Source organism: Staurois parvus, unplaced genomic scaffold (assembly GCF_062004578.1).
Source record: "Staurois parvus isolate SC_StPar_1 unplaced genomic scaffold, SC_StPar_1.0 ptg000544l, whole genome shotgun sequence".
Taxonomy (NCBI): domain Eukaryota; kingdom Metazoa; phylum Chordata; class Amphibia; order Anura; family Ranidae; genus Staurois; species Staurois parvus.
Window position 1 is genome coordinate 669950 of NW_028318340.1, and position 72089 is coordinate 742038.

Here is a 72089-nt window from a genome sequence, read left to right on the forward strand (position 1 = left end):
GTGCACACTCGGACTAGCTTTCTGTGTCTGTTCTTTTTGGGCGGCTGGGCCCAGGGGCGCACTGACAACTTGTGGGGCCCTTGGGCGCCCACACTCAAGCCATGCCTACACAAAGCCCCACCTATGTATTTCGCTGCCCACATTACATGCATTTGTCACAGAATTTCTCTACACTGTGTTCAAAATAAATGTTTAATAAGTCAGAAAAATGAAAAATAAACTTACATTAAAGTGTTACTAAACCCAGGACCCTGAATTCACTATATCCAGTCTTCCATAGCACACAGAACATGTACATGCAATTATTTCTGTAAATATAAACTACTAAATACCTTTTTTCATCAGCAGTTAGTCTTGTTACTTCTATCAATGTCCAGCTGAGCACTAGTTAATCTTGTAGGAGGAATTTTCATTCTCCTCTGACTGTCCTATGAGGCATGACCCTTGACCTTCTGTTTGGACAGCGCTGATTGGCCCTGTGTCTATCACATGCACCCTCCTCCCCTGCCCCCCCCCCAAAAAAAAACTCTCTAGCAATACACACACAAAAAAAGAGCATGTGCAGACTTGCCACTGCTGCTCTGTACTGTGTCAGATAGATTGGGGACAGTAAAATAAGGGGAGGATTAGAGAAGACCAGATCAAACAGCCTTTTTACACAATGCAGAGGATTAACCCCCTAGGCTGCACAGTGAGTATAGCAAGCATGCTTTACTGTATATACAGAATGATTTTTCTGTTGTGGATTTAGTAACACTTTAGTGTGCAACGATTGTAGGTCCTAATTTGACAGGTGTATGGATGCACATATATGGCCCTAAACACAGACAGTGTGCATTTGGGGTCCCTTGCGCCTTCACACCTGTCAAAATAGGACCTGTGGCTGTGTTCATACATAGAGTAACATGAGTCTCCATCCACACGAACAAACCATTCAGTCACACTGTATGTGCAAGAAAACCTGTGTGATTAATCAATTTAATTATTTTGTACATTTTGTTGCAATTTTTTTATTTTTACATTTTTTTTCACAGTGCTTTTGGTGGGAGGCAGTTGACAATGTCAATAGAGCAGTGGATAGTGTAAGTACTTTTTTTATTTTTAATCGTGTATTTTTTACTGTTTTTTTTTACAATTGTATTATTTTTTTAAATTATTTTTTTTATTATTTTTTCAGAATGCTTTTGGGGCTGAGGGGCAGTGGATGGTGTCAGTAGGGCAGAGGATTGTGTTGGTAGTGTTTTATTATTATTAGTTCTATTTTTTTTTACAATTTTATTATTATTTTTGAGCAAGTAATTGTTTATCATTTGCTTCTTTTCTCTCATAATGCTTTTTTTTTGGGGAGGGGGCAGTAGATTGTGTCATTAGGGCAGTGGGCAGTATCAGCAATTTTTTTGTGTTATTTTCTCCAACTTAATTTTTATTTTTTTTCACAATGCTCTTTTTTTTTTTTTTAAGGGGGGGGGGGGTGTCAGTGGACAGTGTCAGTAGAGCAATGGGCAGTGTCAGTAGTTCTTTTTAATCTTTATTATTTTTTTTTTATTATTATTGTTATTTACAATTGTATTTGAATTTTTAAAAGCTCATTTTAAATAATTATTAAATTTTTTAAAAGCCCTGTTGGGGGGCTTTGGTAAAATATCAGGGGTCAAGGCAAACCCCAAGTATGGGTGGAACATGTAATATGTTTCAAAGGTGAACTTATCCTTTAAGCACTTCCAACAGCAGATTTAATCACTGAGAATGCATCTTCTTTATCTTTTAATCTTTGCCTACATTTCAGTTAAAATTTTATATCCTATCTAAAACACATTGAGCCTGACCTTTGACCTCAACCCTGACCTAGATCTAACCCTGATGTAGCTATTTTATCTTTATTTTATTTACATAAATTTATTTTAATTTTATTTAAATAAATAATGTAGCTTTTTTTCCCCATTTAAGAGGAGAAATAGTACAGGGGCGGGTAGTACAGTATAGTTACTGATCACTTTGATAGCCATTCACAGGCCAGAACAGCAGTTACGTGATCTAGAGCCAGTTCTCCACCATGTATGCCTAAGGTATTACACCACCAGTGGCCACCCAATAGGTGAAGAAAGAAACTGCTGGGCTGGAAGAAGCTGGAGAAGAGAACAGCAGTGGCAGTTGAACAGAGCAGAGTTGTTGGTGTTGGAGAAGAGCCAACCCAGAGGTAAGTCTGCCGTAATGTGCACGTATGCAAGAACTACATCACTACGCCATGCTTCAGTTGTGATTTAAGCCAACTGTCACATTTCCAAACATACTTTGAATTATGAAACATGTATGCCACTTTATCTCTGCTGTAGCATTCCTATGCTACTCTAAGTTTAGGCACCTGTACTGTAAGTGATTGTAAAGGCATCCTTTTTTTTAATAACAAACATGTTATACTTACCTGCTCTATGCAATGGTTTTGCAAAGATGAGCCCTGATCCTCCTCTTCTTGTGTCCCCCCACTGGCGCTTCTGGCTCCTCCCACCGCCCCCAAATTATACCGCCTGCTCTGGGGGCACTTATGTGTGCTCGCTCCTGAACCCTGCTTACAAGACACATTGAGCGGAGCTTGGTCCTGCCCCTGCTCCCTGGCTTTGATTGACAGCAGCAGCAGCCATTGGCTCCATGAAGTTATCATGGAGGAGTGGGCATCACATGATCAAGGCTATTATGTTGCGGGGAATAGCAAAGTATCACCAGAATAGGAATGGATGTAGTTAAAGGATAATCAAGAAAGTAATCTATTTAGTATTAGGGTGGTAGGTGCTATGCCTGGGGTATTAAGCCAGTCAGCTCAGGGATTTTCAAACTTAACCAGACACGCACATTTAATACAGGTCAATTTATCTCTACAGTAGAATTTTGTTCACTGTTTTTAGCCAGGTCTGTACTGTCTGCACAAGTTTGCATGGAATGAAGAGGCAACTGTGTATAGGCACTTGTGATGCGAAATGAATCAAGCCCTGATTCTTATATTTAAATGATCTGGAGTTCAGCTTTAATGAAGCCCAATAATTTAAAATAGGCTGCCAATGGGCGGCAATGGATCAAACACTCCACCTGCACCTTTATTGTGCACACATATTGTGGTGCACTGCAGTGCAAATCCATTGGCATCTACTCTACGGTGTATTTTGGTCGTTTAGACATGGATGCGCCTTTTGCTGCATTAAAACACAGCTGTAAACCTCCCTAAAAAGACAATAAAAATATTTCCCTTTGAATCCTATGGAACTCTTCACATCAGTGTGCTGCAAATGCAGTGTGTTTTGAAAAGTCCTGCATACTGCATCTTTGGTGCTCTGTTTCAAAAACGCACCTCCCACTGATTTCTATAGTAGAGATGTGCACGACAAAAAAATTTGTTTCATTTCAGATTTGATATGTTAAAATGATTTGTTTTCGAAAGTCGTTTAGTATATTTGTTCCAAATTGCTTCTTATTTTCAGAATTTTTTTTCAAAAGATTGGCTATATTTGTTTTAATCTGTTATTTAAGGAGATTATTTATGCACTCTGAGTAATCCCTGCTGATCCAAATTACAAATAGAAATGGAATGAGTTGATTGGACGATATTGACTGGAGTTACGTGCATTAGAAAGTAACAAATGGATGAATTTCAGATTCATTCCTTATGTTCTGATTCGGTGATTGTAATGGATCTACCTCCATCCAACCCAAACACAATAAGTAGGAATCATCATTTTATTTCTCTTTTATACCTTACAGTATTTATTGCAATATGTTTCCATTTCATTTGTAGAGTATCTTTTATAATAATGAAAAATGTAAATGCAAAATACAAACAAAATGGAAATGAATCAATTTGGATCATTTGTTATGCTGTTAGGTTATTTCAGGTGCTTCAAACATCAACAAAAGGACCAAACTATCGCATCATGTCATCCAAATGAAGTGAATAAATACGAATGAATGTCATGCTTTTGTTATAATTTATTTCTGATTTGTTGAAATTCGTCAGTATTGTGATTTAGAGATTCAGATGCATCGAAATCTCCAAATGAAAATTTCGTCCAAATTTTGATTCGTAATGAAACGAATCACACATGTCTATTATATAAGCAACACACTAAAAACATATTGAAACTGCACCCGCGGTGTTAGGGTGTTATCCTAATTTAATGGCACTGCATACAATGCTCTCAGTCAAACTGAGGTACAATTTAGTATACTGATGATTTTCAATCCATTAATCAATTTTGACAGCACCACCAATTTGACCCCCACAGCCCCTGTATTGGTAGAATTTTCATTGTCAGTAAAAATACAGACAAAGGGCAAGAGCTTTCTTCACAACCTATTCATATGCTTTGCTTGTCTTTCCTCTTTAACACCTTAAAAATAGGTCTACTCAATGCTCAATACTGCATAATGGTTAAACACAAAAAGCTTCATGGTGTGCACTAGAAAATGACAGCCATTTCTTTTGTTCACATTTAAGAAATGTCGAAGAACAAGTTATGGGTCACAGCCATCATAATTCCCCATCAGAAGCTTTATATATCAGTTGACTAAACAATGTACCTCAAAGACCTCTCATTTTGGACGACCTTGGTTAAATCGGCTGAGTTGCAGCAAGGAGAAGTCAGACAGCGAGCCTTGCCGATGAACCTCCCTGTCGCAGAGATCATCCTTTTTAATAATGAGCCCTCTGATACTTTTATGAGGCTTCCCTGTGTTCCAGAAACGCTGGCGGGAGATCAAGACAGATTCTTGGATGCCTTTCAGAAGGGAGAAAAGTGCAGCTAATCAGTTCTAAGTCTCTGACCCTAAAAGAATACGTTGCTACAGCAATAAGGAGATACTGAACCTCCTAGTGGTTCTCAAGGACAATCCCCATCAAAAGAATCTGAAGGAATAATGTGAGCAAGAGAAAAAAAAGGAAGGTCACCCTTGTGCAGGGTAGAAGATTGTCACCAAAGTTTTCAGCAAAGTATCAATATGATGTCTGGCCTCCAAGTGGCCACATAATGATGTTTTCAGAGTTTTTATGTAGCAGCGGCTTTCTGATGTATATTGTTGGACCAATTCCATCAAACCTGATAGGCTGTTTATAGCAGTTTTATACTGCTTGTGTTTTGTCACGGTGCTGTTTACAGTTTATTATTTGTCTCTAAAGCCCATTGGAAATATTTTTATACTGTAGATCAAAAGAAGGTCTCAGTCCACTGAACTTTAAAGTTATGACTGTAGTAAGAATGAATAAGTGTAAAGCCTCAAAGCAGTGTCTGAACAAGGGCAGGGGGTTGAATTCAAATTAAATAACATTTATTTTAAAATGTCTTGTGTGTTTGCTATGTTACTTTATTGTTTAGTTTGTCATAGAGTTGGGAAGGATAGATTCTGTGATAGGTTTTCACTTGTCCTGCGTGCCTCGAATGGGAAGATTTCCCCCACTTCCTGCCAAGAAAGAAAGTGATGGAAAATCTCCCCAGTGGAAGAGGACTGAAACACTTTTTTTTACTAAAAATGGGAAGGATCAGCACCTACATCACGTTATTATTATGTCTATGAGTCCCAATGACATCCTTTCCTTTCATTTTTTGTCCTGTTGTCACAGAGACAGAAAGTGAGCTGAAATCTCCCCAGTGGGAGACATGGACAGCAATAAAAACATGGCCAAAGTATTTCATCTTCTCAATTATATCCAAAACACAACATAAAATTAAAGTTTCAGCTGGAGCTGTGCTTTGATTGTGTGCAGGTGATACAGACTGTGACATATCCCACCACTGCCATCAATACGGGGGCAAGTGTCCAATCCCACCGCTGTCACCAGAAGGTGATGATTATGCTCTTAGCTAAATGATTTTAAAATATAATTTTAATTAAAAGACAATAAGAAAGTGTTTTAAAGAAAATATATTACAAAAACAAAGAGCAACAATAAAATAAACAGGTCTAATAGTGCGAAGTACTTAAAGCACAGTAAAACTTACATTTTCTTCAACAGTCCCCATCCCTTGCCGACGCTGTTATCTTCTACTGGGTGCCGGTCTTTGGCCATCTTCATTGACAGGAGTCAGTCATCATGGCACACAGGGACTCACCCATCCATCCAAAAACACTATTTAAATATTTTTTAATATTCAAAGCAAACTCCCCCATCCATCCATGTCTCCATGCTTTATTTTTCTGAGAAACCACTTTGAAAAACACCCCCTAGCATTTTTGGCTGTGACCATCTTGAGCAAGGGTGGATGATTCATGTAGCATTTACATCCTGGAATCCATCTGCCCTTAGCCCAGGCATACAGGCAGAAGGGTGTGCTTAGCTGAAAAAAACCCTCCTCCCCTTCTGAAGACTCCTGGGATGTATGACATCATTTGCCTAGGCTTGGAAACCAGGAAGTAACTGAGAAAATGTCATCTTCTATTGGATGCCGATCTTTGGCCATCTTCATTGACAGGAGTCAGCCATCCTGGCACACAGGGACTCACCCATCCATCCAAAAACACTGTTTAATTATTTTTTTCATATTCAAAGCAAACTCCCACATCCATCCATTCATGTCTCCATGCTTTATTTTGCTGAGAAACAACTTTGAAAAACACCCCCCTAGCATTTCTGGCTGTGGCCATCTTGAGCAAGGGTAGATGATTCATGTAGCATTTACTTCCTGGAATCCATCTGCTCTTAGCTCAGGCATACAGGCAGAAGGGTGTGCTTAGCTGAAAAAAACCCTCCTCCCCTTCTGAAGACTCCTGGGATGTATGACATCATTTGCCTAGGTTTGGAAACCAGGAAGTAACTGAGAAAATGTAAAAAAAAAAAAAAAGTTTATCTACACTAATTTGCCAAACGTATTGGGACACCCCTCCAAATCATTGGATTCAGGTGTTCCAATTACCTTCATGGCCACAGGTGTATAAAATCAAGCACCTAGGAATGCAGACTGCTTCTACAAACATTTGTGAAAGAATGGGTCGCTCTCAGGAGCTCAGTGAATTTAAGCCTGGTACTGTGATAAGTTGCAGCCTGTGCAATAAGTCCATCTGTGATATTTCCTTGCTGATAAATATTCCACGTTCAGCTGTTAGTGGTATTATAACAAAGTGGAAGCAACTGGGAACAACAGCAACTCAGCCATGAAGTGGTAGGCCACGTAAAATGACAGAGCGGGGTCAGCGTATGCTGCAGCACACAGTGCACAGAAGTCGCCAACTGTCTGCAGAGTCAATAGCTAAAGACCTCCAAACTTCCTGTGACCTTCAGATTAGCACAACAACAATGCGTAGAGAGCTTCATGGAATGGGTTTCCATGGCCGAGCAGCTGCATCCAAGCCTTACATGACCAAGTACAATACAAAGCGTCAGATATAGTGGTGTAAAGCATGCAGCCACTGGACTCTAGAGCAGTGGAGACGTGTTCTCTGGAGTGATGAATCACGCTTCTCTCTCTGGCAATTCGATGGATGTGTCTGGGTTTGGCAGTTGCCAGGAAAACGGTACTTGCTCGACTGCCAAGTGTAAAGTTTGGTGGAGGGGGATTATGGTGTGATGTTGTTTTCCAGGGGTTGGGCTTGGACCCTTAGTTCCAGTGAAGGGAACTCTTAAGGCATCAGCATACCAAGACATTTTGGACAATTTCATGCTGCTAACTTTGTGGGAACAGTTTGGGATGGCCCTTCCTGTTCCACAAAACAAGGTCCATAAAGACATGAATTAGTGAGTTCGGGGTGGAGGAACTTGACTGGCCTGAACAGAGTCCTGACCTCAACCTGATAGAACACTTTTGGGATGAATTAGAGCAGAGACTGCGAGCCAGACCTTCTCGTCCAACATCAGTGCCTGACCTCACAAATGCCCTTCTGGAAGAATGGTCAAACATTCCCATAGACACACTCCTAAACCTTGTGGACAGCCTTCCCAGAAGAGTTGAAGCTGTTATAGCTGAAAAGGGTGGGCCAACTCAATATTGAACCCTATGGACTGGGATGCCATTAAGGTTCATGTGTGTGTGAAGGCAGGCGACCAATACTTTTGGCAATATAGTGTATGCACTAATGCTAGCAGCATAAGGAATAAGGATTAAAAATAGTCAACATTGATTGAGAGTGTAAAGTTTGCTTTAAGTACTGTATGCAACAGACAGAGTTTAGGGAAATCCTAGTTAATGTTGTTTAACCTCCCTAACGGTATTCCCGAGTGTAGCTCGGGGTAAAATGTCAGTACCAAAAGCGGTAACCCCAAGCTACACTCGGGCTTACCATGCGGCGTTGGATAGGGAGTCCCTGCAGCACTTACCTTGTCCTTCGCTCCCGCGATGTGTCCCCTGCAGCATCCCCGGCCATCTCCTCCAGCTGATGCTGGCATCCAGCTCCTGTGTTCCGGTCCCTGTGACGTCAGGACGTACGGGCGCCGCCGGCGGCGGGAAAATTGAAAATTTAAAAAAAATTTCATTTTTTTCAAAACGATTTTACATAGTAAAACATTGCTGTTTCAACCCATTTCACATACATATTGTCCCTAGTGCTTTGTCCTGTCCCGTCTGCATTTTGACTGTTCTTTCTGCCTGGAAACTTAGAAAAGTCCATGGCGTCCAAAAAGTGTCCATTTAGGTCAAAAGCGGTTTTAGACCAGCTAGAGAACAGCGATAGTAAATAAGAACCACTTGCAGAATCGAGTGATAATGTTTCGTGGAGAAATTCGTCATCAGACACTGAAAACGATTTTGCGACTTTGCTCAGCGATGTGCGAACTTGGCGCTCTATTTCAAATTTCAGTGTTTTTGGTTTGATTACCTTATTGAATTAAATGTATTATTATTATATTATTATTTTTTATGATTATTTATTAAATTATAATTTATGATTTTGTGTTTCAAATTTTATCATACCCGGGATGTTTAATAGACTCTTGTTCGGACAGATTTCAGTGAGTTATTCCTAAATATTACAGCCTACAATAAAAAAACTACATATTTCCATGCAAAATAATGGTACCGCTTTCAGCACCAAAAATCTGAAATAATCATACCGCTAGGGAGGTTAATGACGCTGGATCTGTGTCTTGTCCTGGAATGTTGTAATGGGATGTATGATGCTCATTTTATGGTAGGTGTGTCTTAAGCTTTGTAATATTCTGGTGGGGGTTATATGAGGTTTATTTCACTGAATTTGTTGTCCACCCCAGAAATCATTTTTAAATCTGGTTGTTTTTATCACCGACTCACTGAAATTTGAAGTTTGGTGGCACTGGGTTTAATACAACTCCCCATTCTTCCCACTCAGTTTTTGGTTCATCAGACATCATTACATTAGTCTCTTTTGAAGCAGAACTATGTTCACGTCTCCTCAAGCGATTTCTGCAAGCTTCCTTACAGTACCAAAATCTTTGATTGGTCTTCTGGGTTCAGCATCTTTGGCTTCTTGATTGGCCATCCTGGGATTAAGAAAGACCCCTTTCACAAGGGGCAGGCTCCAGGAGTAATCCACTTGCTCAGCAGGGGGTCTGTGTCGAGTCCACTTATGCAGATACAGCCCATTCCGCTCTATGGGCAGTCAGATTTAAATGGACCGCCTGTACATTTACACCCGACTACCATCTAATCTGATCTCCGGGCGAAGGGGAACTGATTCCCATCCATCTGTTTTTAGTGGATTGGATGTCGCCACTCCATAAAGGAGAAGGGAGTTTCCTATTTCCAATTGGGCCCGCTTGTCCGTTTTTCTGGAATGTTTGTGTGAAAGTGGCCTAACCCTGTGGAATTAAAATGGAATTAATTCCAGTGCCTGAATTGTACAATAAGCATTTGGGTCCATCCTACAAATGTTTGCAAGGAGGAAGGTAAAAAGCTTTTATTGCAGAAGAGATCCTGAATGTCTCTTCTGCAATAAATATTCCTGCTCACAAATTTCTGTTTTTAAAGGCAATGCTTTAAATATCCTCAGCCAACCATGCTATAGGTACCTGCAGCAATGGGCTACAGCACAAACCAACCCCCTTCCTCCATAAAAACCTACGCAGTTATATTCAAAACTACACTTAACTAGTTATTTGAACAGGAGTTTACCCACAGGTACCAGAGGAATATGCGGTTTTGCACATTTCTGTGGTCCAAGGGCTGACCATACAAGCAGAACCCAATCCCCTGGCAATCGTAATTAGACCTTTGTACAATGTTGTTTACCTGATATGCATATACTTAATTCAATGCATCTCCCAGGACAGCTTATGCAGCAGAATTGTATTAAATAGAAGAGTAACTGGCTTTTTTTCTGTTATATCTGCCAAAATCAAAGCCTTTTAGGCAAATTCTTTGCACCAGTAAGACCCACTGGGGTTTATTTACTAAAGCTGGTTCAATCAGAATCTCGTGCATTTCTGCATAGAAACCAATCAGATTACAGGTTTTATTGCTAAAGCTTAACTGAAAAAGCTGAAGTTAGAAGCTAATTGGCTCCCATGTGCAGCTGCACCAAATTCTGAGTGAACTAGCTTTAGTAAATAAACCCTACTATGTGGATTCAAATCCTCCAGTGTGACTTCTTGTTCCTAGTGTATGCACAGAATGTTGCATGGTAGTGCTAAAATGGCCCATATTGTGAGAAAACAGACATCATATGGTGAACATAGAACCTCAGGCAATGTCTCAGCCTGTAATGTAAAATGTAAATCAGTATTTTCACTAGGCAGGGGTATCTATTGAAGATGTAAACCCTAACTGCATGACATTTGTTAAAACACTTTAACCACTTGCCTACTGGGCACTTATACCCCCTTCCTGCCCAGACCAATTTTCAGCTTTCAGAGCTATCGCACTTTGAATGACAATTGCGTGGTCATGCAACACTGTACACATATGAAATTTTTATAATTTTCTTTGTTTCTACTCTAAAATTTTGCAAAAAGGTAATTTTTCTCCTTCACTGATGTGCGTTGATGAGGCTGCACTGATAAGCAGCACTGATGAGGTGGCACAGATAGGCAGTATTGATGAGCTGGCACTGATGATACTGCACTGATATGCAACAATGATTGGCACCAATGGGTGGCACTGACTAAACAGCGCCGACTGGCAGCACTGATGGGCGGCACTGCTGGGCACTGATGGGTGGCACTACTGGGCACTTGTGGGCAGCACTGGTGGGTGGCACTGATGGGCACTGATAATCAGGTCCCTGATGATCGGTGGCGATCCGTCCTTTGACAATTGCCGGTTATCGGTAGTACTTTCCTCACGCTGTGACAGCGTGAGGGAAGTGCAGCCAATAACCGGCAAATGCATTTATCAGTGATCTGCTGTGTCATTGGACACAGCTGATCACGTGGTAAAAGGCCGCTGTGATTTTACCACATCACGTGATCAAGGAGATCGCCGGGTCCGCGCAGAGCAATACAAAGCAGTATGTCGGTGCTGATAGGGGAGAGATGTATGTTGTTTACACACAGACCTCTCCCCTCTCACTGTTCCTCGGCGATCGCCGGGTACTGGCGGGGAATCTCCAGCCGGGACCTGGTGATCAACATCTGTAGCCGCCAATGGCAGTACGGGTAGGGCTGCGGGCCCCCCCTACCCGGAAGTGCTAAATCACGTATATATACATGATTTTGTGGAGCCCTGTAGCCGTAGTTCTGCTATAGAGCAGCAGGGAACCAGGTAATAAAATGCCTGTTTTCATCACAGTGCTACTGATCCCCTTCAACCTATTTGCATCCATTTCCTGCATGCACTCCAGCAATGTGGGCTTATCATTTCTCAGTGTGGGTCTCCTAAAAATAACAATGGACCATGTAATCTGTGTTACAAACAGCCACTTTCAGGCTCCACTGGAATTCCATGTAACAAGGTGAAAAAGGAGCACAAATGGGAAATGGGCAGAGAGCATTGTCATCCTATAACAGGAAGTGCCAAAACAAAGACCTTCATATTGGGATGACCAGGTATTATTTCATTAAAAGTTTTTAAAGTGGAACTAAACCTGTCAATTTAACGGTTTCCAAAAACAGTTAATATTCCAGCATGCTGGGAATGCTGTCACATTGGCTTGTGCTCTCACCTAAACTGTAAGCATATCAAATAACTAACCACATAAGCAGCACCATGGCAGATGCAGCCCAAACAGAGGCAAAGATTGCAGCTTCCTTAGCTGAAAAGGATAGGAGGAGACTTTAGTTCCATTTTGAGAACATTAAAAATTACTTCTGAAATTAAAGAAGTTCTTAAGCCTTTTTACAAAAAAAAAATTAAAAGTCAGCCACTACAAATTCTTATTTACCTGTCCAAAGATCCAGTGCTGTCCTCAACTAGACCAGTTCTTCACCAGTCTGTGGGCCCCTGGTTCCGGCATGTTTAGTGTGGGAGGCTAGCTGTAGCTCCTTGCGGATGCACATACAGATTCCTATTGTGCATGCAATGTGTCCCAGAAGCCTGCGGGATTGGAGTGGATGGTTGGGGTACTGAACTTCCGGCGCAATTGCCTAGGCAATACAACCGGGTTTGGGAGCAGGTACCTACCAAAACTAGGTACTCGCTCCTTCCCAAAAAATATAAACATTTGTAAGAGTTAGAGGATGGTGGGAAAGTGATATAAAGCAGAACATCCCTTTTAGAGTGAGTTTTTAGTGATTGAGCTTACATCTGTTTTAAGGTCTAACCAGTTCCTACACGCAACACACACACAGCCCATTCAATGACGTTTTTTTATTTTTTTATAAATGATGCTTTAGTTATGTAATGAATTCCTAATCGTTGTTTTATCTTGATCCTTGTGGGTGTCATTTGCATGGTCTATTTTTACACAGGAGTCCCATAAATCACAACATTCCCTTAAAATTAGAATAATAACTTCCCGTTTGTAGCAGTAAATAATTAATAATACATCCGTCTGTCCATATCTGACTCATGAATGCACAAGATGATTCCCTGCAGCTCTTGGAGCAAGCAAACATATTGCTTCTTATGTCCTCGCCATCTGTGCACTGCATCCTGCTATTCTTACCTGGCATTATATGCCAACAGCAGACAGAGATCTCGACAGTGGGTATTTCCAAAAACAGAATATTTTCACATCCCCACTGGAAAAACAGGATTATTTGAATATTCCACACCTATTGTATTTAAGCAGGATCCTGTCAGGAATATTTATAAAAGTACAAGAGAAACTGTGTCCTTTATAAGTAAATTAGATCGGTGGCTGCAGTTTTTCAGATCTTGCACTGGAATGCCAAAGGAGAATAATCTGAGCTTTAGGTTTTGCCAGTTTGATTATCATTCGATGTTGCTCTATGGGACAGAACAGTGATAAGTGGAATTCCAGACAAAACGTAAGCCTGAAACATGTTCCTTCCCCCCTTCCAACCCATGTAAGAAAGATGCATATACTTACCTACCGTATATTTAGCCTGTGGGAGGCTGCTGCAGTTTAGTGCATGTAGTACCGGCTGCAGCAAAACTTGGAACTTGAATTAAATAGAAAGCCAACATTACAAACACCCAGACAGGAGAGCACAGCTAGAGAAACAACTCACAGTTCAATGTAGTCAGATGTAGAGGGGAAGAGGTGCCAACGGCGTCTGTTCTAGAGGGTGAAGTGTAGCCTGGCTGGTCTGGTCCCAAGAGGGAAGCTCCAACTCAAGACAGCGAGACTCTAATCTTTCCCTCCTGCTCAGGAAGCTTTCCCTACCGCTAATTGCTTTCTCTAACCAGTGGAATATCTCTCCCTACAATAGCCACATGCACAAAGCCCACCAAAACCAGGGGGGGGGGGCAGTAACTTAAATAGACCCTGCTGACCCAAGATGGCCACTGACTCAGCACAGCCAACTGAAATGCTGCTGTTTTGACCCAGGAAACCATAGAGAAATGTCTTTTGACTTGGACTTCCTCTCCAGACTGTGGTGCCACTCGGTTGAGCACCACTTGCAATGGTGAAAACAAATTATACCTGCCTATAACTCTACTGAAGTTTGGTCATGTAGTTTGGCTCCCCTGTGTCAGCCAGTGGTGGCTGCAGGGGAGAGCAGGGAGCGCCAGCAACAGATGGGCCACTGGAAGCCTACATGTGATGATATGCTCTCAGGCATTACCAGCTCTTGTCAAATGCTTTCTCCTCCTCCCAGCAGCTGGCACTGGCTGATACAGGGGAGATCACATGACCAGTGGCCTGAAAATAGGTAATTATATACATCTTTCTTACACAGGTTAGTCAGAATAGGCATTAGGAGGGAGCATTTTTGAGATTAGTTAGGTTCTAGCCTGGAATTCTGTTTTAAAGTGTATGTAAACCAAAATACTAAATTCATATTATTGCCTTCTTTAGGCACAGTGCAATTCATATAATCCAGGGGTCTCCAAACTTTCTAAACAAATGGCCAGTTTACTGGACTTTAGGGGGAGAAAACTGTGGCCATTGGGAATAGAAAAGTTCCCAACATCAATGTGAAAAAATACTGACACTGTCGCTGATGTCTGTGGGAAGAACTGTGCCCCACTGTTGTCGTCATCAGGAGGAATTGTGTCCCATCATTGGTGTCATTGGGAGAAATTGTGCCTCATCATTGATGTCACTGACAGGAACTGTGCCTCTTCATTGGTGTCACTGGGAGGAATTATGTCCCATGGTTGGTAGCAGTGGATAAAATAGTGCCCCAAAGGAAGGATAAAAGCAAGCAAAGGGCCGCATCTTGGACAGCACTGATATAATCCTTTTTTTTTTTTAAATAGGCTACATACTTGATGATCCAATTAGCATCTTTGGATCTCTGGCACTTCCAGTTTTATGCTGACCACAGTAGCCACAAGGTGCACAAAATATGTGGTCAGGGGTCAGCCACATGCTCCCTCCTGCACTAAAACTACAGGATGCTGTACATGACATCATAGGTTGGCGTTCTCCTATCCTGCCCTAAAATGTTTGATTGGCAATGCCTCCTGTGCAGAGCCATGGCACAGTGACTGCAGGGAGAAGCAGAGCATGTGCTGTGGCTGAAACCGCACCTTCCTCTCAGACCGTACAGCTGATCCTATAGAGATTATGTTTATTGTCTTTTTTCAAAATTTTAATTGGTTTTAGAAAAACACTCTACAAAACAGAGTCTTTGGGCACTCCCCGGCTTGAAAAAAACACAACTATAGAGATTGTGGTTACATGAAAGTTGTTTAAAAAGAAGTCCTCACCCTCAAATTCAACTGTGATCATTACCTATGGATAATGACTGAAAGAAATCAATAATCTGTGGGAGGAATACTTCCTGTGGAAAGGAAATTCAGTACTCAGGTTGTAAAATCGAATAGAGCAGGGGTCTCCAAACTTTCTAAAGAAAGGGCGTTTACTGTCCTTCAAACTGTAGGAGGGGGCATACTGTGGTCAGTGGGAGAAGAAATTGACTTGGCATCAGTGGGACTACACAATGCCCCATCATTGGCATTAGGGGGAGGAACAGTGCTCTATCATTGGCGTCAGTGAAAGGAATAGTGTCCCATCATTGGTGTAAATGGGAGGGACAATGCCTCATCCTTGGTGTCATTGGGAGGAATAGTGCTTCATTATTGGTAACAACAGGAGGAATAGTGTTCCATTGTTGGTGTCAGTGGGTGGAATAGTGCTCCACTCTCGGCATCAGTGGAAGGAACTATGCCCACTGTTGCTGACAGTGGAGGGAATAATGCCCCAAGGGCCAGATAAAAGTAAGCAAAGGGCTGCATCCGGCCCCCGGCCCACAGTTTGGAGATCCCTGAAATAGAGGCTTCTCTTTTGAATTACTGTACAAAAACGATAGTTGGCCAAGATTATCCCACCAAAGATGTTCCAAGCATATTGAAGCTAATTCCTAATATGTGAGCACCAGTGACAACCCCTCTTCTAGACTATACCTTTTGTAGTTTAAATTAGAAGTGGCAGTATTGTCCTATGAAAAAAAAGACAACACAAATGTGACAGTGGTTAATACAGAGAGCATTTCATTTGCTAAAGCGAAAAACCCTGTAAAGCAGTGATACCAGTGATAGTGAGCTTTGTCACCTTGGGACAGGAAATGTGCTACTGGCAGGATCCCCAGATTAAAACAAAGGGAAAAAAGAAACCTAATGCAGTTTGCATCTAAGAGATAGTATAATGGAATACATTACTTTTTTTGTTCTTAGGTTTAGAAATGTTTTATGACTGTTTACTGCTGCTCTCTCTTCTGTTGCAGGGTGACTGGTCTTGTATCCACTTCCTTTTGTAGTTTTTCTGCAGACAGCCTGTAGTGGATGAACCTGCTGGGTCCCTCCCAGAGCTCTGCTCTCTGCACACTTTATAAGCAGCACAGAGATGATATCACTGCTACTTTACCAGGTCACAACTGGGCTTGCAAAGGAATCTGATGCAAACAAATTGGATATATTGTGGAAATATCCCCCATGGCCAGCGATAGACTGTTCTTGCCATTCTCATGTCTGGAGCTGGTCTATCGGCGTGATGACGTCAGTAACAGACCATTCACAAGATTGCTAGCAAGGGGGGAAGGGGGGCAGGAGCGACGGGGACCAGTCTTACGCTCGGAGGATCAGCGGATACCCAATTTTGTCACCTAGGCGATTGGAAGTTGTCCTTTCCCTTCCCTTCCCACAGTCTTCTGGGACGTGACAGGTCCCAGAAGACTACGGGACCATTCACAATGCGCAGTGCTACTCACGCATGCGCACCTGACTGTGAAGACGCAAGCTGCCACACCCGGGTGCCCACACTTAACATGTCGGTGCCGAGGAGAGAGGAAGGCCGGTGAACCTGGCTGGTGTGAACACACCGCTGGATTGAAGGACAGGTGAGTGGCTGTTTTTTTTTCTTTTTTAATTTTTAAAGTCAGCAGCTACAGTTTTTGTAGCTGCTGACTTTCATTTTTTTCAGAGTTGACTGGAGCTCCACATTAAGCTCCAGAAGATTTTACCCCCTTAATAACCAGGCCATTTTTTGCAGTTTGGCACTGATTGCGCAGTAATGAAATTCTGTACGCAAATTAAATGTATATCATTTTTTTCACACAAAAAGAGCTTTCTTTTGGTGGATTTGATCACCATTGGGTTTTTCATTTTATGCAATATAAATGAAAAAAGACCCAACATTTTGAAAAAACCCAATTATTTCCTTCTGCTATAAAACATACCCAATAAAAAAAAGAAAATATTAAATTTCTTTATAAATTTTGGCCAAAATGTATTCTGCAACATGTCTGGTTAAAATAAAAAAAAAAAAGCAATAAGTGTATATTGATTGGTTTGTGTGAAAGTTATAACATCTACAAACCAGAGTATAGGTACTGGAATTTTTATTTAATTTTTTTATACTAGTAATGGCAGTGATCAGCGACTAATATTGGGGCCGCAATAGTATGGCAGACAATCTGACACTAAATGACACTGAGAGGAACGGACTACCCTCCACTGACATTAATACAGTGATCAGTGCTAAAAATATTCACTGTCACTGTATTAGTGACACTGGCGGGGAAAGGGTTAACATCTAGGGTGATCAAGGGTTAAATATGTGTGTGGTGTTTTACTAAGCAATGTGGCAGTTTTTACTCCCTGCTTTGCGAGGAGAAAAAGAAACAGCACATTGCTGATGTATGAAGAGAGCTCTGTGCTGTTTACCAACACAGAGCTCTCTTCTGTCATTTGCTCAGCAGGTCCCGGCCATAAATCATTGGTCGGGACTGGATGATCGGCTTGTGCTGCAGCCAATGACACTTGCACATGCGCGTGGACCCGGAAGAAAGCCGTGACGTACAAGTAGGTGATTATGCCTGTACGTGCCGACCTGTCGCAGTAAATATACTGCGGTGGGTCGGCAAGTGGAAAAAAGACACGTACATAAAAAAATAAAATCCTTGCTTTCCCAAAACCTGCAGCTGATCTGAAGATAAAAATAACAAAAAAAAAACCTTTAAAATACAAAATTATTCTAAAGTTACTCACAAGGAAACCATTCCTTCCTGATCCCCAAATGGTTCTATCTGGATCAACATTCTAAAGTGCTATTTCCTATAATCATAATTATCTTTTATATTTTTATATAATATAATATATATTATATTATATTTTGCTCATTTAAAAATATATTTTCAAGCAATCCACTGAGCAGACTAGACATAGCTCCTGAGAAAGACTATTCAGCATTTTCACAGCTCTTTCCATATCCAAAAAGCAAGCTTCTTTTCCTTACCTTTCTCTTTAATTGTTCCTTGTTGACGAAATAACTCTAGCTTTGTTCACAACATCAATACACTTGTAGGGTACATGGAAGGCTGTGTAAGGAACATATTTTTCAACCAGGTCAATACCCAATGATTGTCAACCACCAAAGGTGTATATCTAGCTTACAAGCAGATCTCATTTTTTTTTTCTATCGTCAAATGAATTAGTGTACAGTATATAGGCTCTAGGACCCCAAATGCCTGTTTATTGGCATTACTAGAGGACGTTATGTTGGTCAGCTACTTTTAACAGTTGGGGCCCTAGATATGTACTGAAGGTATCAAAAGTCCTGACCCAGAGGTTACATACTTACCTTTTCTAAGAACATCCTGCACCGTCTGAATGGAACCCCCCACCCCCCCTTTTTTTTTTTTACAAATTCTTTATTAACATTTGGCTATGATTTTCTATATAGAAAATGAAACAATTACTTTGGATATTTTGGGATACACATTACTACAACATGATTGTATAATGTTTACAATATCCTTTTGATTTACTAAAATAATTTGATGGGAAGGCCTGTTTGAACAATGTATTTGTGAAAAGATCTGTTTATGGGTGTGTTATGTGCCCTGAAGAGATAGCCTGTTAAATCTCAATGACAGGTTGACAAGTACAGCGGCTGTAAGGATTTTCCTGCACATCCAAGTGTTTGTATTTGTACAAAGGGTGAGCACGGCCAAAATGCAGTCTGCCCATCCATCCGTCCCTGTACGGAGGGAAATACTCGGATGTGAAGAGAGATCCACAGGGCAGCTTGTCACTGATTTTTAACAGACTGGTGGCAACGGCTGTACCGAACCACCTGTCACTCCCAGGTACATACCGCACGTATAAACACACACTGAAGGGGCCTCTGCAACTGTGTGAATGAGCTCTAAAGGAGATTGTACGATCAGATTGTACCCTGTATGGACAACTAAAGCTAACTTTGTTGCAGACTGTGTAAACCGTTAGCACTCATCAGATAGAGCTGACAGAGCTCAGGAAAAAAAGCCTATAATTCTGGGCTAGATGTTCTAGACTCAAATGCACTGAAATGACAGCAGCTCAGGTTGCAGTCTGCTATATATGTAGGACCATTAGAAACTACCATGACATATCATCTGTACTAGGGCAAGAGGCTGAATGCACAAGTGCGATTGCCGATAAATAGTTGCTTCCGGTACTTCTGCTATGCTATATCCTCAGATTATAGTACATTAGCACGATTAGTAAATAGTAAATCCAGGGACAACGAAATAAAGAATGTGGTGTTTGTTTAACCACTTCCAGTCCGGACACTTTTACCCCCTTCCTGTCCAGGGCAATTTTCAGATTTCAGTGCCATCACACTTTGAATGACAATTGTGCGGTCATGCAACACTGTACCCATATGAATTTTTTACCATTTTTTTGAGACAGATAAAGCTTTATTTTGGTGGTATTTATTCACCGCTGGGATTTTAATTTTTTTTGCTATATAAATGAAAATGTCCAAAAATTTTGAAAAAAAGTGTTTTTATTATAACATTTTGCAAATAAATAATATTTCATCATAAAGCTTGGCCAAAATGTATTCCGTTATCTTTTTAGTAAAAAAAAATAAGCCAAATTAGCTTATAACCAAAAATTATAGTTTTTAAACTTTTTTTTATACATTTTTATTTTTTTTTTTATATTATTTCTGTTTTTTTTTTTTTTTACATATTGTCACCCTAGCAATACAGTGTCACCACGGTGACACTGTACTACTTGTGGGGGGTGATGAAGATTTTTTTTTTCTTTACACTGATTGCTTTTACACCCATATAGTATGTAAAAGCAATCATTTCTCCTCTCTAGCTGCATTCTTGCAGCCATTGAGAACTACTGAGTGAGCTGTGATTGGTCACAGCTCGTCACATTGTACAAGGCTGTTGTGAATAGCCTTGTACCATGTGACCTCTGTGATCATTCACAGATTTCACACGTAGTAAGCAATGATGTCACAAGTGACATCTTGCTTACTACTTTGCATGTGATCACTGATTGGCCATTCAGTGATCACATGATCGGGACCTCGTACAGAGGTCCCATCCAATGATCGGTGTTTCACTGTGTCCGGATGACACAGCGGGCACCAGATTGTGGTGCTGTACGCTCCCAGGGAGCGCGCACAAGCAGGGTGCGGGGAGGCCGTTTATAAACGGCCACCCGAGCCTGCAGTGCCACCGTTCAGCCGTTTATATACAAAATAATTCCAAAAAATGTAATTCAGGTATTGAAAAAAGATTTCCTTTTAGATTGGTGATAGATGGAAATGTGCCCCCTTACACTGGGGGTCAATGGGCAAAGTCCCCCTTATATTGGTGCTCAATGGGAGAAGGACCCACTTACATTGTTGAGAAACGAAAAGACTGCTATGCTACACTTATGGTCAGTGGAAATCCTGCCCTGTTATACTGGTGATCGGTGGAAAGAATGCCCCGTTATACTGGTGGTTAGTGTAGTGTCCCATTACATTGACCATCATGGGTCCCAAGCCTCTGGCTCTGCCAATTCATATTGGTGCAGGAACTACATAAGCACTGTCATCCAACAGTGCTTATGTAGTTCCAAAGGTTAATCTATTACTGCTCACTGTTCCAGGAACCCCCTAGCAACTTTTGGATAAACTCCTAAGGTTTCACAGAACCCTGGCTGAGAAAGGCTGTATTAAATACAAAGGCAAATGTATGAAATTAAATAATTTTATGCAAGTGCTGCCTATTAAAAACAGATGAATGTTGATGGAAAAGAAAATATATAAACACAATATAAATTAATTCAAAACCACATGCTGCCTCATGCCGCATGTACATGTGAATTTGAACTAAATTGATATTGCGTTTATATACAGTCAGGTCCATAAATATTGGGACATCGACACAATTCTAACATTTTTGGCTCTATACACCACCACAATGGATTTGAAATGAAACGAACAAGATGTGCTTTAACTGCAGACTGTCAGCTTTAATTTGAGGGTATTTACATCCAAATCAGGTGAACGGTGTAGGAATTACAACAGTTTGCATATGTGCCTCCCACTTGTTAAGGGACCAAAAGTAATGGGACAATTGACTTCTCAGCTGTTCCATGGCCAGGTGTGTGTTATTCCCTCATTATCCCAATTACAATGAGCCGATACAAGGTCCAGAGTTCATTTCAAGTGTGCTTTTTGCATTTAAAATCTGTTGCTGTCAACTCTCAAGATGAGATCCAAAGAGCTGTCACTATCAGTGAAGCAAGCCATCATTAGGCTGAAAAAACAAAACAAACCCATCAGAGAGATAGCAAAAACATTAGGCGTGGCCAAAACAACTGTTTGGAACATTCTTAAAAAGAAGGAACGCACCGGTGAGCTCTGCAACACCAAAAGACCCGGAAGACCACGGAAAAACACTGTGGTGGGTGACCGAAGAATTCTTTCCCTGGTGAAGAAAACACCCTTCACAACAGTTGGCCAGATCAAGAACACTCTCCAGGAGGTAGGTGTATGTGTGTCAAAGTCAACAATCAAGAGAAGACTTCACCAGAGTGAATACAGAGGGTTCACCACAAGATGTAAACCATTGGTGAGCCTCAAAAACCGGAAGGCCAGATTAGAGTTTGCCAAACGACATCTAAAAAAGCCTTCACAGTTCTGGAACAACATCCTATGGACAGATGAGACCAAGATCAACTTGTACCAGAGTGATGGGAAGAGAAGAGTATGGAGAAGGAAAGGAACCGCTCATGATCCTAAGCATACCACCTCATCAGTGAAGCATGGTGGTGGTAGTGTCATGGCGTGGGCATGTATGGCTGCCAATGGAACTGGTTCTCTTGTATTTATTGATGATGTGACTGCTGAAAAAAGCAGCAGGATGAATTCTGAAGTGTTTCAGGCAATATTATCTGCTCATATTCAGCCAAATGCTTCAGAACTCATTGGACGCCGCTTCACAGTGCAGATGGACGATGACCCAAAGCATACTGCAAAACCAACCAAAGAGTTTTTTAAGGGAAAGAAGTGGAATGTTATGCAATGGCCAAGTCAATCACCTGACCTGAATCGGATTGAGCATGCATTTCACTTGCTGAAGACAAAACTGAAGGGAAAATGCCCCAAGAACAAGCAGGAACTGAAGACAGTTGCAGTAGAGGCCTGGCAGAGCATTACCAGGGATGAAACCCAGCGTCTGGTGATGTCTATGCGTTACAGACTTCAGGCTGTAATTGACTGCAAAGGATTTGCAACCAAGTATTAAAAAGTGAAAGTTTGATTTATGATTATCATTCTGTCCCATTACTTTTGGTCCCTTAACAAGTGGGAGGCACATATGCAAACTGTTGTAATTCCTACACCGTTCACCTGATTTGGATGTAAATACCCTCAAATTAAAGCTGACAGTCTGCAGTTAAAGCACTTCTTGTTCGTTTCATTTCAAATCCATGGTGGTGGTTTATAGAGCCAAAAATGTTAGAATTGTGTCGATGTCCCAATATTTATGGACCTGACTGTATATTTTTTTCACCTACATTCATCTATTTTGGATAAGCAGTGCTTCCATCAATTATTTGTTGATCTGTAAGAGTTTAGAACCCTATGTGGAGCAGGGGCCAGTTACATTTATTATTTAGTCATTATTTGTATGTAATAACACATTTTTTATTATAGCACTTTTTATTTCATTTTGATTTTAATAATTTGATTGTAACATGAGATTTGGACATACACTATGGATTCAAATGCGGGTTTAAAGCATTAATTTAAAAGTATGAAAATGTACTTGTTAGACAATAATTAAATACTGTAGCTGCTGGACCTACAGACACTGTAGGCATATAAAAACTCAAGAAGAACAATGTAACATATTGCAGTTTACCAATCCTTCGATGTGGTGGATGCATTCGTTTTCTTTTTCTTTTTGTTTCAGATTTAGAACATTTTTAAGAAGTACCTATTGATCTTGAAATGCTGTGCCCTTGTCATTTCCTGCAAACTGAAAGCTCATATCCCCTACAAGCTATTTTCTGTAAATGACCAACTCTCCTCTCCCTCAGGTACTGGAAATCGATATAGAAAGACCTGTTTGTAGTCCAAATCAGGAGAGCAGACTGGATGACAGCCATGGCTTCTACCACAGATGTAGTTGAGGAGTTAGCGTAGCCACCCCAAGATGTGCAAAAATAAAGGAAAACAGATGAAAAAAGGAAACAAATGCACATCCAAAGACTGTTAAGCCACAATGTAATAACATCTGTTGTTGGGCTTAAATCTGCTTTAAGAATTGACAAATAACAAGAATTTGCAATTGAAAATTTTCAGAAATGTTCTGGAATGGATACCAGGATGCTGAACCTATTTACCTCCTCAATTCCTTTTTCAGTGTGCCCCAACATCCCATGAACCTGTATACCTCCTGAATTCTTTTTCTGTGTACCCCAACAACCCCTGAACCTGTATACCTCCTGAATTCTTTCCAGTTTACCCCAACAACCCCTGAACCTGTATACCTCCTGCATTCTTTTCCAGTGTACCCCAACAACCCCTGAACCAGTATGACACACTGCAATATTTCCCAATGCAGAACGTTCAGAGCAATGACTGTTATAACCAGTATTTTTTTTTTTTTTTTTACTAGTCTGTTGTAAAAGGACTAGACTCCACTGTGTTCGTAAATGTTTGCCATTTTGGAGGTAAATACAAAGAGTTCATTTTTGTCCAAAGAATATTTGCCAGCCTTCATTCAAACCTGAGGACGAAAAAATAAACTTGAATCAAAATCCATGATCCTGAAGAAAGAATGGAGAATATACACAGAAACCACCACAAGAACTTTCTTGGAAGAAGAGGACCTGTCTACATATAAATAAACTAAACAAATTGGACCTACAGTGGGTAAATAGCTGCACACCTACCCCAGCTGTGTCCATGCATGTTATTGCTATGCCATATTCTAGAGTACATACGACCTGTTACAACTGCTTCCCACTCTTTATTTCCTTACTCTCACTCTGAGATATCTATTCCCAGATGTGACCAGACTGGTGTAACTGCTTTTCTTATTTAAAAGAATTGTTTGGATGCCAGTTCTTATATATTGCAGACTCATATAAGGAGCAGTACATATAAATCAGTCTACCCATATCATATATCTTTTGGGAACTCTCTAACAAGATTTCCCAGCTCATCAATTCTAAACTTAAAAGGTAATTCTACTTGTGGAAAAAAATATAGCCAATATAAAAAAAATTATAACTTGTGTAGCAATTGTACACGCTGTCATTTAATGTTACTAAAAGGGAACTTTACCCATAACAAACTGATAAAAAATAATGTTCTTTAGCAAGGAACATACATTCCACCCAATAATTATGCTACCAAAACAAGTGTGTGCTGTAAATTGCCTCAAGCATTGTTCGCATTTCTTCTTGCTGGAGGCCGCTATTTTGCTGAAGCACAGAGCCCCTGAGCAGCAGTAAATCTTTACGCTGTCAGCAAACTGGCAAAAGAGCAACTGAGCATGTGCAGAGCAGGGTAAGACAGTGCATTACTGGATTTTACACAGTATAGGCACTTATTTTTAATGTTTTATATACTGTAGCTATACCTGCTTACGGGACCAGCCTGAAGTGATCTAGTAGAACTTAATTTTCTGGTAAAAGTTCAATTTTAAAAATGAACTCAAATTAGCAGCGTTTTTTTTTTTTTTTTTTTTTAATTCAATAAAATATGGCAACCAGGAGGTGTTCTATGTACAGAACACCTCCAAAGATTTAATTTTCTTCTTGTGTGATTAACTCACTGATTTTCTCAAAAGTTTGCTCTGAGGTTCAAGTCAAATTTTAGGCACCCCAACAATTAGAATTTTGGTGAGATGAGTACTCCAATATTTAGTATACCTAATAGTATATTTGTTAAATGATACTCTTAGTATCTATGATAAAGTATACATAGTATGATATAGTTCTCAAATAGTGCTCAAATACATAAATATCATTAGTTAAACACTTCTAAAGGGATGCAGACCATGCCGCTTTTCTCATCAAAACACTGAAAGTGCATCAGCTGATTAATAATGAACTAGTTCGTCACATTAAGAATGAGCATGTGATCAGTCTGGTAAAACAAAGGGCTATTTCAACAGAGCAGCAAAAGTTAGGAATCTGCTACAACGTTTGTTAAAATTCCTGCAATGTCCATTGCTCACTCAGAAAGTTAGTGGAGTTACTCTATAAAGTCTCACTATTCTTGTTAAAATTTCCAAGGCACAAACTCATGAAAATCAACACTCAACATTGGCCCTTTCACTCCATGAGAGTGAAACTAGTGAATTCGCTGAGCACTAGCAATGACAGAGTCAAGAGTCAGGAGGCTTTTCACTTCAGTACAGTTATAGTCATGTGAAAAAGAAGATGCACCGCACGGAAATTCTGGATTCTGGACTTTTTTCAACATTGGCAAACATTAGTTCTTAATTCAAACTGGATCAACTGTGGGTATAGGATTATAACTTTTTTTTTTTTCTATGGTTGAATTGGATGGACTTTTGTCTTTTTTCAGCCAGACTAACTATGTAACTATATGTAACAAACTGTTTTTTTTTGGCCACACTTCTTTTCTGGGTCACAGGAGTGCACTTACTTTTGTTCTACTGTGCACCCGAAAATAGCCAAAAAGCAGGCTAAAACCCGCTGTCAGTTGCTTTCACAGAGCCACTTCAGGATTTGAAAGGATCCTTACCATATTGTCGGGATCCACCCAGATGCCTGATTGATAGCTGGCTCTGCTTCTCAGCTTGCAGCTGGGAGCCAAAGCCAACTGTGACAACCCCTTCCCCAGACCGGTGTTCCAATCACTGTTCTTCACTTTGAAAAGACAGAGAGCTGAATGATCAGTGGTCATTAGATTGATCAGCTCTTGGTCTTAGAGCTAATGTGGGACAGCTGCAGCATTATGCTGATGTTGCAGCATAGAGGCGAGTATGTATGTTTGTTTGTTTTTTTTATTCCCATACTTCTTTATTATAGAACTACTTTGGAAATGTGTTTAGCATGCCCCTGGGCACCCTGTGGAGCATGGAGCGAATTTTACCCCTAATATAACCCACCACTGGTTAAGATGACTAATTTATGCAAAGCAGCGATGTATGATTTGAACATCGTGCTTCCACGGCCATGTATATCCTTATTATATGTTCTAGTAGACAGCAACCAAAAATATTTTCACTTTACAAACTACAATGTGAAACTAAAACATGGGAACTGACTGGCTGCTATGGGCATTTACTCGCTCTTCCACTCATAATGGTGTTAATACTGGCATTTAATCTGCTTATGTTTTGCCCTTCTTGGTTCATCTCCACCCCCACTCTCATCAGCATGCTAATGGAATATCTAAATAAAATCTGCACACCCAGTGTTGTTAGAATTTCCCTCTGCAATGCAGGTAGATTATGGCTGGTAGGAGGGGTTCTCCATAGCTTCCCAGAAACAGCAGACCCCCTAGAAATACCTGCATATGATGCTGAGCCTCAATGATTAAAATACTTGAAATCCAATGAATGAAAGGGGTGGGCCTGGACAGTAAGTCTGGGGAGGAGAGTGCTAAATAATGCTGGATGTCCTCCAGCCAGAGAATGAGGCAGGATCTATCTGCTGCTTCTAATGAACATTGTGAGAAGCTCGCAGTGTGCAGTGAAATCATAGTAAGCCATTTCAGTACAGGAGAAGAGCCAGTGCAACTGAAGGGAAGATTAGAGTTCAGTTTTAACTCTAACTAACCTCAAATGAACAGACATAACATAAAAAAGGTAATACTAACCTTTGAGGTCATTACTGTTTTGAACAACCACTTCCAATGTCTGCAATATAAATATAATTTTGTTTATTTTTTTTTACATGTAAGACCAAATAATGGTAAAACACACTCATTAACATATCTATCAACACAATTATACATCAGAAATAGTACTGCAAGTTTTTTCATAATTCGATGCCTTAGGTTACTGAACACTATTGGGCGTATTAGAGCCCCAACTATAAAAGAATCAACAGGAAGAATATGTGGGAGGTTATGTATTTCTTTTGGAGATCCACTGCCTTCTATTGTCCCCCATGACACCAGTTCTGATTATACAAGCCTATAATGGTTTAAAGGATTAGTTCACCTTAAAAAAAAATAAAATACTCTTTGCAGTCCATGAACACTATTCCAAAATTTTAAGCTAACCTGATTTAAAAAATATCCATTTATGCTCCTCCCAAACCTGTTGCCCTTTTGTGAAGGAAGTGAGGCCTGTCTCTAGGACAGGCCAGCCAACAGGACAAGCACCCCTGAGAAGTACAGGAGTGTACGCCCTCCTAAATTTATGGGATCATGATGGTCAGACTAGTGAAGAATATAGAATAACCATGCCACCATGGGAGAATACTGGATCTTGTTTAGAGTAATACTTAAATTTATATTGTAATTTTAAAGCATGAATCCAGGAAAAGAACTAAATACACAGTAAAAAATACATACATGGGAGCGGTTTTATCTGCAAAGCAATTCAGACCTAAGATGCATTGTACACAGCCTTAGCATACACCGCTCAAAAAAAATAAAGGAACACTTTTTAAATCAGAGTATAGAATCAAGTCAATTAAACTCCTGGGATATTGATCTGGTCAGTTAAGTAGCAGAGGGGGTTGTTAATCAGTTTCAGCTGCTTTGGTGATAATGAAATCAAAAACAGGTGCACTAGATGGGTAACAATGAGATGACCCCCACAACAGGAATTGTTTTACAGGTGGAGGCCACTGACATTTTTTTCCCTACTCATTTGGCTAGGGTCAGTGTCAGTACTGGTAGCATGAGGCGATACCTGGACCCTACAGAGGTTGCTCAGGCAGTCCAACTCCTCCAGGATGGTACATCAATACGTGCCATTGCCAGAAGGTTTTCTGTGTTTCCCAGCACAGTCTCAAGAGCATGGAGGAGATTCCAGGAGACAGACAGCTACTCTAGGAGAGCTGGACAGGGTCGTAGAAGGTCCTTAATCCATCAGCAGGATCAGTATCTTCTCCTTTGTGAGATTGTCCAGGAGCTCAGTGATGCCCTGGTCCAGATCTAGGAGGAAATATCCCAGGACACCATCCATCATCTCATTAGGAGCATGCCCTGATGTTGTCAGGCATGCATACAAACACGTGGGGGTCATACAAACTACTGAGTACCATTTTAAGTTGCTGCAATGAAATTTCAGCAAAGTGGACTAGCCTGTTGCATCGTTTTTTCACTTTGATTTTTGGGGTGTCTTTGAATTCAGTCCTCTGTAGGTTAATAACTTTCATTTCCATCAAACAATGGGCATCCTTTCCTTTCTAACACATTACCCAGTCCATATCAGTATAGATATCCAGCATGATATTTTTCCCCATTGAGAACTGTGATTTAAAAGTATTCCTTTATTTTTTTGAGCAGTGTACAATAGGGCCAGATCTGTGACTTGATGTTTCTGTACTGCAGTTTAACTACACAACTTGGTCACCTCCCTGCCTCCAGCCTATGAATAGACAGTAAATGAGTGGCAGCATAGAGATTTGCACTGTGCCTTCCCCTCCTATCAGAATGGTTCTTTAGCAGCACAAAGGCACTGCAGCACATTTAATTGGCTACTTGTGCTGTTCCTTCCTCTCTCAGTCGGCTTAGATTAAAAGATGAACAAAACATATAAAAACACACTTATTAACTTTTTAATAAGATCACATAACTGCATTAATTGGTGTTTTCTTTTAGATCCACCTGAAGTCCAGCTTTAAGATTTGAAAGAGGAATATCTGACTAGTTTCAGATGTTCTCCTTCATGCATCATCTATAGACGTCCATGATATTCTGGTATTTGTATATTTACAATGCTTTGTGACAAGCACAGCCTACAGCCCTCTTTAACCACCTCCCAATTGGCCCTTGCAGTTAGATGGCGATTAAGTATCTATTCTAAATGGATAAATAGACAGAGTAAAGTGTAGCAATAGTGAGCGCTCTCCAATAGCAGCTGATACACTCAGGTAACCACATAAAACCTTCAGTATAACATAAATAATAATAAAGTGCAGCACTAAATAAATCGGTAAGAATAAAGTCCCAATTATAATCCAATATACAATCGATGTTATGAATTGTGCCAGTAAGCGTATCCTTGTAAGGTGGTGCTCCGTATAAGTAGTAAAGTTATGCGCTTACCAGAAGTGCATAGATTATGCGCATAGATAAATCAAAGAGGTGAAGTATGCATCTGGGACATCCGTCTCCAATTGGGCAGTACCACAGGTCCGGCGGTCATTCATATTATTGGTCAGGTCAGTGTACCTTTTTATTACCTTTGATTACTTTTTATTGTGAAACTTGCTATATGAATAAATTCAATTCCCTGGCAATATTACGCTATGAGCACTTTTCTATGACTCCATTATGGAGTCTTTTAAGTATGCAGAACCTGGCAAGTTCTTCAATATCCAGAGAGGGGGAATTCCAGTAACCAGTTGGCTGACCCTGCTGATCCCTAAGGAGACCTCTGGAGCAGACATCACCCACTTACTGCGGAGCTGCCCAATTGGAGACAGCAGGCCATCCCTTTGACAACATGCTTTCGCACGAAACACGTCAGGGAGGAGCCTTGCTGCGCAGACATCACGGCACCGAGGCCGCATGGTAGGCTGGCGGCCATCTTTACTGCTGATTATACCACTGCTATGTAAGCTTACATTTTGCATACAAACCCTGAAATTCTTGCCAATGAATAAATAAAATACTACACTATCCAAATACTTTTGTTTGGTGGCTTGTTTATGAGCTAATTAAGGTGGAGTAGTACCGTTTTGGCAATCGATTTCCCTGGTGGAAATGCATAGAAGGAGCTGTCCCTGTATGCCGTGAGGGTCCGGTCTGTGAGGTCTGGAGTGCCTTTCCTGTGTGTCTTGTGTGTCCTAGTGGAGCCCCCTGTCCCTGCCAGAACCCTGATAACCACCAGTGTTTTCCGGATACTATTAGTACATGTGCATTAATATTGCTCTTCCGGTGAGTGCTAGCATACTTCAATCCCTTATCATGGAAGTCACGAGCACGGAAATTTGATGCATCACTTTTTTGGACTGCTTATATCTCAAGACATCTAATTTATTGCATAATATCTCCAATTGTCATTTAACTCAATGCAATTATATACTTGCTGTTTTATATATTTGCCATTTGATATATATCACTTAATGTGATACGGTTCACCTATTTATTATCCATTCACTTTTTTTCTCGTCATTCACTGACGACACTTTTGTTACACTATTTAGCGCATTTATTTGCACCTTACTTTATGCGCTTGTCACTTTCTCAATATTTAGCGCTGCATTTTATATTACTAGTTCATTTGAGGATACAGGGGTTCATCCTTTATGCCAACAGCTGATTTGAATTGAGCGCTCGCTTGCTACATGTTTTCTGGGTATTTTTGGACTGTTTGTACTGTCCTTGAACTTTTTATATTTTAATAAGAGCAAGTAAGGACAACAGTTTTATTTTCTAAATGTTCAGGCCTTTTTCCTCCATATAGTAAAAATAAAAAAATTATTTTTAAATACCACCAAAGTCAAATTATCACAGCACTGAAAACTGTGAAATGCCTGGCAATGAAGAGGTATTTAAAGCCTGGTACTCTAGTGGTTAAACACAAGGTGAAACATGATGCCGAACACCACAATTGTGGTAACTGAGCACTTAAAGAAAAATGTTTGCTGCGTTTTGTCATTTTAATCTCATATTTTATCTTTTGCTGCTCTAGATCTGTGCAGCTTTTCTTTGATTGCACTGCCCCAGCACACTCATATATTTTCAGGCTAAATAAGTGCATGTTAAGCACACTTTGTTCACAAGCTACTAAAAGATTATTGACTTACAAAGAGGAAAAATGCAGCATTTAGCTTTGATCAACCTATGACAGTCTTGACAGTGTAATTGTACAGGTGGAATGTATTATAACCAGAATAACCTGTACTCATGTATTTTATCTCTAGGAAAATAAAGTGAACAAGAGAAAAAAGAAAAGGTGTCCATGTCTCCCTCTCCAGGGTGCCTGAACTGCTTAGAAGTTTCTAAAAGATCCAAAAATGATTCTACCAACCAGAAGAATGAAGACAATGTGTGCCCTCTAGTGGTCACACAAATAATTACCATCTTCTAGATATACGCAAATATTTTCCCCCAGGGTCCAAGATTACACTGGAAGTGTTGCTGTGTATTTGAGTGCATTTTCTATCAAATGCATACATGAGAAATACATTTTTTATAGAATACAGGCTTGTGAATGCTTTGCTTTGTGATTATATCCTGATCTCGGTATTTCTGCAGTGATGTCTTGCGCTTTCCTAATAACGTCAATTGGATGGGGTCCTTAAAAAAAAAGTCATTAAAGTACATCTAAACTTTCTGATCAGATTTGAATAAGGGAGGGAATAGCTAGAATTTGTGTGATTTTTTTATTTTTTTTGGCCGTCTATATAAGCTCCCTGCCCTCAAGGAGCTTACAAACCAACTCACATTCATATATACACATACTAGGGCCAACGTAGACAGGAGCCAATTAACCTACTAGCATGTCTTTGGAGTGTGGGAAGAACTGAAAGTACCCGGAGAAAACTCACAGGAAGAACATGGAAAAAGAAAAAAAAAAAAAAAAAGACAGGTAGTACCATGGTTGGGATTTGAACCAACGACCCTAGTGCTGCTGGGAGGAAGTGGTAACCACTTAGCCACTGTGGTGCCCATATCTTTGTTGTCTGACTGTTAATCTGGACAATGCTATCCAGTGATGTTATGAACATATTCTTTTCTGTATTCTATTGCCGAGTTCCTTGAACAAAAAATAAAGAATTTTTTTTTTAATTCTTAAGATTCAAAGCCCAACTCCAGGATAAATGTAACTCTAAGCCCTGCCTTACTGGGAGGGTAACCCCTCCTCCTGGTTTCACTTACCAGAACCCGTGGTCACATGATCATCCAGCATCTGTTCCTTCTCCTCTTGGTTTACTTTAGGAAGGGATCCTTCTTGCGGGTGTCCACATCACTGTTTGCATAATGTGGACAATTCCTACTGGCCAAACAGCGGAAGAGTCCTGTCGGGATGCTGAAGAGAGATGATGTTGGATGCATGGGAGTGAGGAGGACCGGTTGACAAGGCTTACAAGTGGGGCTGGACTAGTGGTCCCCACATGAGGAGACATGTCAGCGAGGGACCTGGATGGAGATACCCAGGTGAGTATAACGGACTTCACCAGGTAAGGAAAACTTTAATAGATAGAAAAAATCTATTCAAGCATGTATTGCTGACTATTGATCTCCACTTCTTCCAAATTTTTTTTTGCTTCCGTGATCCAATATCCTGTTAGAGGATTGCTAATGTTTGTCATGGTCAAACTGTAAGTTAGAATGATTACATAAAAAGAAGACAGGCACAGAGGTGTATCAGAAGTTAATCATTAAAGGGAAGAACTAAAATATCTTAAGGAACAGGAGTCGAGAAGGATATTTAATAGGGTTTCAAAAGAAAGATATCGGTGGGGGAACAGACCTGGAAAATATTTGATGAGGAAATTAAAAGAAAAGAAATCAAAACATTATATAGAAAAAATTAAGGATGATAAAAGGAGAAAAGGTACATTCCACCACCGATATCGTTAATAAGTTTCAAAACTATTATAGTTGTCTATATGATGTGAGCTCTAGAGATCAAAAAAAAAAAAAAGGAGGAAATAAAGGAAAAGAGACTAGAATATCTAAAGGAAGTTGAACTGCCAAGAATAGCAGGAGAAAAACTAGAGGCCCTAGACAGACCTATTACCCTAGAGGAAATTAATCTGGCTTTAAAAAATACAGCTAAAACAAAAGAGCTTAGGAACGGATGGATATACGGTGGGGTATTATAAAATGTTTAGTGATCTTTTGGTCCCCAAAATGTGTAGCTATATGAATGCAATAAGAGAAGGGTTGGAAATGAGAGAAGAATTGCTGCAGGCCCATATACCGGTCATACTCAAAAAAGGGAAAGATAGTACACAGTGTACTAGTTATAGGCCAATATCTTTATTAAATGTTGATACTAAACTATGTGCTAAAGTGTTGGCAACTAGATTTAAGGACCTGATGTCGGAGTGGATACATCTGGACCAGGTGGGATTCCTCCCTGGAAGAGAAGGTAGAGGTAATGGATTGAGATAATTGTTCCTCTTACAAAAGGTTAAAAGAGAAAAATTGCCAGCATTACGTCTGTCAATAGATTCCGAAAAGGATTTTGATAGGGTTAACTGGGGCTTTATGATGGATACATTAGAGAAATTGGGGCTAGGACCTAAAATGTTGAAGTGGATAAAAGGATTTTATAGCACACTGTCAGTGGTGGTCAAAGTTAATGGGTCCCTTTCTCAGTTAACAGGGATGCCCACTTTCCCCTTTATTGTTTGCTATATCCTTATAGCCTGTCCTGGCAAGGGTAAGGAAGTGTGCGGATATAGCAGGAATAAAGATTGGACAAGTGGAGCATAAAGTGGCAGCATATGCGGATGATATATATTTTATATAGTAAACCCTAGAATAGCGCTACCTAATTTAATGAATTAAAACAATATGGGGAGATATCAAACCTGAAAATAAACCTGGCAAAGTCAGAGATTTTAAAATATTAATATAACAAAGGCTGAGAGGCAAAACTTACAAAAAGAATTCCCATTTATGGGCAGGGAAAAAGAAATAGGCTACTTAGGAATAAACTTCACCCCTTCATTAAAAACCCTTTTCAGGCAAATTATATTCCATTACTAAATGAAATAAAAGGAGAACTAGGAAGGCTGTCAAAAGGCAGCACTATAATGGATTGGTCATATCAACTTGGTAAAGATGGTAACAATGCCAAAAATTTTGTATAGGTTCCACATGCTACCAACACATACAGTATACCAGGATACTATTTTGGGATAATACAGAAGATGATACGTAGGTTTATCTGGGCAAATAAAAAACTGAGAATTAGTTACGAGACACTATGTAGGGCAAAAGGTAATGGGGTCTTGGGGTTGCCAAATGTTAAGAGTTATTATCAAGCGGTGATACTTTCAGGAATAATAGATTGGGTATTTAATTCACATAGGAAAGTTTGGGTGAACATGGAAGAGACGTTGTGTAAGGCACAGTTAGGAAAGATGGTTTGGGTAACACGTTTTGCACATTAGATGGGAACACTAGTTCACTGAGAAAGAAAGTTTTTAGTGCTTGGGATAGATTGTATAAACAAAAAGGATGGAAACATAACTCACGTATGATCCCCTTGGTGGGAACGGAGTATTTCCCACCAGGGAAGGACAATATCTTTGGGAAATGGATTAAAAATCAGAACATACGCTTAAAAGATATATTGCATAAAAGGAATTTATTTTTCACTTTAGATGAGTGGCGGTACGGTCAACTTGCTCACTTTGTTTTAACACAGGGGTGGGGAGCTGCAGGTAGAGCTCTTGTACAGTGTGTGAGAGCTGATTGGAGGAAAGGGACACACACTCTTCACACACTAAGAATGCAGAGCTGTACTGTGAATAGACAGGCTGTATGCTGATCTCCCCTCAACGTCACCATTTTATCTCTGGTGTCAGAAAACATGTCAGAAATAACTTGTGCTGATAACAGAGGAACAAGGCACCAGAGAGAGAAATGACACTCAGAGCTTTGGAAATAAGCAAGTACACATTATAGAAATAGGTGCTGTGTTCAGAATTCTTGCCTGACCTTTACAACCACTTTATGTAAATCAAAAACAGTAATCATGTTTTTTCTTCTTTTTGCAGGCATGCAGATTGTTGGTTGTTTCTGAATACTTTCATCATTTTCAGAGATTTCCCCAAGTGATTCCCTGAATACTATTTCAGTTTTCAGGCTTATTGCTGCAGTCTTCAGTTCATCATTGTATACATTATGTCTGGAAATTCATATTTTCTGATACACAAATTGCAAAGAGGCTTTTACTTACTGTTTTAGTAAAAGAAGTGGCAGCAAGTATTTGGAATTACTATGGTCTAGTATTTATTTTTTATTTACTCTTGTAATATGTGTAGCATAAGTGTTGTCAACCTCCCAATGTGAAATTTATTGACAGAGCCAAAAAAATTTTCTGACACTTCAAAAAAGTGCACAACAGTGCAAAGATCAATAGTTAAGCTACAAACATGTAGCTAGAGCTATTAGCAATGTGTTTAAGGTATAATAGAAAGAACAATAATATTCTCTATTTACATGAAGGTCAGGTTAATATATTTGCAGCCTAACAGGATATTGATACCATTTAGAGAGAAGCTTAAAATGCCTGTACTCCCTATACACTGTATATACCTCCCCATACTACCTAGATACTCAATATACCCCCATTTAGCATCTATACACATCTAATACCCCAATATACACCCTATTTACTGCCTTTACCTGCATACAACTGTCTATATCTTCCTATACCCCTTTCATACTGTATATACTCCTCTATACCAACTGAATATTGCCTATATCCCCTATACCTTTTTTATTCTGTCTATATCCCTCTTTAACACCTATATAATCCCTATATTCTTCTATACCTGGACTATACTGCCTATATCTCTTTTACACTTATACCACCAATAAACTGCCACCCAACAACACTGAGCTCCCACCACACAGAAATCCCTACACATAGATCCAACAATACAGGACTCATTATTCCTATAACAAGGAAATATAATTGACCCATGTCTATCCTCAGCCTTACTCAATATATAGATCAAATTTCCCCTATACCCTCCAAGGTGCAGCAGGGCTCCCACTCCTGAGTCCACTTCTGGCTCCCCTGGCCCTGCTGTAAATCCGTAAAAACGTGCCAAGCGGCAGCATTATGTCACTACACATGCGCAGTTCTGAAGCTGGTCTGTTGCCATATTCTGTACGGGCACTGCTGTCCGTAACAGACATTCATGGACAGTTTGTAAATTGCCCGATATTTACAAGCTGTCCATTGATTAACGGACGGTTGGCAACCCTGTGGGCTGTTGATTTTAACTAGTTCACACCCAATAAGTAGAGAAACTGCCTGTTCTCACAAGGAACAGTCCATTCATACTGGCTCCAATAAACAGTCTAGAGCAGTGGTCAGCAAGCCGCGGCTCGCGAGCCACATGCGGCTCTTTACAAACTTAAATGCGGCTCTTCTGTGTGCCGGGCGCCCGCTCCCCTCCCTCCTCTCGGGCGGCCGCCCCAAAAGTCAGGACTCTGCAGCTGTCAGGATGTAGGCGGGGCAGCCAGGATGTAGGCGGGGCAGCGTGACGAACTCCTCTCCTCTCACAGTCCGCCCTGAAGACCAGAACGGCACGGTAACACGGTGAGAGGAACGCGCGGAGCAAAGGTAAGTGAATTGACACAATATGGGGAATGAATTACTATAGGGGGGATGAATTACTATATGGGGGATGAATTACTATATGGGGGATGAATTACTATATGGGGGATTAATTACTATGGGGGATGAATTACTATATAGGGGATGAATTACTATGGGGGATGAATTACTATATGGGGGATGAATTACTATGGGGGATGAATTACTATATGGGGGATGAATTACTATATGGGGGATGAATTACTATGGGGGATGAATTACTATATGGGGGATGAATTACTATATGGGGGATGAATTACTATGGGGGATGAATTACTATATGGGGGATGAATTACTATGGGGGATGAATTACTATATGGGGGATGAATTACTATATGGGGGATGAATTACTATGGGGGATGAATTATTATATGTGGGATGAATTACTATATGGGGGATGAATTACTATGGGGGATGAATTACTATATGGGGGATGTATTTTCAGTTTTAAAAATGTGGCTCTCAAAATAAATTTCAATCGTGGTTTTGGCGAGATTTGGCTCAGTTGAAAAAAAAGGTTGCCCACCACTGGTCTAGAGGATGTGTTTTTAAAGTGGTTATAAAGGCAGAAAGCTTTTTTGCCTTAATGCATTCTATGCAATAAGGTAAAAAAACTTTCTGTATGCAGTTCCCTACTCAGCCCTTTTATTCTTACCTGAGCCCGAACTCGATCCAGCAATGTGCACAAGAGGAGAGGCTTCCTCAGCTCTCTTTCTCCTCATTGGCTCAGAGACAGCAGCAGCAGCCATTGTCTCCTACTGTTATGAATCACAGGCTGTGATCATGGAAAGGGGGTGGGGGAGCGAGTCCTACTGTCTATGTCAATAGATGCAGACAGCGAGGCTATGGGGGCACTCGGTGGGGGGGGGGAGCTAGGAGCGTCAGCAGGGGACCCGAGAAGGGGAGGATCAGAGGGCTGCCCTGTGCAAAACCATTGCACAGAGCAGGTGAGTATGACATGTTTGTTATTGCAAAGAAAAAAAATTTACACTTAGAATCAGTTCAAGGTTTATTGCTTGAAGAACTCTGACAGGGAAAAGGAACTTTTTGGGGTACTACAAAACGCTTAGCAGTAGTTAGTAATTAAAAGACAGTCTTTTCTAGTAGTGGTGAACAGTCTAAGGTCCCACAGCTGAAGACCATGGAGCAAGGCTTTGGGAATCTGGTTATCTTGTGCCAATGCACAACTACTGGTACCCAGAGCAGCTTCCAGCACACAGTCACATAAATCAATTTCAGGTCACTGCTCACAAGTTCCCAGCACAGCTGCCTCCTTCCTACTTCCTCTGGACACAGCCCAGTGAGTGAGATGGCACCTCTTAGGCCCAGATCACTTGCCATGTGGTTCTGCAATGAGCTCTGAGCAAAATCCATTTAAGCCCCAAGTCGTAGCACCTCTGATGCCTCTGGAGCAGTTGTACAGTCTATGGGCCGCCTGAGAGCAGCAGCCCTTGCACAGCCGGAATCCTCCTGGAAAGAAGGAACCCTGCTCTCTAGTGTCTCAGACTACTTATATCTCTATACCAGCCCCCTACTGGACATTTCCTTTCCAAGGATTGGCTGGAACCCACTAAATATTCAGGCTAGTTGATTTGAATCTCCTGTCCTAAGCTCTTGAAGCGGCTTTATTCAGAGGCAGGGGCAAACAAGCTCCCAGCCCTGAGACCATAAACAGGCCACAATAAATAATTACTGCTCCCTTGATTACAGAAGGAGCCAATGCTAAATATGCTTAGTAAACTATGCTAGGAGGGTGGTACATACAGTCAGGTCCATAAATATTGGGACATCGACACAATTCTAACATTTTTGGCTCTATACACCACCACAATGGATTTGGAATGAAACAAACAAGATGTGCTTTAACTGCAGGCTGTAATTGACTGAAAAGGATTTGCAACCAAGTATTAAAAAGTGAAAGTTTGATTTATGATTATTATTCTGTCCCATTACTTTTGGTCCCTTAACAAGTGGGAGGCACATTGCATATGTTGTAATTCCTACACCGTTCTCCTGATTTGGATGTAAATACCCTCAAATTAAAGCTGACAGTCTGCAGTTAAAGTACATCTTGTTCGTTTCATTTCAAATCCATTGTGGTGGTGTATAGAGCCACAAATGTTAGATTTGTGTCGATGTCCCAATATTTATGGACCTGACTGTATATGACGACATAAAATTGTATTATTGATTCATTTAGTAAATAACTAAAGTGGAGTTTAGTAAATAAAAGTTTTAAGTGGGGTTCCACTTTAAATTCTGTACTTTCACTTACTTACTTTTTCTTTTATTTAGGCTGAAATACTTGCTGACTAAGAGGAGGAGCAGATGACAGAGGTGGAGAAGTTGATGAAGAGAGATCTGGAGGAGAAAATGAAGAGGGAGGAGGACATAAAAAAGAAGAGGAGAGGAGGAGGAGAGAGAGGAGAGAAAGGAGAGGAGGAGGGGGACAGAAAGAAGAGGGAGGAGGAAGACAGAAAGAAGAGGGAGGAGGAAGACAGAAAGAAGAGGGAGGAGGAAGACAGAAAGAAGAGGGAGGAGGAAGACAGAAAGAAGGGGCTGGAGCAATGCACATAGAAGAGGAAGATGGAATGGAGGATTAGGGGTGCACCGAAATTTCGGTGGCTGAAACGCTTTGGTCGAAAACACCCCTATCGGGCTGATATGAAAAAAAACACCGATGCAGGTGCCGTAAATATCCCCGCCCCCTCACCGCTGCCATCACCAATCGCCACTCGGTAGATCTCAGCCTTACCTGAGAAACCACCGAACGAACCTGACGCTGGGCATAGAGATAAGTGAAGGAAAGATGGCCTCCGCTCATCTCTATGCCTTTGGAAGACCGGAGCGATGTCACTTCCGGTTCCAACACCTTGTAAACAAGGCCATTTTTTTTTTTCCTATGCACTAGATCAATGTTTTTTTAATCGGATGCATTACATTGTAGGAGAGATGTGGGGTCTTATTGACCCCATATCTCTCCATAAAGAGGATCTGTCATTAATTATTTCTATCACAAGGGATGCATGCATTCCTTGTGATAGGAATAAAGTGATTAAATGTTTTTTAAAGGGACAGTGTAAAAAAAAATTAAAAAATTAAGTAAATAAAAGTTTAAAGTGCCCCCGTCCCCCCGTGCTCGCATATAGTGGTGAGCACATACGTAAACAGTGTTCAAACCACACATGTGAGGTATTTCCACGAACATTAGAGCAAGAGCAAAATTCTAGCACATAGCAAACATAGACAAGGCAGAGGTGAAAATCACCTAACTTCACGATTCTCAATCTCATTGCTCTGCATCTTCAAGACACTCCTCCAGATCTGCCAAGACTCTACAATCCAGACCTTACACTCAGCCAAGAACTTATTAAAGCCCATGCCAATGCCGAAGCTTTTAAAAATTCAGGCAGCTTTTGTCCAAAGGAAAGCAGAGGCGAAAGTGGAAGCTGCACACAAGAAAGTGAGCACGGCGCACCCATGGCAAAGATAAAGGTTTTAGAGAACGCTGCTAATCAAGGAGGTAACAGCAACATACACTCAGTTGCATTGTATGCATTATGTTTCTCACTCTCTTTCCCAAAACGTCAGCTTCATGCCACAGCAGCTGTAACCCTCAATCAAGGCCAGTACACCACGCCATACACCTCTCAACACAATCTGTTGTCTCATCCCTCAGTACACTAGGTCTTAGCACTGCAGCAGCCATTGGCTGTGAATGCTGATCGGATGCTGGTTTTGTACAACTCGAAAAAAGAGCTGTACACACAGGTCAAAAGCCATAGGGGTTCCCACTGAACCAACCGTTTTTGTCCGATTTTCAGCCCACTTGTACCCGGCTTAAACCTAATGAACTGGCAGTTACCATGGAAGACAAGGAGTTCCTAAGAACAATGAGTAAGGAATTTTATCAGGACAATTCCAACAACTGGGTGGTGCCACTACCATTTCAAGCCACAAGAAACTACCAAATAACATTCAGCATGCAGAAGCACAATTTACTGTTTTACAACACACCTGAGATGAAAAAATACTTTGTTGACTTTATGCAGAAGATGTTGGTGAGACATCATGCTGAGCCTGTGCCACATCTCAAGGAAGGAGAAGAATGCTGGTATCTCCTCACAAGCCAGATCAGAGTAATCTTTAATTCAAGTGCACGAAGGAGTTTCCTTCAGTAATGTCCTTCTCACCAGGCCTAATCTGAACAATAACCTTATAGGAGTTTTGCTTCGCTTTAGACAAGAACCAGTTGCTGTTATTGCTGACACTCAGTAAATGTTCCACTGTTTCATCATTCAAGATAAAAGAAACTTCCAATGGTATTGCAACAACGATGTCAATGAAGTCATAGACTACTGAATTTAAGTGCATGTTTTCAGTAACAGCTCTTTTCCTGCTATAGCAATTTATAGGCTTAGAAGAGCAGCTCAAGACGGTGAAAAAGAATTTGGATCTGATGCATGTGAATTTGTGAAAAGGAATTACGATGTGTCCTTTTCACATAACAAAGCTGGTGTCATGAGTAGTGCATTGTGTTGCATTAAAATGCTACATGTATGCATTGTAACGCATATAAATGCACATAAATGGAATGCAAGTCTATTGAGAAAAAAAAGCTTTTTCTTATTTCATCCCTTACAAGGACCCACACAATAGCCATCTTAGAGGGGAAGCAGAGAGTGTGCAGTGGAAAGCTGGCTAGTGAGGTGTTTCAGTGGCAGGGTTTATAGAAATAGATGAGCGACATCATAAATACTGATGTAAATTCAAAACTGCCCTTTACTCTCATGTTGTGTGAGCAATGGCTGCACTCAGTAGCACCATTTGGCTCGCCCCAGTCTCCTCATCCGCCTCCTCCTCTTCAATGTAGCTAACGCAATCACAATGGTTAGGGTTGTTACACTAGACATCCCGTTTGCAATAGCTCTCCAAAACAAATGTGTTTGTCTGTGTCTCTATTTTTTCCCTCAACCCACAAACATGATAAAGATGTGATGTCAGAGGAAACAACCTGAAAAATGCACTGCAATTAAACACACATAACACGTGTTAATTAACGTACAGGGCACTATATCCACTGGAGCATTTGCATTTTGCAGAGCAGAGTAGGGACTGGCCAGAGTCGGATTACTTTGACGCAGTTGGACAGCTTAAACATGTATTGCAAAGTATGTGAACTAAAAATCCCTATTTTTGTGCAACGTTTGGTAGAAAGAGTATTTAGCAGTGTGCAGAGGGTGCATTTAGAATTTATAGTGATAACCATGTGGTCACAACTCTTTAGTACATGATGGGTTATATATTTGTATAAGATATTGATATTTAAGCACATGTATATCTTTTCTCTACTGAATAGCAGGTCAGTGACCAAACCTGGAACCCGTAGCTCTTATATAACTTGTGTCTATTTGCCCCATATTGGCACTATAACCACTGGACCAATTGCATTTTGCAGAGTAGGGACGGGCCAGAGAGGGATTACTTTGATGTAGTTGGCCAGCGCAAACATGTATTGCAATGTATGTGAACAAAAAAATCCCTATTTGTGCGCAAAGTTTGCTAGAAAAGATGTATAAGCAGTGTGCAGAGGGTCCATTTAGAATTTTTAGCATCAATGAACTCAGAGAATAAGATTCTACAGTATGTACAAAAATGTATCGTCTTCTTTTTATTTTTCAATGAAGGAAACATTCAGATCAGCGACATCCCAAAGTAGTGCCAAAGATAAGGGTGTGTCAGGCAGGAACTATACCTAACACCTCCGTGGGTTCTCATGTGTTGTATATATGAAACTGTTTAGGGCTTGAACATTCATATCTCCATTTCTACAGCATGGTGCTGGTTGGTAACTGAAAAAAGGGCAGGGATTCCTGAAGTTCCATGCCGTTTTGGTAAGTGTAGTTCATACAAGGCCCAGGGAGTGTACAGACAGTGCCCCGAAGACTCCATTACCCACAATGCACTGCGCGGGGACTGAAATGCTTAGCTGAGGCTCCCTATTAAATCCGGTGCTAGGTTTTCAGGCCTGCAATAAAGTATTTGTGTTTAAAAGCGCACAACACAGTATTTACATACTGGATGTGTATGCCATTTCAAAAACTTTTTTCCAGCATTGGACAGAGTAGAAAAAAAGAGTTACAACTGTTGATTGGGGTGAGGGAAAATCTGCAACAGAGAAACAGACAGAATGAGAAAGATGACAGGACTTTTAGCCTTCCCTTACTTAATCAAATTAAATAAGTTTTATTGCTATGTGTATTGTTGGATAGTTCCCCTCACTTCCTCTTTGGTAAAATGTCAGCTGAACAGGATGGCAAGAGTAAATCTCTTTAACAGAGCCCAAGATAAAAGTAAAAACCTGACAGGGATAATACCCTTTCACACTTTATCCAAAACTAAGAAAAAAGTTTTCCCTGGACATACAGTGCCTTGAGAAAGAATTCATACCCCTTGAAATTTCCCACATTTTGTCATGTTACAACCAAAAACGTAAATGTATTTTATTGGGATTTTATGTGATAGATCAACACAAAGTGGCACATAATTGTGAAGTGGACAGAAAATAATAAATGGTTTTCAAAATATTTTACAAATAAATATCTAAAAAGTGTAGCATGCTTTTGTATTCAGCCCCCTTTACTCTTGATATCCCTAACTAAAATCTAGTGGAACCAATTGCCTTCAGAAGTCACCTAATTAGTCAATATACCTGTGTGTAATTTAGTCTCAGTATAAATACAGCTGTTCTGCGAAGCCCTCAAAGGTTTGTTAGAGAACATTAGTGAACAATCAGCATCATGAAGGCCAAAGAACACACCAGACACGTCGGGGATAAAGTTCTGGAAATTTTTAAAGCAGTATTAGATTAGAAAAAAATATCTCAAGCTTTGAACATCTCACAGAGCACTGTTCAATCCATCATCAGAAAATGGAAAGAGTATGGCACAACTGCCAACCTACCAAGACATGGCCGTCCACCTAAACTGACAGGCCGGGCAAGGAAAGCATTAATCAGAGAAGCAGCCAAGAGGCCATGGTAACTCTGGAGAAGCTGCAGAGATCCATAGCTCAGGTGGGAGAATCTGTCCACAGGACAATTATTAGTTGTGCACTCCACAAATCTGGTCTTTATGGAAGAGTGGCAAGAAGAAAGCCATTGTTGAAAGAAAGCCATAAGAAGTCCTGTTTGCAATTTGTGAGAAGCCATGTGGGGGACACAGCAAACATTTGGAAAAAGGTACAAATTTTAACTTTTGGCCTAAAAGCAAAATGCAATGTGTGGCGAGTTGATGGGATGCTGGATAAAGCCAAATACAGGGAAATCTTAGAAGAAAACCTGTTAGAGTCTGCAAAAGACAACAACCCTAAACATACAGCCAGAGCTACAATGGAAGGGTTTAGATCAAAGCATATTCATGTGTTAGAACGGCCTAGTCAAAATCCAGACCTAAATCCAATTGAGAATCTGTGGCAAGACTTGAAAATTGCTGTTCACAGATGAATGAGCAAAAATGTCACTCTCTAGATGTGCAAAGCTGGTAGAGACATCCCCAAAAAGACTTGCAGCTGTAATTGCAACAAAAGGTGGTTCTACAAAGTATTGACTCAGGGGGCTCCTTTCTTGAGGCGCTAAAATGCCAGGGCAGTACAAACACCCCCAAATGACTACTTTATGGAAAGTAGACACCCTAAGCTATTTGCTGAGAGGCATGTTGAATCCATGGAAGATGTATTTTTTTCCAGAAAATTTTACACAAGTTATTTTACACAAAGTTGTTATTTAAATGGAATATTGCTCACACATGCCATGGGTATGGGGATACCACATTTGTGAGAATTTTTGGGAGACTAGCCGCATACAGGAGCCCAAAATCCAATGACCCCTTTGAAAGCCTGATGGTGTGTAAATTCCTCATTTCACTTAACTACCTATCATAGTTTCAGAGGCTCTGAAATTCCAGGATAGCACAAATCCCCCCCCCCCCCCACAAACCAAAATGACCCCTTTTTGGAAAGTAGACACTCCAGACTATTTGTTTGCTGAGAGGCCTGTTCAGTCAATGGAATACTTTATTTTTTTACCACAAGTTTTTGGAAAATGACAAAATTTTGTATTTATTTATTTTTTACACAAAGTTGTCACTTAAATGATATATTGCACACAAGCCATGGGTATATGTGGAATTACACTCCAAAATACATTTTGCTACTTCTACTGAGTATGGGGATACCCAGGGCCATCTTACTGAGCGGGCACAGCCCAGGGGCCCGGATGCACGAGACCCTCTCAGGGCCAGCTCCGTCACTCCCCATCACTCCAATGATCATAGATGGCACGCAGCGTAATTTTTTATGGCAAGCGAGAGCAATCCTGAGATGAGACCCATCCTTCAGACAGAAAAGCCAGCCAGCAGCTGCATGCAGGGAGAGCAGTGCGGCTAGTTCCCTCCCATCTTTCTTCCCGCCCACTTTTGCTGTCGAGTCCAGCTCCATTCTGATATGGTATATACACGTGTTATGCTAATTATGCAGCTTTTAGCCAGAGTCGGCTCATAGCCAGGCTTTTCTGATCGCTGTCCACCTGCTGTTTCTGTGTGCTTCTCTCCTTTAGCAGCTGTGAAGCTGGCTTAGGCTGGAGAGGAGGCCAATATATCCTGTAAAATTGAGGCTTTGTATTTAACTGGCTTTGTAACTACTACTAAGTGGTACTTACAAAGCCAGTTATACAGTACTTATTGCTCTGTGCCTGGCTTTGTGAGTAGTTTTGTTCCTGACTCTGCAAATACAGCTTTGTGCCTGGCTTTGTGAGTACAGCTTTGTATCTGGCTTTATGAATAATGCTTTGAGTCTGGCTTTAGGACTACAGCTTTGTGTCTGACATTGTGGAAACACCTTTATGCCTGGCGTTGCGAGTACAGCTCTGTGCCTGGCTTTGTGAGTACAATTTTGTTCCCTGCTCTCTGAGTACAGCTTAGCAGATAGTCCAATACATGCACAGACAAAGCCAGTGCTCCCAATTTCATACCAATATGGGTGAGGGTTCATGTCCCTGAATGCAAAAACTGTGAGTTTCGGGACATGCACCCTCACGGATGTCAGATTGGGAGCACTGGCTGTGTCCATGCAGGTACTGCACCTCAACTGACATGAATGAGACTGCCTATATGTGGATTCATGGAATACCTGTGCCTTCCATGAGGGCAAACACAGTCCTCACGTGGGTGCATGCTTACGTGGGCCATAACCGGCGTTTTTCCTCATTGTATAAATGCCAACCACCACAGGGGTACATAAAAAACTGTTGTTTTTTTATAGGTCCTGGTCACATCACAACACTGGTGTGATGTGCCATGTAATGCACTGTGGAAAAATGCAGACATGCTGCACTTTTCTGCAGCACACTGGATGGTACTGCATGTTAAAAATGGCAATTAAAGTTAAAATGGCAATTAAAGATTAATTTTCCACATCTGTAGCTTTTTAAATGGTAATTAGTTTCTGTGTATAAATAGCCATTGAGTTTGTTAGCTCTCATGTGGATGCACTGAGCAGGCTAGATACTGAGCCACGGAGAGCAGAAAAGAACCATCAAAAGACCTTTGTAACAAGGTACTGGAACTTTATAAACATGGAAAAGGATATAAGAAAATATTCAAATCCTTGAATATACCAGTCAGTACTGTTCAATCACTTATTAAGAAGTAGAAAATTCTGGGATCTCTTGATACCAAGCCAAGGTCAAGTAGCCCAAGATACTGCCAGAAGAATTGTTCGGTATACAACTTAAACCCACAGGTAACCTCAGGAGAAATAAAGACTGCTCTGGAAAAATATGGAGTGGTTGTTTCAAGGAGCACAATACATTGATACTTGAACAAAGATGAGCTGCATGGTCGAGTTGAAAGAAAGAATCCTTACTGTGCCAATGCCACAAAAAAGCCCAGTTACGATATGCCCACAACAGGAGGAACCCCTGAAAAAAAGTTTTTGTTCTCTGGGAACCCCTGCTAAAAATTACTATATCTATAACTCATGATATATTAGTGTGATGGTTAGTGGGAAGAATGATCTATTGGGAAGATTTTCCCCCTTACAGATAGCTAAAAAGATCAATGATGTCAGTGGGAGCTTATTTGAGTGGCAGAAATTGCTCACTGCTCAAGAAACCCCTAGCAACCTCAGAAGAAACCCTGCTGTAATGCAAACAACCAGCAGGTTGTTTGAAATCAACTGACAACCTTAGTGTCTATAATATGATCTTTGACGATTAATTACTACAAAGTGCATACAACTTGTGGAGATATGGCATGACTTGAAAAGACGGCCATACACTCACCAGCCACTTTATTAGATACACCTGTTCAATAGCTTGGTAACACAAACTGCTAATCAGCCAATCACATGGCAGGAACTCAATGCATTTAGGCATCTAGATGTGGTGAAGACAACTTGCTGAAGTTCAAATCGAGCATCAGAATGGGGAAGAAAGGGGATTTAAGTGGCTTTGAATGCGGCATGGTTGTTGGTGCCAGACAGGCTGCTCTGAGTATTTCAAAAACTGCTGATCTACTGGGATTTTCAAGCACAATCATCTCTAGGGTTTACAGAGAATGATCAAAAAAACAGTACATTTCCAGTGAGTGGCAGTTGTGTGGATGGAAATATCTTGTTGAGGTCAGAGGAAAATGAGCAGACTTGTTTGAGATAATAGAAAGGCAACAGTAACTCATGGTCATATGGACAAAAATCTCAGAGAAATGTTCCCAACACCTTGCTGAATCTATGTCATGAAGAATTAAGTCAGTTCTGAAAGCAAAATGGGTCCAACCCAATACTAGCAAGGCGTACCTAATAAAGTAGCCAGTGAGTGTATATGGATGAATCCATGTATGGGCAGGCTGGTTGTACAAAAGTCGATCTAACCAGCCTGTCCAGTTTTTCCCAAACAATCAATGTATTCTGATGGCGGGAAGTCTCCTCGTTGTCATAATACCGTAACTCCATGAGAGTAATACCCCCATCCCCATCAAATGTGTGGATGGTGGTATCGGGTCATTTTTTTTTCATTTAACCCACTGGATGAAGGAAGAAAAAAATCCACAAACAAACAAACAAACAAAAAAAAAAAAACAACTTACCTAGGTGGATACAGGATTGGTCCCCTGCTGGCTCTAAGACTTAGAACTAAGCGATCAAAGACTGCTGAACGCTCATTTCTCAGTGCTCCGTGAGCAGAGAGCTGGTGACTGTCAGTCGTCGCTCTCTGCTCTGAAGTGCTGGATTGTGGAAGGGGCGGGAGTGGCTGGCTCAGGCTCTCAGCAGATCGCTACGAGATTAAGCCAGGTTCTAGTCCAGGGATCTGGGTGAATCACAATTTTAATGTTGGGATCTTGCCCCAGCCAGGACCGACTGAGTGACGTCAGCCGACAGCAGACGTTAGCCTGCTGTTGGCTGAAAACAGGTTACAGGAGTGCAGAACGAACTGCACTCCTGTGATTATTATTATTATACAGTATTTATATAGCGCCAAAGGGTATGCTCAGCGCTGTACAGTAGCAAGGGGGGACATAACATGAGACAAGACAGTAACAATACACTACACGAGGGGTTTGAGGGCCCTGCTCTTTCGAGCTTACAGTCTAGGAGGGAGGGGAAGGTGGCACAGGAGGAGATGGCTGTGGGGGATGGAGTGGTGGGTGGAGTGGAGGAGGTTAGTTGTTAGGTGAGCTCGGGTGTTAGGTGAGGTTGGGGTAGGCTTCCCTGAAGAGAAGGGTTTTCAGGGTGCGCCTGAAGGTGAGGAGGGTAGGTGACAGTCTGATGGATTGGAGTAGGGAGTTCCAGAGGATGGGGGAAGTCCTGGAGAAGTCCTGCAATCGGGTGTGGGAGGAGGAGACCAGGGAGCTAGAGAGCAGGAGGACCTGTGAGGAGCGGAGGGCACGGGTAGGGTAGTATCTGGGTATCAGGTGATACACAAACGTACAGCCAAACGAGCTTTGGCTGTACTTCTCCTTTAAGAATATGCAAAAAGTTTCATATCTTTTGTCTGTGCATCTTAAATTCACCAAGCGAACTTCAGTTTGCTCATGCCTAGATCTACAAATATTGATTTAAGTCTGGGTCTAGAATTACCATTTGTCCTAGGTAAGCAATGACATACACAAATCAAGGAGTAGTTGCAATTTGATTTTCAGGCAGCTCAATATTACATGAAGAGCATTGTATTCACCTTATATAATGTCACAGTCATATGGTTCAATGCTTTGATGGATGAATGAACCTGCTTCAGCGTTTCAAGCTCCTGCTGTAGTAAAATGAAATATAAATGTACCGGTAAATTGTTTTCAATAAAATTGTACAACAAAAAGCAGTAACGTTTAGCCAGTAAAACAAACTGATATATCCAATAACAATATTGATAACAACTGCAATATTAGTGGTTATTAACCTTTATTGAGATCAGACCTTTAAGCTGGCCTATATAACAAGATAGAACTAATAACCCAAGGTGGGGATCAGTTTGGTCCATTGAAACACCTGCAACCAAACAACCAAACTTGTAAATTGTAATAAAATTGTGGTCTCTGAAGACAGCATGCACTGCAGGTGCAAAAATCATTCAGCCAGATTATCCTTTCTACAAAAAAGTGCATACATGGAAGGAGCGCCAGACCAGAAGATGAGTTCAAATTCATTTACTGGCCAGCAGCATCTGCATGAGCAATCTATAAAAGAACTTATAAGTTTTTATTGTGATTGTTCAAGCAGATACTGCTGGTCAATAATTCTTCCAATCCAGCAATCCGCTTCCTTGCCCAGATTCACACAGGAAAGCCTTACTCTGAGTCCATTTAAAGTGGTTGTAAAGGCTCAAGGTTGTTTGTCTTCATGTATTCTATATATGAAGGCAAAAAAAAACCTTCTCTGTGCAGCATCCCCCCAATACTCACCTAAGCCCCCTCTCGATCCAGCGATGTACACTGAAGTCTCAGTTATCCCAGGACTCCCTCTCCTCATTGACTGAGACAACAGCGGGAGCCATTGCCTCCTGCTGCTGTCAATCACAACCAGTGAGCCAATGAGAAGAGGGAGGGGGTGGGACTGAGCCCTAGCTCCGTGTATGGAGCAAGGGCTGGGGTGTGTGCATGCTTGCGTGCCCCCATAGCAAGCTGCTTGCTCTGGGGGCACCCAACAGGAGGGAGGGGCCAGGAGCACCACCAGGGGACCTGAGAAAATGAGGATCCGGGCTGCTCTGTGCTAAACCACTGCACAGAGCAGGTAAGAATAACATGTTTGTTATTTTTTTTAAATCAAAGCCTTTAGAATCTTTTTAAAGGTTCTAATTTTTAACTGAAGCCCTGATGAAGGGGGAGTTCTTCTGACCTCTGAAACGCACTAGATTTCAATACCAATAAATTAAATTGGACTTTTATCTTTTGGTCTGGTGCTCCTTCCATGTATGCATGTTTTTTTTTTCTGGTAACCTGCTGGAGTACCTTCTTGAGGGTAGCCTTGTCTGTTGTGAGCAGCCTAGTGGGCTTTTCAACTGTTTTTGCCCTCTCACCACTTTGTAAAAAGCTCCTATCACATAACTTATGATCAGTACACAGGTGTGTACATATCATAGTTATGACTTCTATGAATGGAGGTTGGGGACAGGAAGGGTGAGCATAGTTGGGCATTGCTGATGAGTGCTTGTCACTGCTTCCTCAGCTCTTTTACCACTGCCACACCAAGACTATGGTGGCATGGGTGGAAAGGGGTGGTGGGGGTTGGGTGTTAACAGAGGAGGATTTTAGGTATCAAAAAAGGCATGAGCACAAGGGATGCATCTTGCTGACTAAGTAATATCCCTTACATTTTTGTTTTCTGTGGTTTTTTTTTTAACTACCCATAGGCTTTAAGGAAACTTGATGACCAGCCCTTCTCCTCAATAGTTTTGCACCATATCACGCTGACAGTCATGTCAATGGATAAAACAATTACCAGTCCTTGTGGTAGACTCATCTAAAAGATCTCTTAAAGTGGTTATAAACTCAAAAACAAAATGTGATATATTGCAGCTTACCAATCCTTACATGTGGAGGCTCTATTAGTTTTCTTTTATTTCTACCTGGTGATCTGGCCAGTGAAGCGGTTATTTTTCAACAGACCAAGCTGTCCAGCAAAAGTAGCAATTGGAGGGTTGAGATGTAACACTGACAGGGGTGTTTACAATGTTCAACCTTTATTTATGAAAAAAAACTTTATCCCAAAAGGTTATTTTCACCTGGTGATCCAGTCAGTAATACACTTAGGAGCAATGGAATCACCATTGGACAGCAGCATTGTCAGTCTGGGGAGAAAGTAGTGTTAGATGCACTAGTAGATGGCCCTGACTAATAAATTGAAGCTGAACACATTTTAAGCAGTTTCAAAAATAGTTTTTTTTCCCCCCATCGGGATAAAAAATTTTCAAAAATGAATAAAAGCTGAAAATTGTGAGCACCAAGATCAGTGTAAAATAGTTTGTCTCAACTCTCCAATGGCCATGTTTTCTGGACAGTTTGGTTTGTTGAAGGAAGTTGAAAAAATTTTAAAAAATACTGGCCAGATCACCAAATTAAAAAAAAAAAAGAAAGAGAAAAAGAAGAAAAACAGATTTAAAGTAAGAGAAAACAAAGGCAGCCACTACATCTAAGAAGTGGTAGGCTGCAATATACATTTTTTTAAAGCAGCAGTAAAGGACACTATAGTTTTTCTTTTTTTTTTTTTAGGGGCCCCCAGGTGGGTTATGCCATTATTAGCACATTATGGCAGACTTACCTGTCAAAGAAATCCTTCAATGCTGCAGTGCGATCAATCCAGCGGGCCCTGGGAGCTTCCATCTTTGGCTGGTCTTCCTTCCAGGTTTCAAGTCTTTCGCAGCTTGAATGGCTGGCAGCGATGACGTCACTCCTGCACGTGTACATGGGAGTCGCATCACTGCGGCACAGACCTCAGGATATAAATGTACACTGAGCTGCGCATGAGTGGCCCAGTGTAGATGACGGCTGACAGGTAGGACAACGCTTTTATAACAGAAAAGACTGCTAGGATCTCTTCTGTCATAGATACCCTACTTGTCAGCAATTTTTTAAAAAGTAACTTTACTACCACTTTAATGACAGATCTGTCTGTGTATGGCTACCCATAGTCAATTACCATGACAAAACCTAAATTTTAGCCACTGGCAATATCTCATTGTTAATTTCTGCAATCATTTCCAAATCAAATCTTGTGTGCCAAAAGCAGCCACAGCCCTGCAAACCACAGCACACTGCCATACAAAATCTCATATAAGGGGTTACCTGGAGTTGTCCACTTTCTCCTGCCATCTCCGTATGTCTCACACTGCTTGATGGCGTCTGCAACAAACCAGATTTGCTGCAAGAAATGGTAAACAGAAAAGTTAATTGTAAATGATCACTGGAAAAGTTTATTACTTACCATGGAAAGTATTATTAAATATTTCTGCATGCATGTGTAAAGAGAGCTCATGACGTACAGTACTGAGCGATAAATGTACAAATATAAAATGCAGCGCTGTATGGTGTTGCCCTAATATAGGCAACAATAATAATATAGAAATAAAACCAGACATGAAATTATGGAATTTAAATCATAAATGAATGAAATGCAGTCCTGTAATAGTGCTCGCTGTTCTCCAGTGCACAGGATAGAAATGCGCACTAACCAGAAGCGTATTGGTAATACGCATGTGTATAAAATGTATAAGATTCTTCAGGATATTTTATACACATGCGTATTACCCATACGCTTCTGGTTAGTGCGCATTTCAATCATTTGCACTGGAGAACAGCGAGCACTATTACAGGACTGCATTTCATTCATTTATGATTTAAATTCCATAATTTCATGTCTGGTTTTATTTCTATATTATTATTGTTGCCTATATTAGGGCAACACCATACAGCGCTGAATTTTATATTTGTACATTTATCTTGGGACTTCTTATGTGTTTTCCTTGAGTGTTCAGCTGCTGACATTTTGGAGCGCTCACTGTAGCCTTTCTATTTATATAGTACTGAGCGATAAGACTTCCTCACTCATACAGCAATGATAGCAAAGCAAGATGTACCACAGCCTAAAGCCGGCCAAACAGCTATCAATCCATTGGTAATGGCTGTCTTCACATTCTGGTTGAATCTTTGGACCAGACAGTTGAGTGAGTGAAGTATCATATACATGTATGGTCAGCATAAGACCAGTGAAAAATGAATATTGCTTGTGATGTGTAGTACAATTTGAACAGAATAAGCATTATCTGCATGAAGTTTGCAGATTCTTCCTGTGTTTACTTGGGTTTCCTCCAGGTACTCTAGTTTCCACCCACAATCCCAAAGGCATGCTGATAGGTTAACCACTTGCCCTTCTGAGGATTTACCCCCCTTCTTGACCAGGCCATTTTTTGCGTTATGGCATTGTGTTACTTTACCTGACAATTGTGCGGTCATGCAACGCTGTACATAAATGAAATGTATGTCCTTTTTTCCCACGAATAGAGCTTTCTTTTGATGGTGTTTGATCACCTGTATGCTTTTTATTTTTTTGCGCTATTAAAAAAAAATAGACCGACAATATTGAGGAAAAAAAATATATTTGAATTTTTGCTATTAAACATGTCCAGTAAAAAAAATTGAAAAAAATCAAATTTTGTCATACATTTAGGCCAAAATGCATTCTGCTACATGTCTTTGCTAAAAAAAAAATCCCAATAAGTGTAAATTAATTGGTTTACGTGAAAGTTATAGCGTTTACAAATGATTTTCTATTTTCACTAGTAATGGCAGCGATCAGCGACTTATAGCAGGACTGCGGCAGGCATTCTGACACTGGGATGAACTCACTTGGTGTCACTGACATCCCCAGTGACACCAATACAGTGATCAGTGCTAAAAAAGCAAAAAAAAAAAAGCACTGACACTGTACTGATGGCACTGGGCATGAAGGGATTAACATGAGAGGCGATCAAAGGGTTAACTGTGTGCTGTTTTGCTAAGTGCTGTGTCCTTCACTGGAAGCTCACTGCTTTACATGGCTATGCTCTGTGAACAATCACCAGCCAAGACCCGGTGATTGACAGCTGCAGCTGCGAATGGTGGCACGGGTAGGGCGCGTGCCCCCTCCCTGTAAATGCAAAATCATGTATATATACGTGATTTTGCGCACCCGTGCCACCCTTTAGCAGTATATCTGCTATACAGTGGTCAGGAAGCAGTTAATCGGCCCTAGTATGTGTGAACAAATGGGCTATGCACATGTGTTATCACATTCTGCATGCTAGTCCAAAGTCGAGCAATTGTGGAGGATAATGGAAAGACTTGGCAACCTACCTCATAAAAAAAAAAAAAAAACGCCAAGAAAATTCTAAGACAAAAGCTTTCAAGCGTATCAGAGATGGTCCATAAAATCGCTGAGACGACTGAACTGATATGTACATACATACTTATGGAAGTAGATTCAGTGGGCTTGCGGTTGAGCGGGAGGAATAGTGCCCCGTTGTTGGTGTCAGTGGGCGGAATAGTGCCCCGTTGTCGGTGTCAGTGGGAGGAATAGTGCCCCGTTGTCGCTGTCAGTGGGAGGAATAGTGCCCCGTTGTCGGTGTCAGTGGGAGGAATAGTGCCCCGTTGTCGGTGTCAGTGGGAGGAATAGTGCCCCGTTGTCGGTGTCAGTGGGAGGAATAGTGCCCTGTTGTCGGTGTCAGTGGGAGGAATAGTGCCCCGTTGTCGGTGTCAGTGGGAGGAATAGTGCCCCGTTGTCAGTGTCAGTGGGAGGAATAGTGCCCCGTTGTCGGTGTCAGTGGGAGGAATAGTGCCCCGTTGTCGGTGTCAGTGGGAGGAATAGTGCCCCGTTGTCGGTGTCAGTGGGATAAATAGTGTCCTGTTGTCGGTGTCAGTGGGATGAATAGTGCCCTGTTGTTGGTGTCAGTGGGCGTAATAGTGCCCTGTTGTCGGTGTCAGTGGGCAGAATAGTGCCCTGTTGTCGGTGTCAGTGGGATGAATAGTGTCCTGTTGTCGGTGTCAGTGGGCGGAATAGTGCCCCGTTGTCTGTGTCAGTGGGCGGAATAGTGCCCCGTTGTCTGTGTCAGTGGGCGGAATAGTGCCCCGTTGTCTGTGTCAGTGGGCGGAATAGTACCCTGTTGTCGGTGTCAGTGGGTGGAATAGTGCCCCGTTGTCTGTGTCAGTGGGCGGAATAGTGCCCCGTTGTCTGTGTCAGTGGGCGGAATAGTGCCCCGTTGTCTGTGTCAGTGGGATGAATAGTGTCCTGTTGTTGGTGTCAGTGGGATGAAGAGTGCCCCGTTGTCGGTGTCAGTGGGATGAATAGTGTCCCGTTGTCGGTGTCAGTGGGATGAATAGTGTCCCGTTGTTGGTGTCAGTGGGATGAATAGTGCCCCGTTGTCGGTGTCAGTGGGATGAATAGTGTCCCGTTGTCGGTGTCAGTGGGATGAATAGTGCCCCGTTGTCGGTGTCAGTGGGCGGAATAGTGCCCCGTTGTCGCTGTCAGTGGGAGGAATAGTGCCCCGTTGTCGGTGTCAGTGGGAGGAATAGTGCCCCGTTGTCGGTGTCAGTGGGAGGAATAGTGCCCCGTTGTCGGTGTCAGTGGGATGAATAGTGCCCTGTTGTCGGTGTCAGTGGGATGAATAGTGCCCTGTTGTCGGTGTCAGTGGGCGGAATAGTGCCCTGTTGTCGGTGTCAGTGGGCGGAATAGTGCCCTGTTGTCGGTGTCAGTGGGATGAATAGTGTCCTGTTGTCGGTGTCAGTTGGCGGAATAGTGCCCCGTTGTCTGTGTCAGTGGGCGGAATAGTGCCCCGTTGTCTGTGTCAGTGGGCGGAATAGTGCCCCGTTGTCGGTGTCAGTGGGATGAATAGTGTCCTGTTGTTGGTGTCAGTGGGATGAAGAGTGCCCCGTTGTCGGTGTCAGTGGGAGGAATAGTGCCCCGTTGTCGGTGTCAGTGGGCGGAATAGTGTCCTGTTGTCGGTGTCAGTTGGCGGAATAGTGCCCCGTTGTCTGTGTCAGTGGGCGGAATAGTGCCCCGTTGTCTGTGTCAGTGGGCGGAATAGTGCCCCGTTGTCGGTGTCAGAGGGATGAATAGTGTCCTGTTGTCGGTGTCAGTGGGATGAATAGTGTCCTGTTGTTGGTGTCAGTGGGATGAAGAGTGCCCCGTTGTCGGTGTCAGTGGGAGGAATAGTGCCCCGTTGTCGGTGTCAGTGGGAGGAATAGTGCCCTGTTGTCGGTGTCAGTGGGCGGAATAGTGTCCTGTTGTTGGTGTCAGTGGGAGGAATAGTGTCCTGTTGTCGGTGTCAGTGGGAGGAATAGTGCCCCGTAGTTGGTGTCAGTGGGAGGAATAGTGTCCTGTTGTCGGTGTCAGTGGGAGGAATAGTGCCCTGTTGTCGGTGTCAGTGGAATAGTGTCCCGTTGTCGGTGTCAGTGGGAGGAATAGTGTCCTGTTGTCGGTGTCAGTGGGAGGAAGTGCCCTGTTGTCGGTGTCAGTGGGCGGAATAGTGTCCCGTTGTCGGTGTCAGTGGGAGGAATAGTGCCCCGTTGTCGGTGTCAGTGGGCGGAATAGTGCCCCGTTGTCGGTGTCAGTGAGCGGAATAGTGCCCTGTTGTCGGTGTCAGTGGGATGAATAGTGCCCTGTTGTCGGTGTAAGTGGGCGGAATAGTGCCCTGTTGTCGGTGTCAGTGGGCGGAATAGTGTCCTGTTGTCGGTGTCAGTGGGATGAATAGTGTCCTGTTGTTGGTGTCAGTGGGATGAAGAGTGCCCCGTTGTCGGTGTCAGTGGGAGGAATAGTGCCCCGTTGTCGGTGTCAGTGGGCGGAATAGTGTCCTGTTGTCGGTGTCAGTTGGCGGAATAGTGCCCCGTTGTCTGTGTCAGTGGGCGGAATAGTGCCCCGTTGTCTGTGTCAGTGGGCGGAATAGTGCCCCGTTGTCGGTGTCAGTGGGATGAATAGTGTCCTGTTGTCGGTGTCAGTGGGATGAATAGTGTCCTGTTGTTGGTGTCAGTGGGATGAAGAGTGCCCCGTTGTCGGTGTCAGTGGGAGGAATAGTGCCCCGTTGTCGGTGTCAGTGGGAGGAATAGTGCCCTGTTGTCGGTGTCAGTGGGCGGAATAGTGTCCTGTTGTTGGTGTCAGTGGGAGGAATAGTGTCCTGTTGTCGGTGTCAGTGGGAGGAATAGTGCCCTGTTGTCGGTGTCAGTGGAATAGTGTCCCGTTGTCGGTGTCAGTGGGAGGAATAGTGTCCTGTTGTCGGTGTCAGTGGGAGGAAGTGCCCTGTTGTCGGTGTCAGTGGGCGGAATAGTGTCCCGTTGTCGGTGTCAGTGGGAGGAATAGTGCCCCGTTGTCGGTGTCAGTGGGCGGAATAGTGCCCCGTTGTCGGTGTCAGTGAGCGGAATAGTGCCCTGTTGTCGGTGTCAGTGGGATGAATAGTGCCCTGTTGTCGGTGTAAGTGGGCGGAATAGTGCCCTGTTGTCGGTGTCAGTGGGCGGAATAGTGTCCTGTTGTCGGTGTCAGTGGGCGGAATAGTGTCCTGTTGTCGGTGTCAGTGGGCGGAATAGTGTCCTGTTGTAGGTGTCAGTGGAATAGTGTCCTGTTGTAGGTGTCAGTGGGAGGGATAGTGTCCTGTTGTCGGTGTCAGTGGGAGGAATAGTGTCCTGTTGTAGGTGTCAGTGGAATAGTGTCCTGTTGTAGGTGTCAGTGGAATAGTGTCCTGTTGTAGGTGTCAGTGGGAGGGATAGTGTCCTGTTGTCGGTGTCAGTGGAATAGTGTCCTGTTGTAGGTGTCAGTGGGAGGGATAGTGTCCTGTTGTCGGTGTCAGTGGGAGGAATAGTGCCCCGTTGTCGGTGTCAGTGTGAGGGATAGTGCCCCGTTGTCGGTGTCAGTGGGAGGGATAGTGCCCTGTTGTCGGTGTCAGTGGGATGAAGAGTGCCCTGTTGTCGGTGTCAGTGGGCGGAATAGTGCCCCATTGTCGGTGTCAGTGGGAGGAATAGTGTCCTGTTGTCGGTGTCAGTGGGAGGAATAGTGTCCTGTTGTCGGTGTCAGTGGGCGGAATAGTGCCCCGTTGTCGGTGTCAGTGGGCGGAATAGTGTCCTGTTGTCGGTGTCAGTGGGAGGAAGTGCCCTGTTGTCGGTGTCAGTGGGATGAATAGTGCCCCGTTGTCGGTGTCAGTGGGATGAATAGTGCCCCGTTGTCGGTGTCAGTGGGAGGAATAGTGTCCTGTTGTCGGTGTCAGTGGGAGGAAGTGCCCTGTTGTCGGTGTCAGTGGGATGAATAGTGCCCCGTTGTCGGTGTCAGTGGGATGAATAGTGCCCCGTTGTCGGTGTCAGTGGGATGAATAGTGCCCCGTTGTCGGTGTCAGTGGGAGGAATAGTGTCCTGTTGTAGGTGTCAGTGGGATGAATAGTGCCCTGTTGTCGGTGTCAGTGGGATGAATAGTGCCCCGTTGTCGGTGTCAGTGGGCGGAATAGTGCCCTGTTGTCGGTGTCAGTGGGCGGAATAGTGCCCTGTTGTCGGTGTCAGTGGGATGAATAGTGCCCCGTTGTCGGTGTCAGTGGGCGGAATAGTGCCCTGTTGTCGGTGTCAGTGGGAGGAATAGTGCCCCGTTGTCGGTGTCAGTGGGATGAATAGTGCCCCGTTGTCGGTGTCAGTGGGATGAATAGTGCCCCGTTGTCGGTGTCAGTGGGATGAATAGTGCCCCGTTGTCGGTGTCAGTGGGAGGAATAGTGTCCTGTTGTAGGTGTCAGTGGGATGAATAGTGCCCTGTTGTCGGTGTCAGTGGGATGAATAGTGCCCCGTTGTCGGTGTCAGTGGGCGGAATAGTGTCCTGTTGTAGGTGTCAGTGGAATAGTGTCCTGTTGTAGGTGTCAGTGGGAGGGATAGTGTCCTGTTGTCGGTGTCAGTGGGAGGAATAGTGTCCTGTTGTAGGTGTCAGTGGAATAGTGTCCTGTTGTAGGTGTCAGTGGAATAGTGTCCTGTTGTAGGTGTCAGTGGGAGGGATAGTGTCCTGTTGTCGGTGTCAGTGGAATAGTGTCCTGTTGTAGGTGTCAGTGGGAGGGATAGTGTCCTGTTGTCGGTGTCAGTGGGAGGAATAGTGCCCCGTTGTCGGTGTCAGTGTGAGGGATAGTGCCCCGTTGTCGGTGTCAGTGGGAGGGATAGTGCCCTGTTGTCGGTGTCAGTGGGATGAAGAGTGCCCTGTTGTCGGTGTCAGTGGGCGGAATAGTGCCCTGTTGTCGGTGTCAGTGGGATGAATAGTGCCCCGTTGTCGGTGTCAGTGGGCGGAATAGTGCCCTGTTGTCGGTGTCAGTGGGAGGAATAGTGCCCCGTTGTCGGTGTCAGTGGGATGAATAGTGCCCCGTTGTCGGTGTCAGTGGGATGAATAGTGCCCCGTTGTCGGTGTCAGTGGGATGAATAGTGCCCCGTTGTCGGTGTCAGTGGGAGGAATAGTGTCCTGTTGTAGGTGTCAGTGGGATGAATAGTGCCCTGTTGTCGGTGTCAGTGGGATGAATAGTGCCCCGTTGTCGGTGTCAGTGGGCGGAATAGTGCCCTGTTGTCGGTGTCAGTGGGCGGAATAGTGCCCTGTTGTCGGTGTCAGTGGGATGAATAGTGCCCCGTTGTCGGTGTCAGTGGGAGGAAGTGCCCTGTTGTCGGTGTCAGTGGGATGAATAGTGCCCCGTTGTCGGTGTCAGTGGGCGGAATAGTGCCCTGTTGTCGGTGTCAGTGGGATGAATAGTGCCCCGAGGACTGGAAAAAGCAAAGGGCCTCAGTTTGGAGACCTCTGCTGTAGAACCTCTCCAGTGTACATGTGGTTTGCTCCTCTAGAACTGCTCTCCTCTCCTAGAACCCAGCCCAGGAATCCAGACGTGACATGAGACAGACTGCCATGTACAGGAACATAGTATGGTCACACAGGAATGACATGGCCTGTAAAGGGCAGACAACCCATGTACACACTCAGGGCGGGGCTTTACGAAGAACACTGGAGCAGCTGTGCAATCAGCTTCTACTTTAAAAGCTAAAAACTGATAGGCTGCCGTCCACAGCCAGTCTTAGTAAGCAGTCCAGTGATTAGTAGAGCGTTCTCACCTCCGCCGGGCACTCATCCTCTCCTCTGTACACTCCGAATTCCCCTCCAAATCCTAGGCAGGGAGGGATGCTGGGAGTTGTAGTTCTGTAGAACCCGCTCTTTTTATATACCGGAAGTGTGGAGTCAGGAAATAAACTACAATTCCCGTCATCCCTTGCGTCTGGCTGGCGAAAGAAACAAAAAAAATATGACAGAGCAGTTGTCATTGTGTGGAGGGGATGAGAAGCAGCCAGGGAGGGAGGAATGGATTCCCCCTCTGGGTGGATATATGATGTGATGTGGACAGGGATATTTTATTTCGGTTATTGGGGTTGAGACGTTCTGTGAGCTCCAGACACCTCCATCGTCTCTGCGCTCCACTAGTCCTTCATGTCCCAAGATGTGGCAGGCAGGGGATCCAGCAGTCTTCACTGAGCTGACACAGGACAAGAGTGATCCGCACTGAATCGCTTTTCAGAGGGCAATAGGTCACCACCTTAGCGCCTGCTTTAACCACTTGGATACCAGGCACTTTCACTCCCTTCCCGCCCATGCCAGCTGTCAGTGCTGTCACACTTTGAATGACAAAGACAATCATTTCTTTAGGTCCAAAACGTTTTTTGGAAAGTAGACAGTCCAAGGTATCTAATAGGAGGCATGGCGAGTTTTTTGGGGTTTTTTTAAGTAATTTTTGTCATAATGTTTTGGAAAATGAAGAACTAAAATATAAAGTTTACATTTTCCTTTTTTCTTTTATATACTGTCACCAGCGCAGTACAGCGTTATCATGTAACTGGTGCAGTGGTGATCAGGGACACTGGTGACAGTGTGTAGAAAAAAAAAAAAAAGTATTTTTTTTTTCTTTTTTTTTACAATTTTTTTTAACACACTGTGACCAGAGCAATATAATATTACCATAGTAAAATTGTACTACTCTGGGGAAGTGATCACGATTTGTTTTCATTATCATTATGATTGCGTGACTTTCACTGCTATAAGCAAACGTTTTTACTGAATGAAATAGATTAAATCAGTGTGTTTTGTTGTGATTAGCTGTGATTGGCCCTGTCTGAACCATGTGATCACTGTGGCAAACCACAGTTAACAACGCAATTGTATGCAATGAATGGCATAAATCAAAGTCATTTACTGTTTACAGTTGTCACGTGATCTGCTGTTATTGCTCACAGAAATCACATGTACCAGCAGCATGCTGGGGCACTGATCTGTCATCGGTTGTGTCCGGTGGACATAGCTGGAGACAGATCACACTGGAGGCGCATTCTAGGAGGACATCATATGATGTCCACCAGGAACGAGGAAAGTCCTGCCTAGCCGTCATTCTGTTATAGGCCGGGCAGTAAGCTGTTAACCCCAATATGCCAGCCCACCAGGGCAGTTGCAGCGCGGCCCTATTCACAAGAATGGTTTGCGCTCATTGCCTTTACAGCGCTGAATGCGGCAAGCCATTTTATTTTTGCCCCGGAAGTGCAGCTGCATGCCTTTGTTCTGGTGAAAGGCCACATGTGTGGTCATCACTTCAGGTGGGCAGTTAAACCTGTCTACTTTTACTGGTCCCTTATCCCCCCGCCCCCAGTGATCTGTTTGAACACTGAAAAGTAATCCGCAGTTGATCGTGGATGAGGCCACGTTCACGAGGCCTGTTTTACCCCTAAAAAGTCCACACCACAACTGTGTGGTTGTAGGACAGTTGCGGTGAGGCATGTATACTGCCTACCAAATGCAGCGGGGGGATCATTTTTCAGGAGTCACTGATTCTGTATTGAAAGTAGTACTGAAGGCAAAAACCTTTTTTTGTTTTTGTTTTTTTGATAGAGTAAGGGAGAGTTATAACTCCTGTCAGTTTTTGTTTGCAATCTGTGTCCCATTGGGGAGATTTACCTTCACTTCCTGTCCCATAGCCAAAACAGGAAGTGAGAGGAAATCCCTGCAAACTATGGGAATCCCTTGAGTACACCATGGTCACCAGAACTAGTGTCCCCATTGGAAGATTTCTCCTCTATTACTGTTCTGGTGACAACCCAAAATATAGGATTTTCTTTCACTTTTGATGATCACAATAAAAAGTTCAATATAGAAAGTGAATCTCCCTAACAGGGGCTCAGACAGCAAAGAACTGACAAGCTGGAGGAAGGTAGAGGAGGATAAGCAGGCTTTCAGCTTCTGAAAGTGGAGGAAAAGAGAGCCGATTGGTTCTAGTAATGCCACTCCCACTGCCCCTTCTGTCCAGGCGTGACAGGGAGGCCGCATGGGTCCCCTGAAGCATGGGAAGGGTCGCCACTGCAACTTGGGGAGCTACAGTTTAGTCTAAATAATGTGTACCGGTTCAGGCAGACTGGAACCTGGACTGTTGGGGTGAATCCTGGACTGGTGGCAACCCTAGTCCCAAATCGCATGTAACTGCTAGGCTGTGTGGTTACATGCATACAGCCACGGTGCCTGTCATTGTTTTGCACAGGCTTCTGGCCGCAGCACAAATACACTGATTCCTGAAGGCATACAGACCTCTGCAGTCCTGTGAATGAGGCATTATTAGGAATTATGAAGGATATTATATTTATTTATTGCTTCATTACATTAAATTGTGCTAACACATTCTAATAAAGACAGACAAACTTTAGTGTTTAAGGGGTCTATGTATAAAACGTTTGTTGTGTCTGTGTGACCAACATCTGCACATTGAGAATGAAAATTGCCGTATTTTCTCTATGTAGTTCTTATATCATCAACCTCACCATTGTCACAGGCCAAATGTTTGTTTTTTCCTGATTGCGATAATTACTAGGGATGCACCGAAATTTCGGTCACTGAAACACATCAGCTGAAAATAGCCCTATCGGCAGTTTGCCAATAGGAAAAACACAGGTGCCGATACAGGGGACTGTGTGTACTGCAGATGTGGGGGGGGGGGGGGCACAGAGAAAGGCAGGAGAGGAGCAGTGTATACAGTGACTGGCTGTCATTATATGTCAGTTTAAATGTAATTACCGACTTTTTTTTTTCTTCACTATAGCTCACAGAATCAGCTGTCACTTTCCCCCCAGCTAAAAGAAGCAAAGTTTCCCTTTAGTTTATTTCCCGAGTTAAAAGAAACAATGTTTCCTTTTAATTTCTTTCCTGAGGGGGAAAGTGACAGCTAATTCTGTGGAAAAAAAAAAAGCCGTCAATTGCATTTAAAAATCAGCACCGACATATAGGGACAGCCAGTGCGGGAGCCTCTCTGTATACACTGCTCCCTCACTGTATACACTGCTCCTCTCTCCACCCCCTCCCCCCTACAAAGAGAACCTGTCACTCATATGCTATCACATAGGGAATTATTGGTCCCCTATGTGATAGCAATAAAATCATAAGTTAAAAAAAATTAAAAATATACAGGGGAGTTGGACAAAGATATGGAAACACTACATGATTTGCATGTGTGAAAGTGACGACATGTTTTGTGTTGAAAGTGGAAGTGATGTAACATTCTTCTGCTGTGTGATGAGACACCTAGCTAATAAGTGGAAAGCCTCACTTTCATAATTCACAGCGTGCGCTGCTAGTAATATGGAGTCATGTCAGACCACAAATTGTTGGTGCCCGCTTATCTGATGCCTTGGTGGCTGAAGTTGCCGATTTATTTGCCATGCCTCGAGGTACAGCATCAAAGGTTATATATGGCATATGCAGTTTGCAAGGGAAAAACGGACATTGTGACCTGGAATAAGAAAACAATTGCTGCAAAAGTGACTGCAGAGCTCAAAGCCCATGTCCACAAAAACTGTGCGGAAGGAACTCCATAAGCAAAACATTCACAGGCAAGCTACAATTACCAAACCACTAGTGAGCAATATTAATGCTCAGAAGAGGAGAGAGTGGTGCAACACCCATAAATCATTGACTACCGATCAATGGAAGACTGTAATATGGTCTGATGAATCGAGGTTCACACTGTTCCCAACCACCGGACATGTTTACGTGTGGCAAACACCATCCCAAGCTTACAACTAGGACTGTCTTGTGTCAATGGTAAAGCATGGTGGTGGCACAATCATGGTTTGGGCAGCCATATCTTGATATTCTGCAGGCCCCATCATTAGCTTGAAAGGCAGAGTCACTGCCAGCTATTATGTACAAATGTTTGCCAACCATGTGCACCCCATAGTGCAGACATTGCTTCCCAAAAACCAAGATGATAATGCTCTGATTCAGACAACTTGTGTTGTCAAACCATGGCTTGATGAGCATGCAGATGAAATCTCACACCTTCCCTGGGTGCCGTAGTTGCCAGACCTCAGTATCAAAGAGAAACTATGGTCAATTTTAGAGAACAAGGTTTTGGCTCATTTTCAAATTCCAGCATCTCTGCGAAAACTGGAATGATTTTTGCATGAGGAGTGGTATAAGATTCAATTATCCACCATCCAAGACTTATATTTGTCAGTTCTCAGAATTCAGGCCATCTTGGATGCTAAAGGCAGTTCATCACCATGTTAGGTAAGGATTTTGCTCTGATGTTTCCATAATTTTGTTCAACCCCTCTCAGAGGAAATACAAACATTTGTGTCTTAAATGTGCAGATGTCAGTCACAACAAACATTTTATACTTAGATGCATTAGAGTAGGTCAGCTTTAACTGATACATTTTGGCTCATCACCACTAGTAAGGGTTCTCCTGAATCGATGCCTTTTGACTCCTGGAGCGCAGCTAAACTTTATCATTACTTCATGTGTTCAGAGTCCCAAAAGAAAGAGCTATACCATTAACAGAGTTAGAAAAAAACTACTCATAACAAGGTTAAATCCCATATCTAGTTTATTCATAAGATCATTAGATCACTAGACTAAGTAAACTGTATGATCCTCCTGATCAGATGTAACCTCTGAATAAAGCTGCTAACACCCTACCACATACCAAAATGGACAATAATAACATAAAATAATGTGGTGCAGCTCTTATACATACAACATACCGGAAAGAATAATCGCATATAATAAAATCTACATATATAAACCCCCCCCCCCCCAAAAAAAAAAACAATATCTAAGTGTACTTATACGTGACTAAAATCACAAAATATATGAAACAATAATTGCCAATAAAACCCAAGGATGATGATGGGAATGACCTCCACACTTCTGTGCTAAATTATACACACAAGGAAAATAGTGACAAATAATATGTGCCAAACTGATAAATTCAGAAAGAAGAAAAAAATGTAAATAATAAACCATATAAATCAGTAAGACTGAAAATGATGGTGATAAATGAAATCCCCCCACTGTTGTGCTGAATAGCGCAAATAGACTAGTGATGTGAGAATATATCCACTGTTATATAAGTGCCAACCTGGTAAAATCCAGAAAACTAGCAAAAAAGGACACTCAACGTCCCATATGTGAATAATACAGTTTATATAAGTGAAAAACCACAAATATACCATAAATGAATATAAATCAACAGAGACCAACTGATGTGAACTGAAGAAAAAATAAAAACATATAATAGTGATCCCAATTGGGGATAAAGAGAAAAATAGTGACTAGGTGACACCAAATATAAACTTTATATGGTGAAAAAAGGGGAATACAGGCTACACCGCCTATAGAAAATGAAAAAAAAAATTAAATTGATGTGTGACCCCAATATCGGGGAAAGCAAGTGAACTTGTGACAAATTCAATTGGGTGAGAAAAAATTAAAGGCTGCACCGCCTATAAAGAAAGAAGTGATAAGTGACCCCAAATGCGGGGATATGAAATAGCGTACACGTGTATCCATGACGCAATTAGTGGCTCAAAACCTCCAAAATAACTCATAAATAAATATAACTCCAGAAAAATATAAACTAAAAAGAGTCCAAAACCACCTAAATGGTGGAGGTGTTCTGTAGTCCTTTTAGTATATGTGTATGCAGAGCTGGATGATAGGAGTCCCACACTATGTGAAATGGCCCCTCACCTCCATTAAGCGACACTACACGTTCAAAACCTGTTTCGGCAAGGCATGATGGACCTTGTAGTTTGTCTTCCTATGTAGCATGTGGTCGGTTGCTGGCTGGCAGTTCGAGGTGTGGATCGCACATCAGGAGGTCGGTGAACTTCTCCTTTAAACTTCAATCCTTCTGCATATTTTGTACTAGAGTGCGGGCAATACAGAAGGGGTGACCATTTCCGGGACAACTTTGAGGAGGCTGCTTGCGGTACCTTTTGCCCACCAGTGAGGGGGATTGACACTACGTTGGACCTTACATCTGCAGGAGGGGGTCCAGGTTCCCTATCAGTGTGGTATTTTCCTAAAAGGTGTTTTGACCCTGTAGGGTCGCTTCATGGAGGTGAGGGGCCATTTCACATAGTGTGGGACTCCCATCATCCAGCCACATGCATTCCTTTGTACATGCGCACACTGAGCACAGTTCTGTGTGTGACACCATGCGAATGTGCATGTCTCTGAGCAAGCCTGCTCCCTGGAATTCCCTGACACTCATCTTCTGACTAGGTTTCATAGTGAAGATAAGTCCCTTTAGGTATCTATCCTGGGACGCATAGAGTTTGTATATACTGTATATATATTCTGGGCAAGTGGAGTCTTTTTTTAACACCTACATTCACAGTTGGTTATAAAGAGAAGAGAAGTGGGGTTCAGCTGCAGGAAACAAAAACTCTGAGTTGTTGATATGTTGTGATTCTTGGATGCCGGGGCAATCTTTGATATAAATTAAAGTTAGGAAATGTAACATTCCTCAAGACCAGCAAGATGCAAGACTGCAAATCAAGATGAGCTAAAAAATAGGTTTTCCATACAGCTTGGTTAGAGGTGGTGGAGGAACAATTGAAGGAGAGTCACTTAACTGAGATTATTGCCTAGTCTTGGGATACAACCATATAATATGTCCAAGTTGTTGGGAATGAGCACTCAACGGCTTCCATTCTCATCCATAATCGAAGAAAATACAATGAAGATTTCTATAGGAATTCTTCCAACGAGGGAACACAGTACTTTTTTCGTTTCAGTGCATTTTAAAATTTATTAAACACTTTTAAACTGATTGTGCTACTGAGCAGCTATGCTTATTATTATGAATCATATGCTGCTTACTGTGTGTTAATATTTGGAGATTTCCATTCCTCCCTTTATGGATCATTGTCAAATGTTTTATATCCTAATTAAACTAATCCATTGGAGATTAAGTATGGATGACAGTCTGTCATCTTGTGCAGAAGATAATCTTTTTAGGCATAAATATGCTTGAGGGAGCTAATACATGTGGTAGCTTAAGCTGGAACTGGGCTGAAACAGCAGTTCTCGCTGTGGATTTGGACCAAACGGACACTTTTTAGTAGAATTAAGCTTTGCTTGCAGTTGGCAGCTTCTGTCTGCTGAGAAAATTAACTTTTTGGATTGTTGACACCATTTTGACTATATATACATAAAAAAAGAAATGCTCTAAACTGGAAAGAATTACAGTACTTGCTTTGTTTTCAATTAAAGCATAAGATTATTGTAGCTAAATAATGCAGCTAATGGTCATATTGCACATTTTTTGCCTTTGTGATAGATGAGCAAAAGTAAAATGAATTAATATTTAAAATGTACAGTGCCTTGAAAAAAGTATTCACACTCCTTGAAATTTTCCACATTTTGTCATGTTACAACCAAAAACGTAAATGTATTTTATTGGGATTTTATGTGATAGACCAACACAAGGTGGCACATAATTGTGAAGTGGAAGGAAAATGATAAATGGGTTTCACAATTTTTTACAAATAAATATGTGAAAAGTGTGGTGTGCATTTCTATTCATCTCCCCAATACTTTGTAGGACCACCTTTTGCTGCAATTACAGCTGCAAGTCTTTTTGGGATGTCTCTACCAGCTTTGCATCTAGAGAGTGACATTTTTACCCATTCTTCTTTACAAAATAGCTCAAGCTCTGTCAGATTGGATGGAGAGCGTCTTTGAACAGCAATTTTAAAGTATTGCCACAGATTCTCAATTGGATTTAGGTCTGGACTTTGACTGGGCCATTCTAACACATGAATATGCTTTGATTTAAACCAGGTGTAGGCAACCTTTGAGAGGTGGAGATCTACTTGAACATGAAAGAGATCAAAGATCACTAGGGTTCAGCAACATTTTAAAAAAAAAACAATTAGCAAAGCCTAACTAAATAGTAAGGAAAATGTAGAAAAATAAGTAATAAAATAAATGTCACTGTAAAAATACAAACTTAGCCTACCTTAAAAATGGACAGTGTCAGTCAGCAGGGCAGTGGACAGTGTCAGAAGAGCATGGGATGATGTCAGTCAGTAGGGCAGTGGACAGTGTCAGAAGAGCAGGGGATGATGTCAGTCAGTAGGGCAGTGGACAGTGTCAGAAGAGCATGGGATGATGTCAGTCAGTAGGGCAGTGGACAGTGTCAGAAGAGCAGGGGATGATGTCAGTCAGTAGGGCAGTGGACAGTGTCAGAAGAGCATGGGATGATGTCAGTCAGTAGGGCAGTGGACAGTGTCAGAAGAGCAGAGGTTGTTGTCAGTCAGCAGAGCAGTGGATGGTGTCAGTCAGTAGGGCAGAGGTTGGAGTTAGTCAGTAGAGCAGTGGATGGTGTCAGTAGGGCAGAGGTTGGTGTCAGTAGGGTAGTGGATGCTGTTATTAGTTTTTATTTTCACATTTTTATTTTGTAATATTTTTCACAATTTCTTTAGGAGCCCTGTTGAAAGGGAAGCACTTGGGGAAAGGGACAGGCAGCAGAAAAAAGGAGGAACAAGGACTGGAGGGGCAGTGGGGGAGAAGTTTACTAGAACCGATCCCCTGGATTTTCCTCCTGCAGCAGCTGTACGCTGGTGAGAGGGCGAGGAGCAGATGCTAGCTTTCAGGTGCTGCAGGAGGACAATAAAGGGGATCATCAGAAGGCAGGTATTTAAAAATTTTTAACTCCCAGCAAGTGGCTGAGGATTGAGAGGCAGCTGTCTTAGGGCACAAAGGTGGGGGGGAGAAAAAAGTCCCAATCCCCAGCCACTTGCTGGGAGTTAGATTTTTAAAATACCTGTCCATGGGAGGGAAGGGGGGGGGGGGACACTGCAAGTGGAGGGGAAGGGGGGCTAGAGGTCATTTCTATGGGGAAAAGGGGAGAAGAGGGCATTGCTGTTGGGGGGGAGAAGGGCGCCAGAGGTCACTGCTATGGGCGAAAGGGGGGGGGGAAAGTCACTGCTAGGGGGAAAGGGGGGCAGAGGACATTGCTTGGGGGGAGGGGGCCAGAGGTCACTGCTATGGGGGAAAGGGGGAGCAAGGGACACTACTGTGGGGAGAAGAGTGATGTAAAGGGCGGTAGAGGACACTGCTATGGGAGTGGCCCTGCCCATAGCAGTATCCTCTGCACATCACCTCCCCCCAGTAATGTCCTCTGCCCCCCTTTCCCCCATAGCAGTGACCTCTGTCCCCCTTTCCCCCCCCCCAGCAATGTCTTCTGCCCCCCTATCCCCCATACCAGTGACATCTGGCCCTAGGTTGGTCCTAGCAACCAATTACCAGCTTGTTAATATGGAAAGTTAATTTGTCCAGTTCCTCCTCTTGCCCTCAGGATGAGCCATGCTGTCCTCCGCTTTCCATTGTGCACTGAGAATGTTAGTAGCAGTGGAGGAGGCTGGAGGAAAGGAGGGAGAGGGACCAGCAGGTAGACCGCGATCAATGGGTTGCCAACCCCAATTTAAACCATTCCATTGTAGCTCTGGCTGTATGTTTAGGGTCGTTGTCCTGCTGGGAGGTGAACCTCCACCCCATTCTCAAGTATTTTGCAGACTCTTAAAGGTTTTCTTCTAAGATTGCCCTGTATTTGGCTCCATCCATCTTCCCATCAACTCTGACCATCTTCCTTGTCCTTGCTGAAGAAAGCATCCCCACAACATGATCCTGCCACCACTATGTTTCACAGTAGGGATGGAGTGTTCAGGGTGCTGTGCATTGTTAGTTTTCCGCCACACATAGCGTTTTGCTTTTAGGCCAAAAAGTTCAATTTTGGTCTCATCTGACCAGTGCACCTTCTTCCACATGTTTGTTGTGTCCCCCACATGGCTTCTCGCAAATTGCAAACGGGACTTCTAATGGCTTTCTATCAACAATGGCTTTCTTCTTGCCACTCTTCCATAAAGGCCACATTTGTGGAGTGCACAACGAATAGTTGTCCTGTGGACAGATTCTCCCACCTGAGCTGTGAATCTCTGTAGCTCCTCCAGAGTTACCATGGGTCTCTTGGCTGCTTCTCTGATTAATGCTCTCCTTGCCCGGCCTGTCAGTTTAGGTGGACAGCCATGTCTTGGTAGGTTTGCAGTTTTGCCATTCTCTTTCCATTTTCGGATGATGGATTGCACAGTGCTCCGTGACATGTTCAAAGCTTGGATATATTTTTATAAACTAACCCTGCTTTAAACTTCTCCACAACGTTATCCCTGACCTGTCTGGTGTGTTCCTTGGCCTTCATGATGCTGTTTGCTCACTAATGTTCTCTAACAAACCTCTGAGGGCTTCACAGAACAGATGTATTTATACTGAGATTACATTACACAGCTGAACTCTATTGACTTCTGAAGGCAAGTGGTTCCACTAGATTTTAGTTAGAGACATCAGAGTAAAGGGGGGCTGAATACAAATGCACGCCATACTTTTCATATATTTATTTGTAAAAAAATTTGAAAACCATTTATCATTTTCCTCCCACTTCACAATTATGTGCCACTTTGTGTTGGTCTATCACATAAAATCCCAATAAAATACATTTACGCTTTTGGTTGTAACATGACAAAATGTGGAAAATTTCAAGGGGTATGAATACTTTTTTCAAGGCACTGTACATTTTAAATATTAAGTCAATCTCAACACTTGTTTACCTGAATTTTTAGGTTGGGTCTTTTTTTGTTTGTCATTTGTAAACATGTGTTTAATTTGTATGGTAAAAAAATTTCTAATAAATATAATTAAATTAAAAAAAGAAAAAACATTTGTTCACCTATTTATTGTTTTGTGGCAGGAAATGAGAGGCAATCTCCTTAGTGGGGACACAGACAGCAGTAAAACTTGACGGGAGGTTTTAACCCCTTTATGCTATATGAAAAACAAATCCATGTGTTTTTTCTGTGCAGGTAAATTTTTCCTTCAAAGTAAAGCTATGGCCTCTCATTTTAAAATGATTTGTTGTATATGCACAGTTTCCTCTTAGTCCCCCTGTAAAGTCCTGCAAAACATGTTGAGCCTGCCCATGAAGCCCACTTAAAGCAGCTTGATGTGGTGGGGTGGCAACAAGGCTGTACTGTTCCTGAATTGAGAAAAGAGTTGCCGCTCTCATTTAGGTTGTGCCTGCTTGCACTACAGTGGGATGAGATGTTGCAGGGGATGTGGCTATCAGCAATGTCACTGCTCATTCACAAGTCTATAGCTTGTCAATAATCTCCTGATCACACCTAGTCCTGACCACTACTTCCAGGAATGACAACACTACCTCTGTTACTGAAATCCTCCCGCTTTGAGCTGCAGTGTCTGGGAGGGGGAGTATGTGAGACATAAATGGAGGATTTGGCTCAGCCAGGAAAAGTAAAGGCAGTTTATTGCAAATGGTAAAAACCTATGCGCTGCTATGTTCCAACTATAGTAATAATATCAGGGAAGAAGATTGCTGCACTCACTACTAAATTTATTAAATGTGGTGCGCTATCTCATCATAAATAGAACCATAAGCTTTAGAAACACAAAGTGACAGTCCAAGAAATTGTTTTTCTCCAATAATAAACATCCAATCCAGTATATGTAGTGTTATCATTCAGCAATAATCAACACCGTGCTTGACTTGTGACCCCACTCCCTGCTCACCTTGACCACTGACCTATAGATTATAATAGGCCAAAAACTCACTTTATAAGGAAAATGTGTCTCCAAATCTCTGATCTGTGATGTGTTCCTTCCATGTATTATGCTTCTTTAAACTCCAGATCCGTGCAAAATAAAACAAAAACATACCATAGTGCAACACGGTTTTATATAACCAAAAATTAAACATGTTACAGTATCCACTCACATAAAACAAATTATTTGTAACTCCGAATTATAGTGAACATATATGCATTACTCCACTGTGCCGACTATATTGCAGTGTTTCCCATCACCGGGTAGGTGCACCATGCACTCACCTTCTTCCCTGACCTAACAAATAGGTCCTGCACGCTTAGGGATGAAACCAAATTCTGCTTATCCACTGCAGTGGATAAGCAGAATTTGGTTTCTGCCTATTATAATTTAGACTGTCACT

General features: G+C 42.2%; 1 long non-coding RNA gene across 2 annotated transcripts; it reads right to left on the minus strand.

The window, feature by feature from the left end:
- Window positions 1-22890: 22890 nt before the first annotated feature.
- Window positions 22891-59921, minus strand: LOC149451217 (uncharacterized). Of its 2 annotated transcripts, none has more exons than XR_016315125.1 (5): window positions 59812-59921; window positions 52024-52099; window positions 48924-48995; window positions 27037-27076; window positions 22891-23965 (listed from the first exon to the last, which is right to left on the minus strand). It is a non-coding gene; the product is annotated as an uncharacterized LOC149451217 (long non-coding RNA). The 2 variants fall into 2 exon arrangements; XR_016315124.1 differs by having other exon boundaries at window positions 48924-48998.
- Window positions 59922-72089: the final 12168 nt, after the last annotated feature.